A 72,089-nucleotide genomic window follows, 5' to 3' on the forward strand; every position below is an offset into this window, starting at 1 on the left:
ATCAAAAATATAACATTTTTGACTTGTCTGCATCCTGTTGGGAACTGGTGTCTACCAACCCATTTAGTAAGTATGGCCTTTTCTGTGGTTTTTTGAGTATATCTCTATCCCTATTTTTTGTGTTTTGCTTTTATGTAGGGAACAAAAAGTTCTAGCGTAGGGACTCGCACGACCGTGAGGACCTTTGACGTTGGGTTGCCAGCTTGCGTATTTTGGCCAAAATAACAACCGATATCTCATGTTTTTCATGGATATGTTCCCTGTATACACTTTTTTCAGGATGCAGCCGGGTCTTATAATGTTGGGAGAGTTTAGCGCGCCTTTGTTTGGTGTCGCGTGCAGGGCAGCCCGTCTGATCTAATAGGCCGTGATCCGGCAAGATACGCTGCACCTTGCAAACTGGCAAATTATTTGAAGCTTTGGTTGCTACATTATTTGAAGCTTTGGTTGTGTGCAGTGATAACACTGAGCAGCCGCTCCCCTAGAGACTAGTGGGAGTGGATATTACTATTTAATGCACCTGAGCCCTTTCCCTATGTAGCATTTTTGACTTGTCTGCGTCCTGTTGGGAACCGGTGTCTACCAACCTATTAGTAAGAATGGCTTTTTCTGTGGTTTTTATATATATCTCAATCTACTTAATTTGTATTCACAATTGTACTGGCTGTCTTTGGAAATAGTCAGCAAGCTTGTTGTCGTAACAGATTAGCTGAACTGCTACAATGTAGAAGTTGCATTAGTTTTTGCTACATCAGATTACTGTACAGTGCCTGGTGTAAAGACAACACTTCACACAATTGACAAGAGCGCTGTGCAAATGTTAAACAAGCTGGTATTGCTTGGGATTTCAGCTCTGAAGCCTGAGGAATTGTGAATGCAGCTCTGGAGTATACAGGATGTAACTCCGGGTCAGTACAGGATAAGTAATGTAATGTATGTACACAGTGACTCCACCAGCAGAATAGTGAGTGCAGCTCTGGAGTATAATACAGGATATAACTCAGGGTCAGTACAGGATAAGTAATGTAATGTATGTACACAGTGACCACCAGCAGAATAGTGAGTGCAGCTCTGCAGTATAATACAGGATGTAACTCAGGATCAGTACAGGATAAGTAATGTAATGTATGAACACAGTGACTCCCCCAGAAGAATAGTGAGTACAGCTCTGGGGTATAATACAGGATGTAACTCAGGATCAGTATATGATAAGTAATGTAATGTATGTACACAGTGACTCCCCCAGCAGAATAGTGAGTGCAGCTCTGGAGTATAATACAGGATGTAACTCAGGATCAGTATATGATAAGTAATGTAATGTATGTACACAGTGACTCCACCAGCAGAATAGTGAGTGCAGCTCTGGAGTATAATACAGATGTAACTCAGGGTCAGTACAGGATAAGTAATGTAATGTATGTACACAGTGACTCCACCAGCAGAATAGTGCGTGCAGCTCTGGAATATAATACAGGATGTAACTCAGAATCAGTACAGGATAAGTAATGTAATGTATGTACACAGTGATTCCACCACCAGCAGAATAGTGAGTGCAGCTCTGGAGTATAATACAGGATATAACTCAGGATCAGTACAGGATAAGTAATGTAATGTATGTACACAGTGACTCCACCAGCAGAATAGTGAGTGCAGCTCTGGAGGATATAACTCTGGATCATTACAAGATAAGTAAAGTCATGTATTTACATTGTAACAACTTTCTATACGTAAACTGGTGTTCTAAGGTGGATATGCACTTCAATGGGTCATCCAAACACACCTAATGAGGAAAACAAGTGAAGATCTGCCACATAGATCAGACTGGCATTTAAACAGGTGGAGCATATTGCTCGATTGGGTGCCAGATGCATTGATTGCAGATATTGTCACGACATACACACCGCATTATTATATTCTATAACTCGGGACTTACAGGGCTTCGATAAAAACAATGTTATACAAAAAGAACCGGATTACTGCAGGAGTTTTATCTCATTTTATTAATATATTTTTTATAATTTTTATGCATAATTTTATGCATAATGCAGCATGCTAGAACCCCCCCGCCCCCACCCACCCACCCAGGGTGACAGAGTCCGGCCTCACATTCTTACGTTACAGGACAGGAAATAGCTGCTTTGGATACGGATCATTTAAAAAGGTCGCGTTCACACGCCACGGCGTTTGCGTTTTCTAAGAGAAACCTGGAATGGGTCCCAAAGAAAGGAAAAGATAAGCTTAAAAACGGGTTGACTCGTGCAGACACTACCCTTCTATTTGCCCTATTAGGGTATATGGATGTCTTAGAGGGGGGGTCCAATGTTCGGTGCCCCCATCGATGAGCCAGTGGAGAGAGCCGCTCACAGAGAATGGCCGCCAGGTAATAGTACACGTGTGGCATTGTGTCGATAAGGGGATCGCTGTCCAGCTTCTGTTTAAAAAGCGGTTGCCCTCATGAGACAACCCCTATAAAGTGGTCTTCCAGCCGTGAACATTTATCACCTACCCAGAGGGACCCCCACCAATCTTTAGAACCGGGGTCTTTAGCACGCCATCCCTCTCCACCGTGGAAGCGCTATTGGTAGTGGTCCCAGAAGGGAGAGGCGCAACTTAAAGTTTCTTGGCTCAAATGTGAAATCTATAACCGCCCCCCCCCAACCATGTGCCATTTATAATACTGGGGTCTTATGTTTTAGAGGGGTCTTTGGGCTTCGCTATGACTGCAACCTGTGCACCCCCTATAACAAAGCCTGTTTTTCACCTATTGTTTTCTAAATGTTCATGGCTGGAACATTCTTTTTATATTTTCCTTTCTTCAAAGCCTTATCCCATTTTCCCTTAAAAAAAAAAAAAAAAAAAAGGTTTCATTGTTTCAGCAGTGATAGGAAACTGCAAAAAAATAAATCCCCCAAAAAATCAGCTATTCATACACCACAATGAACCCTTAGCTTATTCTTTTTTTCCACAAAATTCTCTCTGCTGCAAAAAAAAAACAGATGTAGCAGAGCTGAGTTTGACATCACCAGAAATTGTGCCAAGTAACAAACTCCGTTATGCTACATCTGGATAAAGAAAGACATTTCAAAAAAACAAAAACATATCCGATACATTTTTATAACATAAATTCTGACATAAAACTAAAATACCCCAAACAATACAATAAGTATGTGTTATGCGTGACTACAACAAGTTGTAAGTGTCGGAAAGGAAAGTGATTTGGTTACAAACATTGGGGTAACCTCTACAGTGTATGTCCGTAGAACAGAGAGTCTCCCCGAGGTGCGGTTAGCTCGCTTTGGACCCCAAAGCCCCCCCCCCCCCACATTAAATCCTGGGGACAGAGAGGCAGTAAATAAAGAAAAAAAATTGCCCATTTGGTGATGTTTATCTTAAAAATAGCAGATACATATTTTTGAATGTAATACATTGAAGGAGAATACAAATTAGGATAAAAACATAGATTAAATTAGATATATATAAAAAAAAGAAATCCTCACGACTTATGTGGATTTGGACTTTTTGGGCCCCGATATACAACCTTTGTTCTGACCTATAAACCAAATGGAGGGAAAAGAAAAACAGCAAAAAAAAAAAAAAGGGGCTCGAAAACCGGTACCTGGTCGGCTTATACATGCTGGGGGGAGGGGTTTTTGGAGATTTGTGGGTTCGCTGTCCTGGTCTGGCCATAAGGAAAGCACGCCCCTTAATTCCAGCTGCCATGGATGAAAAATGTGATACCATTTGTGAGGTTTCCTAATAAAAGGCTCAGTCTTTTTGTAAATATTTAGTGGGATTTTTTTTTCTATTAATATATATATAATATATATTTATATATATTTCTTTTTTATATTTTTTTTTTTATAATATACCAAAACTTAGAGTATAGATAGAAAAAACATATTTCAATAGCGTCGGGGCCGTAGCAACTTTAAATGTCTTGGTAATACTCTGAACCGAGTTCCATAGAGTGAAGCGTGGGTTTCTGGTCGAGGGAGGACATCTTGCTAAGCATCTCGGCTGACAAGGAGTAGCTATTCCCTGACTTTTCCTCAAACCAGCTGTCCAGAGATCTCTTGGCATCAAAATTGGAGATGGATGGCCCATTCACCGCTATGGTCAAGAGGTCACTCAGCTGATCCAACGTCAGCCTGGAGCGGTTGTTTTTACGTAGCCTCTGAAGAGCGTTGCGCCCCTTCTCGCAACAGGCCGTTGAAGTGGGAAGGACTTTTAGGATCTGTACGATCTTGTTTAAGAGGAGGAATCTTTGTTTGTACTTACAGATATGGCCGATCAAATCTTTGAAACCGTGTTTGGTACAGTAGTCAGCCTTGAGTTCTCGCCATTCCATCAACAGACCGCTCCTGGTGTCGGTACCTTCCCTGCAGTCAGAAAGGAATGAAGGGATGACGCTCAGGTGCTCGTATATTTGCAGCATTTCCTCCTCCCCATAGCTTATGATCTCCTCTGTGCTCCGGGGCCACATAGATAAGTCGAAAACTTGGCAAGCTTTAACAAATATTCGGGTGCGGGAATCGAACCGTTGGGCCAATGTGAGTTGGGTCTTCTGGCAAATCTTCTCACGGATTGACTGGAACTTTGCTTCGGCCACGCGCAAGTTCTTCAAGGAGATCCCGTTGAAGCTTTCCCTGAAGTTTTCTTCGAATTCCTGGAGATATTCCCCAGGAGAATCTGTCAAGCGGCTAATTTCTTGAATGGCTTCTTCTATTTTCTCATCCACCTGGCAAACCAAGAGATATTCGCCCTGGAAGACGTAGGCCAGACGGGACAAGACCGCAATCACATCCAGAAGGAAGTAGATAAGCTTAATTGACTGATAATCCATGAGAAACTGAAGGAGGGCCAATGCAATAGCGGAGGCGTCAGCTCTTTGTGTTTGACCGCTGACGTCTTTCAGATGGGCCACCACTTCTAGGTAGTCCTTAATCAGAGCATTTAGCACGTTCTGCTCCCCTATAATCCATTTCACCGCCCGAATATCACCCAGGAACTCCGTTTCCTCGCAAAGTGTTGCAGCAGTAAGTCGAAGTTCACACATCAGACGGGGAGAGTACCGGTAGAAACCAAGTAGCTGCTTCAGGTTATTTTCTAATTCTTCTAAACATGGAAGTTCTTTTCCACTAATTGCATCCAAAATTTCTAAGTGGGGCCTATGTACCATAAACGGTAAACACAGTAGCCAAGGCAAGGTTTTCCTGATTGTCATATACATATTTGCTCTTAGTCCAGCCGTTATGTTGGCTCCATCCACTCCTAACCCTACAGATGGTCTCTCGTCCTGCAGACGGATACCAAGAGCTGAGAAGGCCCTATCAACGCCTTGGAGATAACTCTCAGTGGTAGGCAAGCCCAGCTCTTGAAGAGAGAGAAACTCTGTGGCAGGTGGCCCATCGTTACTCGTGTATTGGACATAGACCGCCACTGTATCCGCAAGAAGGTCTTCACTTTGCCCATCCAAGATAATACTTAGGAAAGGGGATTGTCGAATACGCTCTACTAAGTCTTCCCGAAGTGCTCTGGCGATGTGATGAATCAAAATCTGACAATCGCCTTCATTCATGTACTGGTCAACTACGCGGAGTTCACATTTTCTCAGTAGTTCTGCTAGAGGTCGGAAGTCATAATAAGGCCTGCCTTCCATAGCCAAGTGGTATGCGGTGTTGAAAAGAAGAGTCATGTTCCTGCACATCTCCTCTGTCTTTTCGGGGTGCATCCTGAGCTTGTAGAGCTGCAAACACTTTTTGTGGAGGTTACTTTGGCTGTGGAGCTTTATAGTATGAATCTTAAACTGTTTCGAACCAATAATGAAGGCTGAAGTCCTTGAGGACTGCACCGTGTACTGCCTGCAAACATGACACCACATCTCATTCAACGTAGAAGAATACCTCAGGAACCAGAACTTTTTGAGCCATTCTTGTTTGAAACGGCGGATCCGTCTACCGGAGGATGCAGACATCTTCGAAGGCTCATCAGCAGACGCTAGTATCTCATTGGAGACCGATTCGTCTGCAGAGTCTACTTCCTGATCATCGTCTTCCATCATGGTGGGTGCGATGGACGTGTTTTCTGGAGCTAAAAAATAAATAAAAACAACTCAAAAAATTCACTTCTTCATTTGAAAAAAAGACATGGAAAGGAAACGATGACATAGTAAAGATATTAGGAAGCATGTTGGGATGTATTCATTATGCACCATGTGACCCTAGAAGACTAAAAATTTTGGGTAATTAAAAAATTTAAGAAAAAATAAAATACAATATATCATTTAATCTAAATCGATTTGCCCCTGGTAACCATCCTGTGACTAAATAGTCTACATTCTGTACATTGTATCGACTACTACGTAGGTGTCACTAAGGCTAGCTGACTAGTCTAGTCTATCTTAACTAAGATCTACAGACTATCATGAGCGCCATGTAACAATACTACATGTAAACGGTAGGCAAGTGCCAATTCCATACCTGAAGTGTCTGAAAACTCTGGAACCTCAGTTTTCTGAGGAAGCAACTGAGGAACTTCGGAGATCTTTCCAGACCTTAGCATTTCCACCTCAGCCTGAAGCTCACGGATTTTCTTCTTTAACCTGATACAGTTTGGGCAGAAGGAAGTGGTGGGGATCTGAACCGTATCGCCAAGGGCACAGAACTCATCGGGACTTTCTACTTTGATAGATGAGCGGTCTTCTAGATCATCTTCCGGTAAGTTGGTCTCCCTGTCTAGAGCTTGAGTGGAAGCATGAGGGACCTTCCACTCCTTCGAGGTCCGTGTTTGGTTTTGGGCAGAAAACTTTTGGTTTGTTTTACATCTATCTCCGTGTTCCTCATATTGAAACTTAGGGACCTTTTTCCCCAGTATAGGACTACTTGTCACCAGACGATGGTCTTCCATCTTAGCAGACTCCAGAGAAGCCTCTAAGACGTCTTTGAAGATTAAATCAATTTTTTTCTTCTTGGTATGAGGGTTTATCTCCCCCTCCTCACAGCTCCGCTTGTAGAGGCTCTTCCCTTGCTTAAGGGCTGTGAGTTGAAATGGACCTTTCACATCTTCTTGGTTTTCCAAGAGTCTGTCATTGTTTTCCCTTAACAAACCTCTTTCTCCTAGAAAGGAAAATTAGGTGTGTTACCAGTTTGCCACATGTTCCCTTATCAAAGCGTTAGGAACGAATTCCATTTTTTAAGGTTGCCTCTATAGAAGATGACCGTCATTTTATGGCACAAAGCAACTCATGAGAATGCAGTCATGTTATTGGTTGCATCATTTCCGGAAAACCCTTCTCAAATACCCTTTTAGAGTAGATCTAGACTTGGATCCATGCTTGGGACCCCCCTCTACCAGCTCATGACCAGAGCAGCTCTTGGCGCTACATGACCACAGGATTGTAAATGATTGGCATGAGCCTCCATTGATTACAGTGGTGCCATGCTTTGCAGGAAACATTACAGGGGTATTTCCATCTTATAATTTTAGGATATGTCATAACATTATGATTGCCATAACATTAGGATTATGAATCCCGAGAACAAAGGGGGCCGAGGTTCCACTGGCTTTTTCCATGCACAGCAGAGCGCCGGTCCACAAAACACCGACCCATTCAAGTGGACGAACAAAGTCACATGGCAATCAGACAGATATTTAGTGGTTATTGGGGCGTCCAAATTAAACTTCTAAATTATGGAGGATGAGAAATAAATAAATGGATATTAGAGGGCAAGTTATCACTGCAAGAATGAGTTTCCAAAATACACAACATTCCGATACATTCAGTATATAAAACATATTCAAAGGGTTACTAAACCTATAGTAAAAAAAAAATCCTGTTAAAGTGAAGCTTATGTTTATAGGGTTGTCCAGTTTTTGCAATCTTTTTCTTTTGGAAGCCCCCCCACCCAAAAAAAAAATTCTAACCTGCAGCTGGGTTTTCCAGCAAGGGTTAAATTATCCTGCAGCGCCACCACAGGAGAAGTGAAGCATTACACTGTTCCTATAGAACTCAATAGGCTGTCCGTGCAATGCATGGACAGGCTGGGTCCTCCAGAGTGAGAGTCACTCTTTGTAGCTGGTAATAGATAAGGATCGTGAATAGGAGACCCTCCCTTTATAAATTCAGAAATTCCCTAATGAGCTATTTAAAAAGAAATTACTACAAATACTTTAAAGGAACACACTAGAGAAAACTGATACACTGTGCTATGTCTAGTGCAGGAATTAAGGGGGCGGAGCATGACACAGAGGATGTCTGTTTGCGGTCTTATAATCCTGTGTTAGGCACCACCCCCTCAGGATCGGCACTAGACATACCATAGTGTATAGGTGTTGCCCAGAGAGTTTATTTAAGAGCTGCTGATATCAGTCACACCTAAGGGTACCCATTCACATGAAACAAAGCTCAGCTGTACCCACCAATATAGGGGGAGACAATCTAACGTGTATGAGGGCCACCCAACACTCCACCAACGGCGGAAAGAGGGATCGGCATGTCGTATTTCAGCACGCCCGATTCTTTGTTCCTACCGGAGATGAGCCGCTGCCAGAGGTGTCTAGACGTGGCTCGTGCCCCTCACCCAATTGAAATAAACATGTATGCTCGGCTGAGCCTGGGGTGCAAGTAACTAGGGGAATCGGGAGAAAAAACGGTCAGTTATTCCATTGTAAAAACGCTACAGTCCATAGACGTCAATAGCTGATAACATGGAACAATAGATAATTCAGCAGCATAGCTGAGACTTTAGGTTTAGTGTCCCTTTAAATGATCAAGTTGACACTTCATGGCAGATGGTTAAATAAGAGTCTTTGATGTAACTTGAAAACTATTATAGGAACGTGTAAGTTTTCACATTTTAAATCATTCTCATCCCCAACATTTACAGATTGATAATGAATAAGACGACTAGGTACACATGGTGCATAACGGTGAAGCCATTAATAGTGCAGAGGAAAAAAAAAACAGAATTAAAGGGAACCTATTATACATATTATTACCGCTTGTTAAATTGTAAGCTAGTTAACTCGGGTCGGAGTGGACAAGAAAAGGTGTGACTGGGGGCCCACCATGCCGTTAAGCACTACAGGTGCATGTCCCCTTTAATTGCATTGAGAACACTGCTGGACCCCATGAGCCTTTTGTAGCTGGAGTCCAATATCATGTGTGGGCCTTGGTCCACCGGAGGATCCTCCTGTCCTCTGATGGGCATTTAAGACTATGGATTAGCAGTATCAGCGTAGTAATGGAGTGCGGGGTGAAGTCGATGCGAACAGGGGAAAACGTATAAACTTCATTATATATCACAAGGTAAAGGAAGGGACACAACGAGGACAGTCCGTATCAGTTTAGTCATTTCTTAAAAGGGGTTTTCCACACAAAATATAAAATGGTCCATATATTAGTAAATCAGAAGTTAGAACAGCAGCCAAAGTTTGATCATCACGTTACATTTACTTACAGAGATGTTGACATTTTTGTGACAACCGGAAGTGCAGCCATATTGGTTTCCACTTTTAAATTCGCTTCTCAGAAACTGATGGTAAAATTGTCACTTAGTTATTGATAGAACAGACTGACAAAATGACACTTAGTTGCGGAGAAGACATTTCAAATCAATATGGCTGCACTTCCTGTTGCCACTTTTGCAAAAACGGCCGCCCCAACAGAATACAGGAATTCCAATATCTCGGTCTGTAAAAGGAACATCATGACCAAACTCTGGTTTTTGCTCTAACTTCTGATTTACTAACATATGGCCAATTTTAAGCTTTGGGTAGAAATTCCCTTTAAGTACTCACAACCATTCAACGTGTGTAACATCCGTACTAGGTTCCCTTTAATATATGCAACAAAGTCAGAAAATTTAAAAGGGAGGAACAACTCAGGAGAGGAAACGCAAAGATGGAGAAGGGTAATAAGCGACGGTTCTCACCTCTGCGGAGGTTGCGGATGATGGTCTCCTGAGACATGCTGTGCAGCCGTTTCATGTAATCATCGCTGTACCACACCCGAAGCTTCTCCCCCGGCTGAATATCACGACACGCACGGAAATAAATCTTCTCGCTGTGCTGAAACGCCATAAGGTTTTGCTCCCGCTCCTCTCGAGATATCACCACGTATCTGAGGAACAGATGTGTAATGGTTTCAGATTACGCAGTAGGAGGGTTACTTATGGCCCACTTTACTAACCGGAGGAAAACCGAGCTTTTAAAATCATGGAAAACGAGTCCAGGTGAGAAGTCTGGTCCAGTCCATAAGGTGGATGGTGACGGCCAAGAAAGGGAAGAAGGAGAGAGCGGGCCGAGCATGCTCACTGCTCGCTCTACTAGTCTATGGGGTTTGTGGAAACAGCCAGGGCACTGGCTTAGGTGTCCCCTTTATAGACATCTCTGACATCAAACGCCATAAATGTCTATAGTTAGAATACCCCTTTAAACATGTGGTTGTATATGAGTGAACTGCATATCTATTGCCTAATATACTCCTATTATCTGAAATGCCTTATTTATGAGCTGATACAAAGAGTAACACTAGAATAATTACGATGTAACCATAGCTAATGATAGTGATACAATGTAACTAAACGCTAACCTCATCCAGTTGGCGCAGCTCTCATCAGTCCCATCGATGGATTTATACCTGTTGTCGTTATCCACTATCTATAACAAAATATAAGAAAACTTTGGTTAAGGAAAAACAATAGAATCTGGAATCTCCACCATTTAACTTCATATTATTTTTAGGTCCGACATTCTCTAATGATCAATTTCTTTATATATCTTTATAGCAGTCGAAGCTCAGTTTTTCTGATAAAGAGCTCCAAATCCCCTGCGGAGTTATAGAGATAAGTGCTAAAATTCTTGCTTCCTGCAGCCACCTCTAGGGGGAGCTTAAAGGAACAGTGTCACGGGAAAAAAATTTTTTACATCAGTTTGATTTGAGTGTTTTATTAAAAACTTTTATATTTATTTGTGTGTTTGTGTTTTACATTTTTTTATTTTTACACTTTTTCTTCCCTATGGGGGCTGCCATTTTTTTTCCATTTCTGTATGTGTCGATTAACGACACATACAGACATGGAATACGGCACATACAGTCCCATAGTGAATGCGAACGGGGCCCGTTCCATCCACTATGCTGTACGCCGTCTGTGTGGGAACGGCGCATGCGCCGCTCCCACACAGTCCAAGTTGAACTGTGCGACGTCCGGCGCCATTTTCCTGTGGACCGGAAGTCGCGGCCGGACAGTAAGATTACTACTTCCGGTCGCGGCTTCCGGACTTGTGCACTTGGAGCGGGAGTTAGCAGACGGAGCGGACGGACCGGAGGGAGCGGCGGCGGCTGGAGCAGGTAAGAGATTTCTATGTATGTTCGTGTTTGTGTGTGTTTACTACTGTATGTAAACCTACTACACTGTGTGTTAGCTCAAAAAATGGCAACACACAGTGTAGGAGGTTAGACCGTTCAATCCCCTCCTTTCTCCTGGCACTAGCCAGGATAAAGGAGGGGGGATTCTGAGAGCTCACTAGAGCGAGTGAGTTTTCTCAAATTTTGCAGCATAAAGCAATGTGGTTGCTTTACCACATGCAATGCTGCAATTTTGGGAATTGCTCCATCTAGTGACCAGCACTGGGAAATATTATAAATTAGAATCTAATTTATAATATTTCCTGACTCGTGAAAAAAATTAAAAAAAATTAGAACAATGTTTAATCACCTATACACTAATTGTTTAACTAAAAAAAAAAAAAAAATTTTTCTAGCGTCACATTCCCTTTAATGGATATAGTTTTATCATTGAGTTCACTGTATCAACATTATGCAGTAAGGATCTAATCTCCCTCTTATGGTGTTTGCCGGCAGCCTAAATGTAGTAATTTTAAGGGGTTGTTTGTCTCATCATGGACAACCCATTTCAGAATACAGCCGTCTAGGCGATCAGGTGATCGCCGCAGATCTGGCTCGCAGCACCCCTTGTATGGCAAATGTTGTATTACATGGCAGCCGTTCAGATATATGTAAGGTTAGAGTCCGTCAGTCCCTTTATTCAGGGAAGGTTAATGTCTGTCAGAGCAGCTCTGCTTTCTGGTTCATATAGGGCAGTCCCGAGCAGTGGATTCTTCCATATAACGTCCATATGCCCTAATCGCGGCGGTTCAGCCTTCTCTCACGGAAGTGAACAGGAGAAGGCTGTAATACTGTGAACCACCGCTACACATGTGTCGGAGATTCACAGTACGAGGAGGTCAGATATGAAGGGGAAGAAGCGCTCACTTGGGAGCCATGGCCCCGTCTAAACAACTGATCGGCGGTGGTGCCGTGAGTCGGACCTCCACCGATCAGATATTGATGGACTATCCTAAGGTCAGGCCATCAATTTCTTAGGACTGGAAAATCCTTTTCAGCTCTATTTACATCGAAAAAACTGAAAACCTTTTAAACTTTAAGGATAAAAAACATTTTTCACATAGCAGAATGTTTCAGCATTAACCCTTTATTACTCTACCGCTTGTATTAAAAGACATTAGCAAGAACACACCAGCCAGGAGAAGAATCCAGATGACTTGTCCTGGGAAGAGATCTTCCCTTCGTACGGCCCATAGATCTGTCCTTTGGGTATGACCTCGTTCACACAACGCACTTCACTCTCTCCGCTGTCGTCCTTTACCACCTCAATCCCACGTGGCGCTGTTAGTGCTGCCCGGTCAGGAATACCGAGGGGAACTTGTGTGTCCGGCACCAGGACGGGGGGTCCATGACTGGGACACTCATCGACAAAGTATTCCTGGCACAGCTCACAGACTGAAGAAGATAAAAATGTAATGAAATGATCTCATATCCCTAATGGGGATGGTGCCGTTTCAGAATTTATTTCAAAAAATAAAAGGGGTATTCCATTTTCAGGAATACACATTGCGTACCTATTCCTTAACCCCTTAAGTACCATGCCTATTTTTGTTTATCCCTGTCTTACAAGAGCCATAACTTTTTGACAGTCATATCTACCATATATATATATATGTACTGAGAAAATGTTACAAATTATTTTGTGGGATGAAATGGAAAAAAAAAAAACAGCAATTCCTCTACTATCGTTAACTTTATTCGGTGGATCAATCTGATTACGGCGATGCCAAATTTATAAAATAGAAACAATTTTACTTGTTAAAAAAAACTAAATTTTTGTGTTGCCATATTTTTAATTTTCTCTCGATAGTTATTGGAGGGCAAACTGTACTTTTATTGGCACCATTTTTGACTTTAAATAACTTTTTATTGCAGTTTTTTTTAGGATGTGAGGTGACCAAAAACCAATTCTAGTGGTTGTTTCTTTACGGCGTTTATCGTGTTGGATAAATAACGTTCTATTATAATAGTTGTGACTTTTACAAACACGCCGATACCAGGTACGTTTTTTTGGCCTTTGTTTACATTATTTTACAAATTGCGAAAGTTTTATTTAACTTTTAATTATTTTATTTTTTATATTGGTCTAAACCTTTATTCAGTAAATTATTTAAAAAAAATGTAGACCCCCTAGATGACTTAAAGATGTGATCTTTTGAGCGCTGGTACAACGCACTACAACACTTATTTATTGCAGTGTATGGTCATTTTAAAGGCATTTTAGGAGTAGTAACATTTTTATTACTGTCTAAATTTAGGCATATATGCCATTGATACGTTTATTTCCTACTATGTACTATTTACAGGCCGAATCACCACACAGGAGAGCTGACAGCTCCTCTATACTACACCACACAGGGGAGCTGACAGATCCTCTATACTACACCACACAGGAGAACTGACAGTTCCTCTATACTACACCACACAGGAGAGCTGACAGCTCCTCTATACTACACCACACAGGAGAACTGACAGCTCCTCTATACTACACCACACAGGAGAGCTGACAGATCCTCTATACTACACCACACAGGAGAGCTGACAGCTCCTCTATACTACACCACACAGGAGAGCTGACAGCCCCTCTATACTGCACCACACAGAAGAGCTGACAGCTCCTCTATACTACACCACACAGGAGAGCTGACAGATCCTCTATACTACACCACACAGGAGAGCTGACAGATCCTCTATACTACACCACACAGGAGAACTGACAGTTCCTCTATACTACACCACACAGGAGAGCTGACAGATCCTCTATACTACACCACACAGGAGAACTGACAGCTCCTCTATACTACACCACACAGGAGAGCTGACAGATCCTCTATACTACACCACACATGAGAACTGACAGCTCCTCTATACTACACCACACAGGAGAGCTGACAGCTCCTCTATACTACACCACACAGGAGAGCTGACAGATCCTCTATACTACACCACACAGGAGAGCTGACATCTCCTCTATACTACACCACACAGGAGAGCTGGCAGCTCCTCTATACTACACCACACAGGAGAGCTGACAGATCCTCTATACTACACCACACAGGAGAGCTGGCAGCTCCTCTATACTACACCACACAGGAGAACTGGTACATCCACTATACTACACCACACAGGAGAGCTGACAGCTCCTCTATACTACACCACACAGGAGAGCTGACAGATCCTCTATACTACACCACACAGGAGAGCTGACAGATCCTCTATACTACACCACACAGGAGAGCTGACAGCTCCTCTATACTACACCACACAGGAGAGCTGACAGCTCCTCTATACTACACCACACAGGAGAACTAACCGCTCCTCTATACTACACTGCACAGGAGAGCTGACAGCTCCTCTATGCTACATCACACAGGAGGGCTGACAGATCCTCTATACTACACCACACAGGAGAGCTGACAGATCCTCTATACTACACCACACAGGAGAACTGACAGCTCCTCTATACTACACCACACAGGAGAGCTGACAGATCCTCTATACTACACCACACATGAGAACTGACAGCTCCTCTATACTACACCACACAGGAGAGCTGACAGCTCCTCTATACTACACCACACAGGAGAGCTGACAGATCCTCTATACTACACCACACAGGAGAGCTGACATCTCCTCTATACTACACCACACAGGAGAGCTGGCAGCTCCTCTATACTACACCACACAGGAGAGCTGACAGATCCTCTATACTACACCACACAGGAGAGCTGGCAGCTCCTCTATACTACACCACACAGGAGAACTGGTACATCCACTATACTACACCACACAGGAGAGCTGACAGCTCCTCTATACTACACCACACAGGAGAGCTGACAGATCCTCTATACTACACCACACAGGAGAGCTGACAGATCCTCTATACTACACCACACAGGAGAGCTGACAGCTCCTCTATACTACACCACACAGGAGAGCTGACAGCTCCTCTATACTACACCACACAGGAGAACTAACCGCTCCTCTATACTACACTGCACAGGAGAGCTGACAGCTCCTCTATGCTACATCACACAGGAGGGCTGACAGATCCTCTATACTACACCCCACAGGAGAGCTGACAGATCCTCTATACTACACCGCACAGGAGAGCTGACAGATCCTCTATACTACACCGCACAGGAGAGCTGACAGATCCTCTATACTACACCACACAGGAGAGCTGACAGCTCCTCTATACTACACCACACAGGAGAACTGACAGCTCCTCTATACTACACTACACAGGAGAGCTGACAGATCCTCTATACTACACCACACAGGAGAGCTGACAGCTCCTCTATACTACACCACACAGGAGGGCTGACAGATCCTCTATACTACACCACACAGGAGAGCTGACAGATCATCTATACTACACCACACAGGAGAGCTGACAGATCCTCTATACTACACCACACAGGAGAGCTGACAGCTCCTCTATACTACACCACACAGGAGAGCTGACAGATCCTCTATACTACACCATACAGGAGTGATAACAGATCCTCTATACTACACCATACAGGAGTGCTGACAGCTCCTCTATACTACACCACACAGGAGAACTGACAGCTCCTCTATACTACACCACACAGGAGAGCTGACAGCTCCTCTATACTACACCAAACAGGAGAGCTGATAGCTCCTCTATACTACACCACACAGGAGAGCTGACAGATCCTCTATACTACACCACACAGGAGAGCTGATAGCTCCTCTATACTACACCACACAGGAGAACTGACAGATCCTCTATACTACACCACACAGGAGAGCTGACAGCTCCTCTATACTACACCACACAGGAGAGCTGACAGATCCTCTATACTACACAACACAGGAGAGCTGACAGCTCCTCTATACTACACCACACAGGAGAGCTGACAGCTCCTCTATACTACACCACACAGGAGAGCTGACAGCTCCTCTATACTACACTACACAGGAGTGCTGACAGCTCCTCTATACTACACCACACAGGAGAGCTGACACCTCCTCTATACTACACCACACAGCAGAACTGACAGATCCTCTATACTACACCACACAGGAGAGCTGACAGCTCCTCTATACTACACCAAACAGGAGAGCTGATAGCACCTCTATACTACACCACACAGGAGAGCTGACAGATCCTCTATACTACACCACACAGGAGAGCTGATAGCTCCTCTATACTACACCACACAGGAGAACTGACAGATCCTCTATACTACACCACACAGGAGAGCTGACAGCTCCTCTATACTACACCACACAGGAGAGCTGACAGCTCCTCTATACTACACCACACCACACAGGAGAGCTGACAGATCCTCTATACTACACCACACAGGAGAACTGACAGCTCCTCTATACTACACCACACAGGAGAGCTGACACCTCCTCTATACTACACCACACAGCAGAATTGACAGATCCTCTATACTACATCACACAGGAGAGCTGACAGATCCTCTATACTACACCACACAGGAGAGCGGACAATCCTCTATACTACACCACACAGGAGAGCGGACAGCTCCTCTATACTACACCACACCACACAGGAGAGCTGACAGATCCTCTATACTACACCACACAGGAGAGCTGACAGCTCCTCTATACTACACCACACAGGAGAGCTGACAGCTCCTCTATACTACACCACACCGGAGAGCTGACAGATCCTCTATACTACACCACACAGGAGAGCTGACAGATCCTCTATACTACACCACACAGGAGAGCTGACAGCTCCTCAATACTACACCACACAGGGGAGCTGACAGATCCTCTATACTACACCACACAGGAGAGCTGACAGATCCTCTATACTACACCACACAGGAGAACTGACAGATCCTCTATACTACACCACACAGGGGAGCTGACAGATCCTCTATACTACACCACACAGGAGAGCTGACAGATCCTCTTCACTACACCGCACAGGAGAGCTGACAGATCCTCTATACTACACCGCACAGGAGAGCTGACAGATCCTCTATACTACACCACACAGGAGAGCTGACAGATCCTCTATACTACACCACACAGGAGAGCTGACAGATCCTCTATACTACACCACACAGGAGAACTGACAGATCCTCTATACTACACCACACAGGAGAGCTGACAGACCCTCTATACTATACCACACAGGAGAACTGACAGATCCTCTATACTACACCACACAGGAGAGCTGACAGCTCCTCTATACTACACCACACAGGAGAGCCGACAGATCCTCTATACTACACCACACAGGAGAGCTGACAGATCCTCTATACTACACCACACAGGAGAGCTGACAGCTCCTCTATACTACACCACACAGGAGAGCTGACAGATCCTCTATACTACACCACACAGGAGAACTGACAGCTCCTCTATACTACACCACACAGGGGAGCTGACAGCTCCTCTATACTACACCACACAGGAGAGCTGACAGATCCTCTATACTACACCACACAGGAGAGCTGACAGCTCCTCTATACTACACCACACAAGAGAGCTGACAGATCCTCTATACTACACCACACAAGAGAGCTGACAGATCCTCTATACTACACCACACAGGAGAACTGACAGCTCCTCTATACCACACAGGAGAACTGACAGATCCTCTATACCACACAGGAGAGATGACAGATCCTCTATAATAGACCACACAGGAGAGCTGACAGATCCTCTATACTACACCACACAGGAGTGCTGACAGCTCCTCTATACTACACCACACAGGAGAGCTGACAGATCCTCTATACTACACCACACAGGAGAGCTGACAGATCCTCTATACTACACCACACAGGAGAGCTGACAGCTCCTCTATACTACACCACACAGGAGAGCTGACAGATCCTCTATACTACACCACACAGGAGAGCTGACAGCTCCTCTATACTACACCACACAGGAGAACTGACTGCTCCTCTATACTACACCACACAGGAGAGCTGACAGCTCCTCTATACTACACCACACCGGAGAGCTGACAGATCCTCTATACTACACCACACAGGAGAGCTGACAGATCCTCTATACTACACCACACAGGAGAGCTGACAGCTCCTCAATACTACACCACACAGGGGAGCTGACAGATCCTCTATACTACACCACACAGGAGAGCTGACAGATCCTCTATACTACACCACACAGGAGAACTGACAGATCCTCTATACTACACCACACAGGGGAGCTGACAGATCCTCTATACTACACCACACAGGAGAGCTGACAGATCCTCTTCACTACACCGCACAGGAGAGCTGACAGATCCTCTATACTACACCGCACAGGAGAGCTGACAGATCCTCTATACTACACCGCACAGGAGAGCTGACAGATCCTCTATACTACACCACACAGGAGAGCTGACAGATCCTCTATACTACACCACACAGGAGAACTGACAGATCCTCTATACTACACCACACAGGAGAGCTGACAGACCCTCTATACTATACCACACAGGAGAACTGACAGATCCTCTATACTACACCACACAGGAGAGCTGACAGCTCCTCTATACTACACCACACAGGAGAGCCGACAGATCCTCTATACTACACCACACAGGAGAGCTGACAGATCCTCTATACTACACCACACAGGAGAGCTGACAGCTCCTCTATACTACACCACACAGGAGAGCTGACAGATCCTCTATACTACACCACACAGGAGAACTGACAGCTCCTCTATACTACACCACACAGGGGAGCTGACAGCTCCTCTATACTACACCACACAGGAGAGCTGACAGATCCTCTATACTACACCACACAGGAGAGCTGACAGCTCCTCTATACTACACCACACAAGAGAGCTGACAGATCCTCTATACTACACCACACAAGAGAGCTGACAGATCCTCTATACTACACCACACAGGAGAACTGACAGCTCCTCTATACCACACAGGAGAACTGACAGATCCTCTATACCACACAGGAGAGATGACAGATCCTCTATACTACACCACACAGGAGAGATGACAGATCCTCTATAATAGACCACACAGGAGAGCTGACAGATCCTCTATACTACACCACACAGGAGTGCTGACAGCTCCTCTATACTACACCACACAGGAGAGCTGACAGATCCTCTATACTACACCACACAGGAGAGCTGACAGATCCTCTATACTACACCACACAGGAGAGCTGACAGCTCCTCTATACTACACCACACCGGAGAGCTGACAGCTCCTCTATACTACACCACACAGCAGAACTGACAGCTCCTCTATACTACACCACACAGGAGAGAAAAACGTAAACAAATCATAGAAAACTATATATCCCTGAGCACAGCGTATCGCCCTCTGTTTGTTTGCTGCCCTAAAATAGATACCTGACAGATCTGCTTTAACATATACTATTTAATAATTACTTTATAAACTAACACTATTTGCATTGACTCCTATGAACCGTTCAACTTACACCAAAAATCCACCTGCTGAAGACTCTTAGACATTGCAGCGCCCCTCTTCTCTTTCAGCCTCTTGGGTTCCAAGTCCATGCAGCGCGAGTTGGACCCTGCAGTACTGAACACCACATAGAAAACAAAGAGTCAGTATATCTTTCCATTACTTTTTTTAAGTCACTTTTTTTATTACTTTTCTTACGTCACTATTTTTCACTCTTCAAAACATCATCCCCAGTTGACTTGTAGGGGTTCTGCACACATAATGAAAGATAACTTATAGCAAGGTGACAGGTGTAGTATTGACAGCTAGAACCCGAACAATCACAAGAAGAAATGAGGAGTCATGCCTTTAACAAGACCCAATGTCTATGCACTTTGCCTTGCGTTGCAACTGAGCCCCATTCTAGAGAATGGAAAAAGCAGCACCAGAAACTGGACACTGATGGAGGTGGTGCTGCGTCTGATAAAACAAGAAGGGACCATGGTGCTCCACTTAAAGACTATGTACACCTTTAAAAAAAAAAAAAATTATATATATAATGTGTATTAGTGTGGTTGGTGCAACTTTGTAATACTTTTTATTAAAAAAAAATTTTACTTTGTGAGATACAGCTGCTTTATATCCTGTATACAGAGCAGCTGTAGCTAGTACTGAAACCTGTATCCGTTACATCAGCGTCACTGCCTGGTTCAGTATCCGCCACGTAGGATCGAGCGGTTATCGAACGCATCTGTGATAACTTAGATGTGATCGATAACCGGTAAATCCTGCGTTTCATAGACACACAGGACCCGCTGATACTGACCCTGTCTGTCCCGCTGACCTGACAGATTCAGCGCTAGATACAGCTGCTCTCTATAGAGGATACAAAGCAGCTGTATCTGAAAAAGTAAAAATTATTTTTAATAAAAAGTAATTACCAAGTTGCACCAAACACACTGATACACATTTTTAATGATTTTTTTTTATAATTTTCAAAGGTGTACATGACTCCCAGCAGATAGACACACAAATCACATATCCAATCGATATCTCAGTACAGTACAGAACCCCTTTTATGGGTTTTTACCATATGACTGTTGGATAAGTAAGATTTATGGGGTACCTTTTCTGGTGAAGACATGGCCTGCATGTGTGGTCAAGTGAATTCTCGAACTAAAGGGGGTCCTGGCTGGATATGCCATGAAAGTCAATCATTAGAAAACCCCTTTAAGGTGCATATTGGGTTTTGGGTGAAGAGCCTCATTCATAAGTAGATGAAGAAGTTGTAATAAGGACATGTGTGAACAGAAACTTAGCAATCGTACATCCGACAATCAGCTGGGAACTGTTGGGCACATGCTGCCTGTTCAAATCAATGGGCATCTGCATCCTGCATGGACGCCACCAGTCCTCCAGAGGAACAGCCTCACTTTTCAGTGAATATCTTCTCTGGCTAATAAAGCCTGTGACTATCAGAGCGTGCAATAGCTGGAGAGCCACAGATTGGAGATTACCGGTCTAAGGAGTCAACCTGCAGATCGTAGCTAATTGGGATGAAAAGCCAACATGATGGGACATGTCATTCCAGAACATCTGTGAAGTTGTGTCTTTGCATAGGGCGAGGACTAGACCTGCAGCTCATCTCCTGATATCTGGGTATCAGAATAAGCTGACGTAGTCGACTCCTACCAAATTATTCCATGTTAATCGAAGCAGGGTAGGATTTTTACAATGTGGCCATTAGGTGGCAGTATTGCACCGCAGACTCCAGACGCAGAATAATTAAAGTTTTTTTCCGTTTTGTGTAATAAAAAGTTCTACGACTTTCTAATACACTTTGTTAATAGGTTTACGCCACTTTTCTTATGTAAAAATATTGCACATTTTGGAGCAATGAAAAGAGGGCGTGGTTCACCTAATGGGGAGGGGCCAGCAAGATTCTGACCGTTTTATGATTTTCAAAGACCGAAAATGGTGCAAATTGTAGCGCAATATGTGTCAAATATCGTACGTTGATTGATACATTGCAGAAAACAGGAGAGAGACTTGTGTTGCGGCAGAGGACTGTCCAGACTGGATACAATTGCAGCAAACGCCCACAGCCCATAGAAACACTAGAACTTTTTTGGGGCTTTTTGATATCACGCAGGGTGACCAGACCATTATTGAGACTCTCCGGCAGCCAAAGGGATATATGTAGATAAGAACATTGGAAGGAGAATGACTAATATTGGCACATCATCCAGGCCGTGTGCCAGTCTGTCACATTAGTGTAACGGGCACCATGATTCTCAACATGGCACATAGCCATAGTGGCGACTTATAATAACGCCAGGTCTAAATACATTAATAAGTCTCCGCTATTATGTTAAGGAATTGCTAGTTAAGCGATTCTCTCATATTTACCCAATGTCGGTGCTTGACCATAAAACCTGGTGTATTTTTCTGCTTGACCGGAATTATATATTGCACTCACCATTGCTTGCTGTACTTCCTCTCTTCAACTGCTGACCCCAATTCTGACTTCACCCTCACGAGGTCCCCCAGATTGGGGCTATACACCACCCGGCACTCCTTGCCACTTTCGCTCATGATGCCCTAGAACAGAAGAGATAAACATGTTACACTCGTCCGTGTGAATGCCCCTTTACCTGACGGGCCGGCAGCTCACCATTACTCGGTAGGCAGAGGCCCATGTTCGTTTTTAAACAGAGGTTCCAATGAGCCAGACATGAAGGAGGAGTGGGGGATGGTTCCCGCTAAAGTCTGGTATGTGACATGTTGCGGCGCGGCCCGTGTCTTATTTTCACAAAGCCCAGGAATGCAGCTTCCAAACCTCTCTACCTTCACAACAGTTCCCAACTTGTCTTCCTGCGGTTCTACGCCCCCCCCCTACATTGGCACCAGGTGACCCCACAGCCCAGAGGTGATCGCTCCTGTTTAGATCATTACAAGAACCTGCAGATAATAAATGTAGAATCCTCCAGGGAATTCAATAATGTCATTAGAACGAGCAAGTCAATTCATTCGGCAATAATCGCGCCATTTTTATCAAGACGGCACATAATACATATTATATCTGGCCCAACTAACGACATACGGCGCACGTCTCTTCCTTGGGCCGCCTCCGGGATGTACTACATGTACGCCAGTATTTTGTGGCACGAAACAGCCCATAATACATTTTGCGCACACATTGAACGCTACTTTGTCACACCCATCACTGCATAACTTTTTTAAGGAGCGCAATTTTAAGGAGCTTAAAGAAGTTGTTCACTTTAGACAGCCCCTCTCCGGACCCCCCTCCGTGTTTAGCTGTGATAGCCGAGGGGACCACCTAGTAAATGTAGCAAATAAGGGAAAGTGAGGAATTACATGGCGGCCATGGAGTTCTTGGACGTCTGTAAATTTCAAGAATGCCAGTGGTCCTCTGGAGGGAGAGGTGTCTTTCAAGCAGCCCCTGCTCTAGGTTTTCCAGGATCAGTAAAGCATGGCTGCTGTCTTCCAAAAACAGCTCCACACCTGTCCACAGGTTGTGTGTGGAATTGCAGCTTAGCCCTATTCACTTTAATGGAGCTGAGCTGTAATACCAGACAAAACCTATAGACAGGGGTGGTGCTGTTTTTGGAAGAAAGCAGCTATTTTTTTTCTAATCCAGGATAACCCCTTTATTAGGCCCTGTTCACATGGAGTTTTTTTGCAGGCATAAAAATCGGCCTCAAAATTCCATCTGGAATGTTGAGGCAGATTCTGACCTACCTGCACGCCGTTTGCCGCATTTTTCGAGGTGTTCGGCCGCGGCCATTGAGTGCCACAGGCAAGAAAACGCCGCAAGAAACACTTTCTCTGCCTCCCATTGATGTCAATGGGAGGTCAGAGATGGAAACGCCTGAAGAAAGGGCATGTCGCTTATTTTTCCCATGAGCATTTCTTTCCACTCGCAGGAAAGAAACGCCTCCGCCTCCCATTTTGCCGCGGCAAAAACTCTGTGTGAACAGTGTCATAAGTTCAGTCCCCATCAGCGCCCCTTCCTTCTTTCTGTGACCTTCATATGCCCCCTGGAGCGAAAATATGCCCTAGTCTAAAAAGAGAAACACCTTTTACCTTCAATCAATTAGTGATTGACAGGAACTTTTTGTTTCTTGAAAAGAGGTTCTGCAGCTGCTGAGTAGATTATAAGATACAGTGCTCCACCTGCTGCAGAACCTCGCAATACATACAAAGTACATATACGCTAAATCTAGAACACAAATCCTCTTGTACACTGCGTACATTATAATATATCACGTACACCACTATATAAATAAGAGGAATAGAAGGCTGGGTTCACACACCCTATTTACGGGGGTTTTGGCCTCAAATTACGTCCGAAAATACGGCTCCAAAGCGCCGGCAAACATCTGCCCATTCATTTGAATGGGTCTTACGATGTTCTGTGCCGACGGTCATTTATTTTACGCGCCACTGTCAAAAGACGGCGAGTAAAAAAGACGCCCGCGTCAAAGAAGTGCCTGTCACTTCTTGAGACGTAATTGGAGCCGTTTTCCATTGACTCCATAGAAAAACAGCTCCAATTACGTCCATAATGGACGCAGCGAAAAACGCGAGTACATGCAATTACGTCTGAAATTCAGGGGCTGTTTTCTCCTGAAAACAGCTCTGTAATTTCAGCCGTAACGGACGCGCTCGTCTGAACCCAGCCTAAGCATTAAGGCTATGTTCACACGCTGAGCCAAAAATGTCTAAAAATATGGAGCTTTTTTCAAGGGAAAACAGCACCTGATTTTCAGACGTTTTTTCAGCAACTCGCATTTTTGCTGAGTTTTTCGCTGCGTTTTCGCAGCCGTTTTTGGAGCTGTTTTCAATAGAGTCTATGAGAAAACGGCTCCAAAAACGTCCCAAGATGTATCCTGCACTTCTTTTGACGAGGCTGTTATTTTACGCGCCGTCTTTTGACAGCGACGTGTAAAATGACAGCTCGTCTGCACAGAACATCGTAAAGCCCATTGAAAGTAATAGGCAGATGTTTGCCGACGTATTGGAGCCGTCTTTTCAGGCGTAATTCGAGGCGTAATAACACCTCCATTACGCCTGAAAATAGGTCGTGTGAACCCAGCCTTAATAATGGGATCTAATTCTATCTCCTGTCCCAATATGCATAGTCATTGAAAGTCAGGAGACACAGAGTCTTGTCTCTCCTGCCTCTTAAAGAGCAATTTCCATGATTTCATCTCATGTTCGCTTGTTTCCATAGCAATAATAAAACTGATATTTTATCATTATCAAACTTAATTAAATTAAGTAACCAGAGTGTTTTACCAATTCAAGACCCAGAAACCAAACTAACGATTCATGGCCACTACACTGTATGAAGAGGCACAGACACGACCCCCGCAGGACCCTGCTCTATATTCCAATGTCTTTTTTTTAATGTTGACCCCACAAAGGACAGTCCTACACCGAGATTATAAACATTATTTACACATATGTACAAAATACATTTTTAGGTAAAGTTCCCCTTTAAATACAGAAACCTGTTCCTTTACATGGTTCACCGAGCTCTCCGCACAGGTTGTAGAACACGAAAACCTGTTTCCCCTCTCACTTTTGCAGGGCTGACCACAAGATACAGTTCGAGGTGACAGTTTCGGCCTTCCTCACATGTTCTTTTACTTCCCGTAAGTCGCTTCGCTAAACGCAATGTTAAAAGTGAAAAAAGAAGTTGAAACAAATGTTTCATTTTGAACATTTTTCGTTCTTTCCTTTTGTGTTCCTGCACATTTTCTGCCTTGGTTTGTATATTTTTTATTCTGAAGCTGTACGATTTCTTGTCTTCTCGCCTCCAATGTATTGTTAGGATACGTTCACACGACAGCGTAAAATACGCCTGAAATTACGGAGCTGTTTTGAGGCGAAAACAGCTCCTGAATTTCAGACGTAATTGTTCGTACTCGCGTTTTTCCCGGCGGCAATTACGGACGTAATTGGAGCGGTTTTTCAATGGAGTCAATGAAAAACGGCTCCAATTACGTCTCAAGAAGTGACAGGCACATTTAAAAAAAAGCCCGTCTGCACATAGCACCATAACCCCATTGATTTCAATGGGCAGATGTTTGCCGACCTATTGGAGCCGTATTTTCGGACATAATTCGAGGCGTAAAACGCCCGAATTACGTCCGTAAATAGGGTGTGTGAACATACCCTTAGGGTATGTGCACACAACCAATTTTCAGGCATAATGGAGGTGTTTTACTCCTCGAATTACGCCTGAAAAGACGGCTCCAATAGGTCGGCAAACATCTGCCCATTGAAATCAATGGGTCTTACGATGTTCTGTGCAGACGAGCTGTCATTTTACGCGTCGCTGTCAAAATACGGCGCGTAAAATGACGGCTCGTCAAAAGAAGTGCAGGACACTTCTTGGGACGTTTTTGGAGCCGTTTTCTCAGACTCCAATGAAAACAGCCGTAAAAAACGCAGTGAAAACGCAGCGAAATACGTGAGTTTCTCAAAAAACGTCTGAAAATCAGGGGCTGTTTTCCCTTGAAAACAGCTCTGTATTTTGAGACATTTTTGACTCTGCGTGTGAACAGACCCTTACAGCGGACAGAACTTCCTGTGACCACTTCAGTACAGGATGCGATTGGTATTGAAATGGTGGTCACCCAGACAGGAAGTCAGGTGGTTGGTGGGCAACTTGAAATATTACACCCAGCAGAATACACTAAGCTGCAAACCCAAAAATAACATAGTGCCTGCAAATATCTGTTATACTATTGAAACTTAGGGTGGAGAGTTAAAGGGGTTGTCTACCTGGGCCATTCCTTTCCCTAAGGAGCTCCTCCAAATCAGTCTGTTACCTGCCACTGGTCCCCCATTCCTCTCCTCACATCATGAAGTAAGTGAACAGAATCCTGTCCTGAAATACTCTGTGCTGTTGGGGGTCCCTTATCCTTCCACTATGTAGCTCTGAATCTTGTCTCCATTTCCCTCCTCAGATCATGACTTTGCCCCTCCACATGCAGCTCTGTCCTCACTAATAACATCACATAATGGGACACGTCACTACCCCCCACAAGACCAACACACTGCACTCCTCAAATACTCTGTGCTGCTTCCGCTATGTCTGAGATCTTGACTTGTTTCCATCACTATATTGCTCCTGTCACATGCATCCCTGCCCTCAATAACATCATCACCAGTGGACAGGTCACACTTCTCAGCTGAAATACTCTGTACTGCTGGGGATCCCACTCCTTCCACTATGTAACACCGATTCTGCCGTCTCCCGGCTACGTAATGCACTTGCACAAATCATAAAATTTTATGTGACATTTTAATGCTTCTATTAGGGAATTCCCGCGCTAACAATTCCCTAAAATTCTAGAATTATTGGAATGTTTCCCTTTACAAGAAGAAAAGCTATGTGACAATAACCTGCAGGAGCTGCCCACAGAATACGGGCACCATTTAGGGTGGTCTGTATCCGTCTTATCAATATATTACAGGGGACCCCGACATTGCACCTGTATGTTTATCAGCCACGACTCAATCTGAACAATCTATAAATATCTAAACGTGACTTATGGGCACGTGTGAACCGGCCCTTAGAGGGGGACTGCCTGTGATTGGCTGCAGCAGTCACATGGGACGAAACGTCATCCCTGGAGGCCAGGCTGGACGCAGGAGCAGAGAATTCTGGGTAATTATAATGGGTTCTTTTCGGAGTTGGATTTTTTTCGGCGGAATTGCAGCTTCTCCGCCGCAAAAATCGCATTCAATGGGGAACACCCGAAACAAAGCAGCGATTACGCATACACAATTGATGTGCTGCGGATTTTTTTAAAAACGCACCGCAGGTCAATTTCTGAGCGTTTTTTTTCAGCTTATCGTTTACGCAGCGCGTGGAGGAGATTTGTTCAAATCTCATCCACTTTGTTTCTACTGGATCATGCTGCCGATTTTCCGCAACAAAATCCGTTATTGAAAATCTGCAGTATTTACGCTACGTGGGAACCCGGCCTAAAGGGAACTGCTTAGTGAGGTGCTGGATGTTATGCACCTGTGTCAATGGGACTGAATGAAACACCTGAATTCATTGATTGAGAGGCGTGTCCCAATACTTTAGTCCATATAGTGCACCTATGTCTTTTAGTTGATGGGATCGTGGGTTCAGGAGAACACATGGGTGGGCTTGTTTGGTTTTTTAGCTGCTGTGCAGGCCGTGGTCCCTGCAGCATCGCCTGTGTAGTAGTGACAGCGATCAGTCTGGACTGACACCCGCCTGTTTATAGCCCCAGGTAAGGGAATGGCAAGTGGCTGACAAGTTCAAGAGGGCACCATTTATGTCAGTAATAGAGGGCAAGTGGCTGGCACTGATATAGAAGGCGCTGTCATGAGAACAATGGGTTTTACATAGACGTACGAACTCTGTAAACGACACTAATATGAGGGTCCTATAGCTAGTACTGTTATGGGTAAACTGGGGCTGGAATGATTACAGAGGCTTTGCAGACTGCCAACAAGGTCTCCCTGTGAGGGGGGGACACACAGACACAGACACACACACACACACACACGTGTTAGATATACAGTGGTAGTATACAGGGTGTGTTATATATACTATAGTGGTAGTATACAGGGTGTGTTATATATACAATAGTGGTAGTATACAGGGTGTGTTATATATACAATAGTAGTAGTATACAGGGTGTGTTATATATACAATAGTGGTAGTATACAGGGTGTGTGATATATACAGTAGTAGTAGTATACAGGGTGTGTGATATATACAGTAGTAGTAGTATACAGGGTGTGTGATATATACAGTAGTAGTAGTATACAGGGTGTGTGATATATACAGTAGTAGTAGTATACAGGGTGTGTTATATATACAATAGTGGTAGTATACAGGGTGTGTTATATATACAATAGTGGTAGTATACAGGGTGTGTTATATATACAATAGTGGTAGTATACAGGGTGTGTTATATATACAATAGTAGTAGTATACAGGGTGTGTTTAGATCTACAATAGTGGTAGTATACAGGGTGTGTTATATATACAATAGTAGTAGTATACAGGGTGTGTTATATATACAATAGTGGTAGTATACAGGGTGTGTTATATATACAATAGTGGTAGTATACAGGGTGTGTTATATATACAATAGTGGTAGTATACAGGGTGTGTTATATATACAATAGTGGTAGTATACAGAGTGTGTTATATATACAATAGTGGTAGTATACAGGGTGTGTTATATATACAATAGTGGTAGTATACAGGGTGTGTTATATATACTATAGTGGTAGTATACAGGGTGTGTTATATATACAATAGTGGTAGTATACAGGGTGTGTTATATATACAATAGTGGTAGTATACAGAGTGTGTTATATATACAATAGTGGTAGTATACAGGGTGTGTTATATATACAATAGTGGTAGTATACAGGGTGTGTTATATATACTATAGTGGTAGTATACAGGGTGTGTTATATATACAATAGTGGTAGTATACAGGGTGTGTTATATATACAATAGTGGTAGTATACAGGGTGTGTTATATATACAATAGTGGTAGTATACAGGGTGTGTTATATATACTATAGTGGTAGTATACAGGGTGTGTTCTATATACTATAGTGGTAGTATACAGGGTGTGTGATATATACTGTAGTAGTAGTATACAGGGTGTGGGATATATATCGTAGTATACAGGGTGTGGGATATATAGTAGTATACAGGGTGTGTGATATATATAGTAGTATACAGGGTGTGTGATATATACAGTAGTAGTAGTATACAGGGTGTGTGATATATACAGTAGTAGTAGTATACAGGGTGTGTGATATATACAGTAGTAGTAGTAGTATACAGGGTGTGTGATATATACAGTAGTAGTAGTAGTATACAGGGTGTGTGATATATACAGTAGTAGTAGTAGTATACAGGGTGTGTGATATATACAGTAGTAGTAGTAGTAGTATACAGGGTGTGTGATATATACAGTAGTAGTAGTAGTAGTATACAGGGTGTGTGATATATACAGTAGTAGTAGTAGTAGTATACAGGGTGTGTGATATATACAGTAGTAGTAGTAGTAGTATACAGGGTGTGTGATATATACAGTAGTAGTAGTAGTAGTATACAGGGTGTGTGATATATACAGTAGTAGTAGTAGTAGTATACAGGGTGTGTGATATATACAGTAGTAGTAGTAGTAGTATACAGGGTGTGTGATATATACAGTAGTAGTAGTAGTATACAGGGTGTGTGATATATACAGTAGTAGTAGTAGTAGTAGTATACAGGGTGTGTGATATATACAGTAGTAGTAGTAGTAGTAGTAGTATACAGGGTGTGTGATATATACAGTAGTAGTAGTAGTAGTATACAGGGTGTGTGATATATACAGTAGTAGTAGTAGTATACAGGGTGTGTGATATATACAGTAGTAGTAGTAGTATACAGGGTGTGTGATATATACAGTAGTAGTATACAGGGTGTGTGATATATACAGTAGTAGTATACAGGGTGTGTGATATATACAGTAGTAGTATACAGGGTGTGTGATATATACAGTAGTAGTATACAGGGTGTGTGATATATACAGTAGTAGTATACAGGGTGTGTGATATATACAGTAGTAGTATACAGGGTGTGTGATATATACAGTAGTAGTATACAGGGTGTGTGATATATACAGTAGTAGTATACAGGGTGTGTGATATATACAGTAGTAGTATACAGGGTGTGTGATATATACAGTAGTAGTATACAGGGTGTGTGATATATACAGTAGTAGTAGTAGTATACAGGGTGTGTGATATATACAGTAGTAGTAGTAGTATACAGGGTGTGTGATATATACAGTAGTAGTAGTAGTATACAGGGTGTGTGATATATACAGTAGTAGTAGTAGTATACAGGGTGTGTGATATATACAGTAGTAGTAGTAGTATACAGGGTGTGTGATATATACAGTAGTAGTAGTAGTATACAGGGTGTGTGATATATACAGTAGTAGTATACAGGGTGTGTGATATATACAGTAGTAGTATACAGGGTGTGTGATATATACAGTAGTAGTAGTAGTATACAGGGTGTGTGATATATACAGTAGTAGTAGTAGTATACAGGGTGTGTGATATATACAGTAGTAGTATACAGGGTGTGTGATATATACAGTAGTAGTATACAGGGTGTGTGATATATACAGTAGTAGTAGTAGTAGTAGTAGTATACAGGGTGTGTGATATATACAGTAGTAGTAGTATACAGGGTGTGTGATATATACAGTAGTAGTAGTATACAGGGTGTGTGATATATACAGTAGTAGTAGTATACAGGGTGTGTGATATATACAGTAGTAGTAGTATACAGGGTGTGTGATATATACAGTAGTAGTAGTATACAGGGTGTGTGATATATACAGTAGTAGTAGTATACAGGGTGTGTGATATATACAGTAGTAGTAGTAGTAGTAGTATACAGGGTGTGTGATATATACAGTAGTAGTATACAGGGTGTGTGATATATACAGTAGTAGTATACAGGGTGTGTGACATATACAGTAGTAGTAGTATACAGGGTGTGTGATATATACAGTAGTAGTAGTATACAGGGTGTGTGATATATACAGTAGTAGTAGTATACAGGGTGTGTGATATATACAGTAGTAGTAGTATACAGGGTGTGTGATATATACAGTAGTAGTAGTATACAGGGTGTGTGATATATACAGTAGTAGTAGTATACAGGGTGTGTGATATATACAGTAGTAGTAGTATACAGGGTGTGTGATATATACAGTAGTAGTAGTATACAGGGTGTGTGATATATACAGTAGTAGTAGTATACAGGGTGTGTGATATATACAGTAGTAGTAGTATACAGGGTGTGTGATATATACAGTAGTAGTAGTATACAGGGTGTGTGATATATACAGTAGTAGTAGTATACAGGGTGTGTGATATATACAGTAGTAGTAGTATACAGGGTGTGTGATATATACAGTAGTAGTAGTATACAGGGTGTGTGATATATACAGTAGTAGTAGTATACAGGGTGTGTGATATATACAGTAGTAGTAGTAGTATACAGGGTGTGTGATATATACAGTAGTAGTAGTAGTAGTATACAGGGTGTGTGATATATACAGTAGTAGTAGTAGTAGTATACAGGGTGTGTGATATATACAGTAGTAGTAGTAGTAGTATACAGGGTGTGTGATATATACAGTAGTAGTAGTAGTAGTATACAGGGTGTGTGATATATACAGTAGTAGTAGTATACAGGGTGTGTGATATATACAGTAGTAGTAGTAGTAGTATACAGGGTGTGTGATATATACAGTAGTAGTAGTAGTAGTATACAGGGTGTGTGATATATACAGTAGTAGTAGTAGTAGTATACAGGGTGTGTGATATATACAGTAGTAGTAGTATACAGGGTGTGTGATATATACAGTAGTAGTAGTATACAGGGTGTGTGATATATACAGTAGTAGTAGTAGTAGTATACAGGGTGTGTGATATATACAGTAGTAGTAGTAGTAGTATACAGGGTGTGTGATATATACAGTAGTAGTAGTAGTAGTAGTATACAGGGTGTGTGATATATACAGTAGTAGTAGTAGTAGTATACAGGGTGTGTGATATATACAGTAGTAGTAGTAGTAGTATACAGGGTGTGTGATATATACAGTAGTAGTAGTAGTAGTATACAGGGTGTGTGATATATACAGTAGTAGTAGTAGTAGTATACAGGGTGTGTGATATATACAGTAGTAGTAGTAGTAGTATACAGGGTGTGTGATATATACAGTAGTAGTAGTAGTAGTATACAGGGTGTGTGATATATACAGTAGTAGTAGTAGTAGTATACAGGGTGTGTGATATATACAGTAGTAGTAGTAGTAGTATACAGGGTGTGTGATATATACAGTAGTAGTAGTAGTAGTATACAGGGTGTGTGATATATACAGTAGTAGTAGTAGTAGTATACAGGGTGTGTGATATATACAGTAGTAGTAGTAGTAGTATACAGGGTGTGTGATATATACAGTAGTAGTAGTAGTAGTAGTATACAGGGTGTGTGATATATACAGTAGTAGTAGTAGTAGTATACAGGGTGTGTGATATATACAGTAGTAGTAGTAGTAGTATACAGGGTGTGTGATATATACAGTAGTAGTAGTAGTAGTATACAGGGTGTGTGATATATACAGTAGTAGTAGTAGTAGTAGTATACAGGGTGTGTGATATATACAGTAGTAGTAGTAGTATACAGGGTGTGTGATATATACAGTAGTAGTAGTAGTATACAGGGTGTGTGATATATACAGTAGTAGTAGTAGTATACAGGGTGTGTGATATATACAGTAGTAGTAGTAGTATACAGGGTGTGTGATATATACAGTAGTAGTAGTAGTATACAGGGTGTGTGATATATACAGTAGTAGTAGTAGTATACAGGGTGTGTGATATATACAGTAGTAGTAGTAGTATACAGGGTGTGTGATATATACAGTAGTAGTATACAGGGTGTGTGATATATACAGTAGTAGTATACAGGGTGTGTGATATATACAGTAGTAGTATACAGGGTGTGTGATATATACAGTAGTAGTATACAGGGTGTGTGATATATACAGTAGTAGTATACAGGGTGTGTGATATATACAGTAGTAGTATACAGGGTGTGTGATATATACAGTAGTAGTATACAGGGTGTGTGATATATACAGTAGTAGTATACAGGGTGTGTGATATATACAGTAGTAGTATACAGGGTGTGTGATATATACAGTAGTAGTATACAGGGTGTGTGATATATACAGTAGTAGTATACAGGGTGTGTGATATATACAGTAGTAGTAGTAGTATACAGGGTGTGTGATATATACAGTAGTAGTAGTAGTATACAGGGTGTGTGATATATACAGTAGTAGTAGTAGTATACAGGGTGTGTGATATATACAGTAGTAGTAGTAGTATACAGGGTGTGTGATATATACAGTAGTAGTAGTAGTATACAGGGTGTGTGATATATACAGTAGTAGTAGTAGTATACAGGGTGTGTGATATATACAGTAGTAGTATACAGGGTGTGTGATATATACAGTAGTAGTATACAGGGTGTGTGATATATACAGTAGTAGTAGTAGTATACAGGGTGTGTGATATATACAGTAGTAGTAGTAGTATACAGGGTGTGTGATATATACAGTAGTAGTATACAGGGTGTGTGATATATACAGTAGTAGTATACAGGGTGTGTGATATATACAGTAGTAGTAGTAGTAGTAGTAGTATACAGGGTGTGTGATATATACAGTAGTAGTAGTATACAGGGTGTGTGATATATACAGTAGTAGTAGTATACAGGGTGTGTGATATATACAGTAGTAGTAGTATACAGGGTGTGTGATATATACAGTAGTAGTAGTATACAGGGTGTGTGATATATACAGTAGTAGTAGTATACAGGGTGTGTGATATATACAGTAGTAGTAGTATACAGGGTGTGTGATATATACAGTAGTAGTAGTAGTATACAGGGTGTGTGATATATACAGTAGTAGTATACAGGGTGTGTGATATATACAGTAGTAGTATACAGGGTGTGTGATATATACAGTAGTAGTAGTAGTAGTAGTAGTATACAGGGTGTGTGATATATACAGTAGTAGTAGTATACAGGGTGTGTGATATATACAGTAGTAGTAGTATACAGGGTGTGTGATATATACAGTAGTAGTAGTATACAGGGTGTGTGATATATACAGTAGTAGTAGTATACAGGGTGTGTGATATATACAGTAGTAGTAGTATACAGGGTGTGTGATATATACAGTAGTAGTAGTATACAGGGTGTGTGATATATACAGTAGTAGTAGTAGTATACAGGGTGTGTGATATATACAGTAGTAGTATACAGGGTGTGTGATATATACAGTAGTAGTATACAGGGTGTGTGACATATACAGTAGTAGTAGTATACAGGGTGTGTGACATATACAGTAGTAGTAGTATACAGGGTGTGTGATATATACAGTAGTAGTAGTATACAGGGTGTGTGATATATACAGTAGTAGTAGTATACAGGGTGTGTGATATATACAGTAGTAGTAGTATACAGGGTGTGTGATATATACAGTAGTAGTAGTATACAGGGTGTGTGATATATACAGTAGTAGTAGTATACAGGGTGTGTGATATATACAGTAGTAGTAGTATACAGGGTGTGTGATATATACAGTAGTAGTAGTATACAGGGTGTGTGATATATACAGTAGTAGTAGTATACAGGGTGTGTGATATATACAGTAGTAGTAGTATACAGGGTGTGTGATATATACAGTAGTAGTAGTATACAGGGTGTGTGATATATACAGTAGTAGTAGTAGTATACAGGGTGTGTGATATATACAGTAGTAGTAGTAGTAGTATACAGGGTGTGTGATATATACAGTAGTAGTAGTAGTAGTATACAGGGTGTGTGATATATACAGTAGTAGTAGTAGTAGTATACAGGGTGTGTGATATATACAGTAGTAGTAGTAGTAGTATACAGGGTGTGTGATATATACAGTAGTAGTAGTAGTAGTATACAGGGTGTGTGATATATACAGTAGTAGTAGTAGTAGTATACAGGGTGTGTGATATATACAGTAGTAGTAGTAGTAGTATACAGGGTGTGTGATATATACAGTAGTAGTAGTATACAGGGTGTGTGATATATACAGTAGTAGTAGTAGTAGTATACAGGGTGTGTGATATATACAGTAGTAGTAGTAGTAGTATACAGGGTGTGTGATATATACAGTAGTAGTAGTAGTAGTATACAGGGTGTGTGATATATACAGTAGTAGTAGTAGTAGTATACAGGGTGTGTGATATATACAGTAGTAGTAGTAGTAGTATACAGGGTGTGTGATATATACAGTAGTAGTAGTAGTAGTATACAGGGTGTGTGATATATACAGTAGTAGTAGTAGTAGTATACAGGGTGTGTGATATATACAGTAGTAGTAGTAGTAGTATACAGGGTGTGTGATATATACAGTAGTAGTAGTAGTAGTATACAGGGTGTGTGATATATACAGTAGTAGTAGTAGTAGTATACAGGGTGTGTGATATATACAGTAGTAGTAGTAGTAGTATACAGGGTGTGTGATATATACAGTAGTAGTAGTAGTAGTATACAGGGTGTGTGATATATACAGTAGTAGTAGTAGTAGTATACAGGGTGTGTGATATATACAGTAGTAGTAGTAGTAGTATACAGGGTGTGTGATATATACAGTAGTAGTAGTAGTAGTATACAGGGTGTGTGATATATACAGTAGTAGTAGTAGTAGTATACAGGGTGTGTGATATATACAGTAGTAGTAGTAGTAGTATACAGGGTGTGTGATATATACAGTAGTAGTAGTAGTAGTATACAGGGTGTGTGATATATACAGTAGTAGTAGTAGTAGTATACAGGGTGTGTGATATATACAGTAGTAGTAGTAGTAGTATACAGGGTGTGTGATATATACAGTAGTAGTAGTAGTAGTAGTATACAGGGTGTGTGATATATACAGTAGTAGTAGTAGTAGTATACAGGGTGTGTGATATATACAGTAGTAGTAGTAGTAGTATACAGGGTGTGTGATATATACAGTAGTAGTAGTAGTAGTAGTATACAGGGTGTGTGATATATACAGTAGTAGTAGTAGTATACAGGGTGTGTGATATATACAGTAGTAGTAGTAGTATACAGGGTGTGTGATATATACAGTAGTAGTAGTAGTATACAGGGTGTGTGATATATACAGTAGTAGTAGTAGTATACAGGGTGTGTGATATATACAGTAGTAGTAGTAGTATACAGGGTGTGTGATATATACAGTAGTAGTAGTAGTATACAGGGTGTGTGATATATACAGTAGTAGTAGTAGTATACAGGGTGTGTGATATATACAGTAGTAGTAGTAGTATACAGGGTGTGTGATATATACAGTAGTAGTAGTAGTAGTATACAGGGTGTGTGATATATACAGTAGTAGTAGTAGTAGTATACAGGGTGTGTGATATATACAGTAGTAGTAGTAGTAGTATACAGGGTGTGTGATATATACAGTAGTAGTAGTAGTAGTATACAGGGTGTGTGATATATACAGTAGTAGTAGTAGTAGTATACAGGGTGTGTGATATATACAGTAGTAGTATACAGGGTGTGTGATATATACAGTAGTAGTATACAGGGTGTGTGATATATACAGTAGTAGTATACAGGGTGTGTGATATATACAGTAGTAGTATACAGGGTGTGTGATATATACAGTAGTAGTATACAGGGTGTGTGATATATACAGTAGTAGTATACAGGGTGTGTGATATATACAGTAGTAGTATACAGGGTGTGTGATATATACAGTAGTAGTATACAGGGTGTGTGATATATACAGTAGTAGTATACAGGGTGTGTGATATATACAGTAGTAGTATACAGGGTGTGTGATATATACAGTAGTAGTATACAGGGTGTGTGATATATACAGTAGTAGTATACAGGGTGTGTGATATATACAGTAGTAGTATACAGGGTGTGTGATATATACAGTAGTAGTATACAGGGTGTGTGATATATACAGTAGTAGTATACAGGGTGTGTGATATATACAGTAGTAGTATACAGGGTGTGTGATATATACAGTAGTAGTATACAGGGTGTGTGATATATACAGTAGTAGTATACAGGGTGTGTGATATATACAGTAGTAGTATACAGGGTGTGTGATATATACAGTAGTAGTATACAGGGTGTGTGATATATACAGTAGTAGTATACAGGGTGTGTGATATATACAGTAGTAGTATACAGGGTGTGTGATATATACAGTAGTAGTATACAGGGTGTGTGATATATACAGTAGTAGTATACAGGGTGTGTGATATATACAGTAGTAGTATACAGGGTGTGTGATATATACAGTAGTAGTATACAGGGTGTGTGATATATACAGTAGTAGTATACAGGGTGTGTGATATATACAGTAGTAGTATACAGGGTGTGTGATATATACAGTAGTAGTATACAGGGTGTGTGATATATACAGTAGTAGTATACAGGGTGTGTGATATATACAGTAGTAGTATACAGGGTGTGTGATATATACAGTAGTAGTATACAGGGTGTGTGATATATACAGTAGTAGTATACAGGGTGTGTGATATATACAGTAGTAGTATACAGGGTGTGTGATATATACAGTAGTAGTATACAGGGTGTGTGATATATACAGTAGTAGTATACAGGGTGTGTGATATATACAGTAGTAGTATACAGGGTGTGTGATATATACAGTAGTAGTATACAGGGTGTGTGATATATACAGTAGTAGTATACAGGGTGTGTGATATATACAGTAGTAGTAGTAGTAGTATACAGGGTGTGTGATATATACAGTAGTAGTAGTAGTAGTATACAGGGTGTGTGATATATACAGTAGTAGTAGTAGTATACAGGGTGTGTGATATATACAGTAGTAGTAGTAGTATACAGGGTGTGTGATATATACAGTAGTAGTAGTATACAGGGTGTGTGATATATACAGTAGTAGTAGTATACAGGGTGTGTGATATATACAGTAGTAGTAGTATACAGGGTGTGTGATATATACAGTAGTAGTAGTAGTAGTATACAGGGTGTGTGATATATACAGTAGTAGTAGTAGTAGTATACAGGGTGTGTGATATATACAGTAGTAGTAGTATACAGGGTGTGTGATATATACAGTAGTAGTAGTATACAGGGTGTGTGATATATACAGTAGTAGTAGTAGTAGTATACAGGGTGTGTGATATATACAGTAGTAGTAGTAGTAGTATACAGGGTGTGTGATATATACAGTAGTAGTAGTAGTAGTATACAGGGTGTGTGATATATACAGTAGTAGTAGTAGTAGTATACAGGGTGTGTGATATATACAGTAGTAGTAGTAGTAGTATACAGGGTGTGTGATATATACAGTAGTAGTAGTAGTAGTATACAGGGTGTGTGATATATACAGTAGTAGTAGTAGTAGTATACAGGGTGTGTGATATATACAGTAGTAGTAGTAGTAGTATACAGGGTGTGTGATATATACAGTAGTAGTAGTAGTAGTATACAGGGTGTGTGATATATACAGTAGTAGTAGTAGTAGTATACAGGGTGTGTGATATATACAGTAGTAGTAGTAGTAGTATACAGGGTGTGTGATATATACAGTAGTAGTAGTAGTATTATACAGGGTGTGTGATATATACAGTAGTAGTAGTAGTATACAGGGTGTGTGATATATACAGTAGTAGTAGTATACAGGGTGTGTGATATATACAGTAGTAGTAGTATACAGGGTGTGTGATATATACAGTAGTAGTAGTAGTAGTATACAGGGTGTGTGATATATACAGTAGTAGTAGTAGTATTATACAGGGTGTGTGATATATACAGTAGTAGTAGTAGTAGTATACAGGGTGTGTGATATATACAGTAGTAGTAGTAGTATACAGGGTGTGTGATATATACAGTAGTAGTAGTAGTATACAGGGTGTGTGATATATACAGTAGTAGTAGTAGTATACAGGGTGTGTGATATATACAGTAGTAGTAGTAGTATACAGGGTGTGTGATATATACAGTAGTAGTAGTAGTATACAGGGTGTGTGATATATACAGTAGTAGTAGTAGTAGTAGTATACAGGGTGTGTGATATATACAGTAGTAGTAGTAGTAGTAGTATTATACAGGGTGTGTGATATATACAGTAGTAGTAGTAGTAGTAGTATACAGGGTGTGTGATATATACAGTAGTAGTAGTAGAAGTAGTATACAAGGTGTGTGATATATACAGTAGTAGTATACAGGGTGTGTGATATATACAGTAGTAGTAGTAGTAGTATACAGGGTGTGTGATATATACAGTAGTAGTATACAGGGTGTGTGATATATACAGTAGTAGTAGTATACAGGGTGTGTGATATATACAGTAGTAGTAGTAGTATACAGGGTGTGTGATATATACAGTAGTAGTAGTAGTAGTATACAGGGTGTGTGATATATACTGTAGTAGTAGTATACAGGGTGTGTGATATATACAGTAGTAGTAGTAGTAGTATACAGGGTGTGTGATATATACAGTAGTAGTAGTAGTAGTATACAGGGTGTGTGATATATACAGTAGTAGTAGTAGTAGTATACAGGGTGTGTGATATATACAGTAGTAGTAGTATACAGGGTGTGTGATATATACAGTAGTAGTAGTATACAGGGTGTGTGATATATACAGTAGTAGTAGTAGTATACAGGGTGTGTGATATATACAGTAGTAGTAGTAGTAGTAGTAGTATACAGGGTGTGTGATATATACAGTAGTAGTAGTAGTATACAGGGTGTGTGATATATACAGTAGTAGTAGTATACAGGGTGTGTGATATATACAGTAGTAGTAGTATACAGGGTGTGTGATATATACAGTAGTAGTAGTAGTAGTAGTAGTAGTATACAGGGTGTGTGATATATATAGTAGTAGTAGTATACAGGGTGTGTGATATATACAGTAGTAGTAGTAGTAGTAGTATACAGGGTGTGTGATATATACAGTAGTAGTAGTAGTATACAGGGTGTGTGATATATACAGTAGTAGTAGTAGTAGTATACAGGGTGTGTGATATATACAGTAGTAGTAGTAGTAGTATACAGGGTGTGTGATATATACTGTAGTAGTAGTAGTAGTATACAGGGTGTGTGATATATACAGTAGTAGTAGTATACAGGGTGTGTGATATATACAGTAGTAGTATACAGGGTGTGTGATATATACAGTAGTAGTAGTAGTATACAGGGTGTGTGATATATACAGTAGTAGTAGTAGTATACAGGGTGTGATATATACAGTAGTAGTAGTAGTATACAGGGTGTGTGATATATACAGTAGTAGTAGTAGTAGTATACAGGGTGTGTGATATATACAGTAGTAGTAGTAGTAGTAGTATACAGGGTGTGTGATATATACAGTAGTAGTAGTATACAGGGTGTGTGATATATATAGTAGTATACAGGGTGTGTGATATATACAGTAGTAGTAGTATACAGGGTGTGTGATATATACAGTAGTAGTATACAGGGTGTGTGATATATACAGTAGTAGTAGTATACAGGGTGTGTGATATATACAGTAGTAGTAGTATACAGGGTGTGTGTGATATATACAGTAGTAGTAGTATACAGGGTGTGTGTGATATATACAGTAGTAGTAGTAGTAGTATACAGGGTGTGTGATATATACAGTAGTAGTAGTAGTAGTATACAGGGTGTGTGATATATACAGTAGTAGTAGTATACAGGGTGTGTGTGATATATACAGTAGTAGTAGTATACAGGGTGTGTGTGATATATACAGTAGTAGTAGTAGTAGTATACAGGGTGTGTGTGATATATACAGTAGTAGTAGTAGTATACAGGGTGTGTTGTATATACAGTAGTAGTAGTATACAGGGTGTGTGATATATACAGTAGTAGTAGTATACAGGGTGTGTGATATATACAGTAGTAGTAGTATACAGGGTGTGTGATATATACAGTAGTAGTAGTATACAGGGTGTGTGATATATACAGTAGTAGTAGTAGTAGTATACAGGGTGTGTGATATATACAGTAGTAGTAGTAGTATACAGGGTGTGTGATATATACAGTAGTAGTAGTAGTATACAGGGTGTGTGATATATACAGTAGTAGTAGTATACAGGGTGTGTGATATATACAGTAGTAGTAGTATACAGGGTGTGTGATATATACAGTAGTAGTAGTATACAGGGTGTGTGATATATACAGTAGTAGTAGTAGTAGTATACAGGGTGTGTGATATATACAGTAGTAGTAGTAGTAGTATACAGGGTGTGTGATATATACAGTAGTAGTAGTATACAGGGTGTGTGATATATACAGTAGTAGTAGTATACAGGGTGTGTGATATATACAGTAGTAGTAGTAGTAGTATACAGGGTGTGTGATATATACAGTAGTAGTAGTAGTAGTATACAGGGTGTGTGATATATACAGTAGTAGTAGTAGTAGTATACAGGGTGTGTGATATATACAGTAGTAGTAGTAGTAGTATACAGGGTGTGTGATATATACAGTAGTAGTAGTAGTAGTATACAGGGTGTGTGATATATACAGTAGTAGTAGTAGTAGTATACAGGGTGTGTGATATATACAGTAGTAGTAGTAGTAGTATACAGGGTGTGTGATATATACAGTAGTAGTAGTAGTAGTATACAGGGTGTGTGATATATACAGTAGTAGTAGTAGTAGTATACAGGGTGTGTGATATATACAGTAGTAGTAGTAGTAGTATACAGGGTGTGTGATATATACAGTAGTAGTAGTAGTAGTATACAGGGTGTGTGATATATACAGTAGTAGTAGTAGTATTATACAGGGTGTGTGATATATACAGTAGTAGTAGTAGTATACAGGGTGTGTGATATATACAGTAGTAGTAGTATACAGGGTGTGTGATATATACAGTAGTAGTAGTATACAGGGTGTGTGATATATACAGTAGTAGTAGTAGTAGTATACAGGGTGTGTGATATATACAGTAGTAGTAGTAGTATTATACAGGGTGTGTGATATATACAGTAGTAGTAGTAGTAGTATACAGGGTGTGTGATATATACAGTAGTAGTAGTAGTATACAGGGTGTGTGATATATACAGTAGTAGTAGTAGTATACAGGGTGTGTGATATATACAGTAGTAGTAGTAGTATACAGGGTGTGTGATATATACAGTAGTAGTAGTAGTATACAGGGTGTGTGATATATACAGTAGTAGTAGTAGTATACAGGGTGTGTGATATATACAGTAGTAGTAGTAGTAGTAGTATACAGGGTGTGTGATATATACAGTAGTAGTAGTAGTAGTAGTATTATACAGGGTGTGTGATATATACAGTAGTAGTAGTAGTAGTAGTATACAGGGTGTGTGATATATACAGTAGTAGTAGTAGAAGTAGTATACAAGGTGTGTGATATATACAGTAGTAGTATACAGGGTGTGTGATATATACAGTAGTAGTAGTAGTAGTATACAGGGTGTGTGATATATACAGTAGTAGTATACAGGGTGTGTGATATATACAGTAGTAGTAGTATACAGGGTGTGTGATATATACAGTAGTAGTAGTAGTATACAGGGTGTGTGATATATACAGTAGTAGTAGTAGTAGTATACAGGGTGTGTGATATATACTGTAGTAGTAGTATACAGGGTGTGTGATATATACAGTAGTAGTAGTAGTAGTATACAGGGTGTGTGATATATACAGTAGTAGTAGTAGTAGTATACAGGGTGTGTGATATATACAGTAGTAGTAGTAGTAGTATACAGGGTGTGTGATATATACAGTAGTAGTAGTATACAGGGTGTGTGATATATACAGTAGTAGTAGTATACAGGGTGTGTGATATATACAGTAGTAGTAGTAGTATACAGGGTGTGTGATATATACAGTAGTAGTAGTAGTAGTAGTAGTATACAGGGTGTGTGATATATACAGTAGTAGTAGTAGTATACAGGGTGTGTGATATATACAGTAGTAGTAGTATACAGGGTGTGTGATATATACAGTAGTAGTAGTATACAGGGTGTGTGATATATACAGTAGTAGTAGTAGTAGTAGTAGTAGTATACAGGGTGTGTGATATATATAGTAGTAGTAGTATACAGGGTGTGTGATATATACAGTAGTAGTAGTAGTAGTAGTATACAGGGTGTGTGATATATACAGTAGTAGTAGTAGTATACAGGGTGTGTGATATATACAGTAGTAGTAGTAGTAGTATACAGGGTGTGTGATATATACAGTAGTAGTAGTAGTAGTATACAGGGTGTGTGATATATACTGTAGTAGTAGTAGTAGTATACAGGGTGTGTGATATATACAGTAGTAGTAGTATACAGGGTGTGTGATATATACAGTAGTAGTATACAGGGTGTGTGATATATACAGTAGTAGTAGTAGTATACAGGGTGTGTGATATATACAGTAGTAGTAGTAGTATACAGGGTGTGATATATACAGTAGTAGTAGTAGTATACAGGGTGTGTGATATATACAGTAGTAGTAGTAGTAGTATACAGGGTGTGTGATATATACAGTAGTAGTAGTAGTAGTAGTATACAGGGTGTGTGATATATACAGTAGTAGTAGTATACAGGGTGTGTGATATATATAGTAGTATACAGGGTGTGTGATATATACAGTAGTAGTAGTATACAGGGTGTGTGATATATACAGTAGTAGTATACAGGGTGTGTGATATATACAGTAGTAGTAGTATACAGGGTGTGTGATATATACAGTAGTAGTAGTATACAGGGTGTGTGTGATATATACAGTAGTAGTAGTATACAGGGTGTGTGTGATATATACAGTAGTAGTAGTAGTAGTATACAGGGTGTGTGATATATACAGTAGTAGTAGTAGTAGTATACAGGGTGTGTGATATATACAGTAGTAGTAGTATACAGGGTGTGTGTGATATATACAGTAGTAGTAGTATACAGGGTGTGTGTGATATATACAGTAGTAGTAGTAGTAGTATACAGGGTGTGTGTGATATATACAGTAGTAGTAGTAGTATACAGGGTGTGTTGTATATACAGTAGTAGTAGTATACAGGGTGTGTGATATATACAGTAGTAGTAGTATACAGGGTGTGTGATATATACAGTAGTAGTAGTATACAGGGTGTGTGATATATACAGTAGTAGTAGTATACAGGGTGTGTGATATATACAGTAGTAGTATACAGGGTGTGTGATATATACAGTAGTAGTAGTAGTATACAGGGTGTGTGATATATACAGTAGTAGTAGTATACAGGGTGTGTGATATATACAGTAGTAGTAGTATACAGGGTGTGTGTGATATATACAGTAGTAGTAGTATACAGGGTGTGTGATATATACAGTAGTAGTAGTATACAGGGTGTGTGATATATACAGTAGTAGTAGTATACAGGGTGTGTGATATATACAGTAGTAGTAGTAGTAGTAGTATACAGGGTGTGTGATATATACAGTAGTAGTAGTATACAGGGTGTGTGATATATACAGTAGTAGTAGTATACAGGGTGTGTGATATATACAGTAGTAGTAGTATACAGGGTGTGTGATATATACAGTAGTAGTAGTATACAGGGTGTGTGATATATACAGTAGTAGTAGTATACAGGGTGTGTGATATATACAGTAGTAGTAGTATACAGGGTGTGTGATATATACAGTAGTAGTAGTATACAGGGTGTGTGATATATACAGTAGTAGTAGTAGTATACAGGGTGTGTGATATATACAGTAGTAGTAGTATACAGGGTGTGTGATATATACAGTAGTAGTAGTATACAGGGTGTGTGTGATATATACAGTAGTAGTAGTATACAGGGTGTGTGATATATACAGTAGTAGTAGTATACAGGGTGTGTGATATATACAGTAGTAGTAGTATACAGGGTGTGTGATATATACAGTAGTAGTAGTAGTAGTAGTATACAGGGTGTGTGATATATACAGTAGTAGTAGTATACAGGGTGTGTGATATATACAGTAGTAGTAGTATACAGGGTGTGTGATATATACAGTAGTAGTAGTATACAGGGTGTGTGATATATACAGTAGTAGTAGTATACAGGGTGTGTGATATATACAGTAGTAGTAGTATACAGGGTGTGTGATATATACAGTAGTAGTAGTATACAGGGTGTGTGATATATACAGTAGTAGTATACAGGGTGTGTGTGATATATACAGTAGTAGTAGTAGTATACAGGGTGTGTGATATATACAGTAGTAGTAGTATACAGGGTGTGTGATATATACAGTAGTAGTAGTATACAGGGTGTGTGTGATATATACAGTAGTAGTAGTATACAGGGTGTGTGATATATACAGTAGTAGTAGTATACAGGGTGTGTGATATATACAGTAGTAGTAGTATACAGGGTGTGTGATATATACAGTAGTAGTATACAGGGTGTGTTATATATGTAGTAGTATACAGGGTGTGTGATATATACAGTAGTAGTATACAGGGTGTGTAAGTTGCCCGGGCCGGATGTTGCACACACAGCAGGAATATGACACCCTGACCTCACAGGGCCTCTTCTCTCAAGCTGCACCCAGAGCCCACCTGGTCTGTGACCCCGCCCCTTCCTACTACAGCCCCTCCCATTATGTCACATAACTCCGTATTCGAGCTGCCTCCTTTTGTGCCATTGGTCTCCACGCCTGTCACTCACAAGAAAGAGGCCGAGCGCTACAATGTATCGAGTGTAACAAGAGTGACGGGCGCGCGCACTGGTGAGAGGCAATGCGCGCTCCCGCTGATACCTGCACCCAGGGACCCCCGGCACCCGGGAGCCCCCCAATACTTAATGTCAGTGTTCAACCTTCACTCTATGGGTGTGGGCGCCTTTGAGTCCCGCTGCCAGCCACGCAGTCGCCCGTCGGGCCACTCGCCACATTGGCTAGTACGGGAAACTCACCTCTCCGGGCGCCTCCGGACAAAGGGGTCCTTGGCCCCGGGGTGGGGGTGTTTTCCCTCCAGGTGAAATGAGCGGGACTCTGCTCTCAGCGGTGCCGGCTCCTCCTCTCCCCTCCGCCGCTGCTGCTGCCAGCTGTGACCACCATCTTCTTCCACAGGAAATGACGGGGGACGGAGGAAGAACCGGCGTGTGCGGGGCAGAGCCGGACCCCCGAGCACCGGGTGCTTATTAACCCCCGCCGTGCTGCAACTGAGCCGGTCACGTCCCCGTACCTCCGTCCGCTCACTGGGAATTGTAATACAGCAATTATCCCCGGCAGTGACATGTCTAGGAAACTACCGTTAACCCCTGTAGCGCTGCCTGGTGGGGTGCTGGAGTGCCAGCTAGATTTAACCCCTGCACACCTGTGGGAGAATGTTGTTTAATAAAGTGGAATTCCAGATGTTGGAAATGCGTCTACACGTTCATAGCCTTAAGATTGTCCACAGGGGGCAGTATTATAGTAGTTATAGTCTTGTACATAGGGGGCAGTATTATAGTAGTTATATTCTTGTATATAGGGGGCAGTATTATAGTAGTTATATTCTTGTATATAGGAGCAGTATTATAGTAGTTATATTCTTGTATATAGGAGCAGTGATATAGTAGTTATATTCTTGTATTATAGTAGTTATATTCTTGTATATAGGGGCAGTATTATAGTAGTTATATTCTTGTATATAAGGGCAGTATTATAGTAGTTATATTCTTGTATATAGGAGCAGTATTATAGTAGATATATTCTTGTATATAGGGAGCAGTATTATAGTAGTTATATTCTTGTATATAGGGACAGTATTATAGTAGTTATATTCTTGTATATAGGAGCAGTATTATAGTAGTTATATTCTTGTATATAGGGGGCAGTATTATAGTAGTTATATTCTTGTATATAGGGGCAGTATTATAGTAGTTATATTCTTGTATATAGGAGCAGTATTATAGTAGTTATATTCTTGTATATAGGGGGCAGTATTATAGTAGTTATATTCTTGTATATAGGGGAGCAGTATTATAGTAGTTATATTCTTATACACGGGGGTAGTATTATAGTAGTTATATTCTTGTATATAGGGGCAGTATTATAGTAGTTATATTCTTGTATATAGGGGCAGTATTATAGTAGTTATATTCTTGTATATAAGGGCAGTATTATACTAGTTATATTCTTGTATATAGGGGGCAGTATTATAGTAGTTATATTCTTGTATATAGGGGGCAGTATTATAGTAGTTATATTCTTGTATATAGGGGCAGTATTATAGTAGTTATATTCTTGTATATAGGGGGCAGTATTATAGTAGTTATATTCTTGTATATAGGAGCAGTATTATAGTAGTTATATTCTTGTATATAGGAGCAGTATTATAGTAGTTATATTCTTGTATATAGGAGCAGTATTATAGTAGTTATATTCTTGTATATAGGGGCAGTATTATAGTAGTTATATTCTTGTATATAGGGGGCAGTATTATAGTAGTTATATTCTTGTATATAGGAGCAGTAGTTATATTCTTGTATATAGGAGCAGTATTATAGTAGTTATATTCTTGTATATAGGGGCAGTATTATAGTAGTTATATTCTTGTATATAGGGGGCAGTATTATAGTAGTTATATTCTTGTATATAGGGGGCAGTATTATAGTAGTTATATTCTTGTATATAGGAGCAGTAGTTATATTCTTGTATATAGGAGCAGTATTATAGTAGTTATATTCTTGTATATAGGGGCAGTATTATAGTAGTTATATTCTTGTATATAGGGGGCAGTATTATAGTAGTTATATTCTTGTATATAGGGGGCAGTATTATAGTAGTTATATTCTTGTATATAATTATGAGCAGTATTATAGTAGTTATATTCTTGTATATAGGAGCAGTATTAGGGCGGGTTCACACGTGGCGGAATTTCACTTAAATTCCGCTGCGGACACTCCGCAGCGTTAATCCGCAGCGGTGCCGTTTGTCCATTGACTTACACTTTAATTTAGCAGTGTTCGTTTAGACGAGGCGTAAAATTCCGCTGCGGAGCATAGGCTGCGGAGCGGAATTTGGTGTCCGCAGCATGCTCTGTCTGTTGCGGAGCAGTGGCGGACTCATGGCGGAATTTCTCCATTGACTTCAATGGAGAGTCAAAATTCCGCAATGAAGTCCGCAGATCTTATGTGTGCTGCGGAGCGTATTGTTTTTACTACCATGACATTTCTTCATTCTGGCTGGACCTATGTATTTCTAGGTCTACAGCCAGACTGAGGAAGTCAATGGGGCTCCCGTAATGACGGGAGCGTTGCTAGGAGACGTCTGTAAATAGTCACTGTCCAGGGTGCTGAAAGAGTTAAGCGATCGGCAGTAACTGTTTCTGCCCCCTGGATAGTGACTACCGATCTCAATATACATGTATCTGTAAAAAACATATAAGTTCATACTTACCGAGAACTCCCTGCGTCTGTCTCCAGTCCGGCCTCCCAGGATGACGTTTCAGTCTAAGTGACGGCTGCAGCCAATCACAGGCCAAGCACAGGCTGCAGCGGTCACATGGACTGGTGCGTCATCCAGGGAGGTCGGGCTGGATGCCGAAAGAGGGACGCGTCACCAAGACAACGGCCGGTAAGTATGAAATTCTTTTACTTTCCCTAGGGAAAGTGCTGTCCCTTCTCTCTATCCTGCACTGATAGGGAGAAGGGAAGCACTTTTCCCGCAGTCCGCAGCAGCTAGTCCGCATCAATTTACTGCACATTTTGTGCAGATCCGCAGCAGAATCTGCAACGCAGATTCTGTGCGGCATTGATGCGGACAGTTGCGGAGGAAATCCGCCACGTGTGGTCATGCCCTTATAGTAGTTATATTCTTGTATATAGGAGCAGTATTATAGTAGTTATATTCTTGTATATAGGAGCAGTATTATAGTAGTTATATTCTTGTATATAGGGGGCAGTATTATTGTAGTTATATTCTTGTATATAGGGGGCAGTATTATAGTAATATTCTTGTACAGAAGGGGCAAATGAAAAGTTTGCTCTGGCACCTTGGCAGTTGATATATATATATATATTGCTGCCGTCAGTTCTTGGTAAGCTTGGCTGTATTTTAGTTCTAAAAGTTGGTTTTTTTCCACTGTAAGCATTGATCACATATCACTGTGGTTAATAGGGGGTTCAATTGCTTGTCCCTCCACAGAGGATTTATAGTCTTGCCCAGAGTTGTATTGCATCACATGTCTTAGTATTAAAAGCTCTTTTACTAGCTATGCTCCCCGATATCTTTGCTCAGGGATATGATGTAAATACAAGGTGCAAGAACTTTTTGTGCTCTTTTTATGGGCGATCAATGGCGGGGAAAGGCAGGGGAGACAATAGTCCAAGCTGATGACCTTCGTCCAGGTATTAGGCCGTCCATGCATATTCATTGACAGAGACTTGAGCTCTTCTAGTTATAGGATCTAGCTAAAAATATGCGCCGGTTACATGCCAAGGTCCTGTCCAGGAGATGTGAGAAGATAGTTATTGCTTAGCTGACAACAAAAAGTCTGGAGCAGCTGTGAGTCCCCAGGGTTAGATGAAGCAGAATGTGTGCGGAGCAGCGACCCTTGGACTTTGAAGTAAGTCATTAACATGGGTTGTTTCAGGTGACAGGTTTGGTTGGACTCTGGACCGTGAAGGGTCCACTAGAAGTGGCTGCTTCCCATATAAAAATTTTTTTTTTTTTTTTTTTTAAAGGGTTTGTCCATTTTAGAAAACTTTTTAATGCATCCTTTTAGGGAATTTTGAGTTAATAGAGGGCTGTCTCCTGCTTAGGTTCCTTATATCTTGACCAGAGTGTAGAACGGTTACATAGAACGCATCTTCCCTGGAGGACCCGTGCTGTCCTGCATTACACAGACAGATTGATATGAATAGATACTATGTAATACTTAATTTCTCCTGTTGCGGCGCTGCAAGGAAATGTAACACTTTATGGCAGGTTTTCCCACAGGTTACAGCAAATCGCTGGGGATCTCACCACTGGGACACTTTGAGAACATTATTGTTTTATAACCAGTAGGTATTGCCAAAGTAGACAACCCCTTTAAAGGGGTTGTATAAGAACCAACAATTATGACCTATCCACAGGATAGGTGTTACTGGTCTGATTGCTAGGGGCCTCACCGATTACAAAAACGTGTGTCCATAACCTCGCGTTCCTCTTCACTGCATCCCCCCCTGTGAGGGGGAGCTTGAATGGAGCGCTGGTTGCGCATTTGACTCCCGCTCCATTCAATGCCTATAGGACTGAGGGTAACAGCTGAACACTGTACCCGGCTGTTTCCGTCAGTCTTATGGCTTTTGAATGGGGCGGCAGCGCGCGAGCCTCTTCACTGCGGTCGAGCGGTAAGTAGGACTTGGGGTTTGGGACTCCTGTTCTCATGATCTGTGGGGGTCCCCAGTGATCAGACCATTGTCACCTTGAAATCAGTTGACTGATTATAAAGGTGACCAACCAAAAGAACATTAAACCGGATCCTTTAGTGAAAATGTAAAATTTGTTTTGTAATCCGTGTGTGTTTTTTTTTTTTTTTTTTGTTCTCGGTCCTGAGATCTGATCATTTAGCATTAGGGGGAGTTCACATGGAGGTTTTTGACGTGGAAACCGCGTTGGAAAACGGCCGAAAATGCCTCCCATTGATTTCAATGGGAGGCGGAAATGTTTTTTTTCCCGCGAGTGGAAAAACCGTCTCGCGGGAAGAAGGGACATGCCCTATCTTCGGGCGTTTATGCCTCTGACCTCCCATTGACATCAACGGGAGGCAGAGAAAGCGTATTTCGCGGCATTTTTTGCCTGCGGCGCTCAGTGGCCGCGGGCAAAAAACGCCGCAAAAATCGGCGTGCAGGCAGAGCAAAATCTGCCTCAAAATTCCAAACGGAATTTTGATCTAGATTTTCCGTCTGCAAAAAACTCTGTGTGTACCCGGCCTTAGACGTCCAAAGCCTGAGGCTGCACTACTGCGAGATTCTGATGACCTGTTTCCTTTGGGTTTTCGTCAGGTGCAGTTTTATTCATGGGGATGTGTTCTGGATTCATATATTTCCATATCCACATAACTGCAAATCTACATGTTCGTTAGGATGTAGATGGTGCTTTGGATCCACATAAGGGAAAATACTGGATCTGATAGAAATAAGAAGGGGGTGAAGTCAACAGAATCTTTAGTCTCCGTTAAGAGTTTTCGGCGCTAATTTTTGATGCGGAAACCACGCGCCGATAAACGACCAAAATCGCCTGCTTTCTCTTTGAGCGGCTTCTGCCTCTGACCTCCCATTGAAATCAATGGGAGGCAGAAAAAAACGTGTTGTGCTCGTGTCTGAGCGGTTTTTGCTGCTTCTCTTTGCCCGCGGTCCTTGCATTAGATTCAACGGCCATGGTCCAAAAACGTGGGGAAAAAATGAGTTACAACAACGCTGGCAGTTCAAAGTCTGCCTCAAAATTCTTGCGGGAAAGAGGGGGGATGATTGGTGTTGGGTGAGGGTGGGTTAATACAGAAATAAGAGAAGTGATGTCGGCAGGTACAGCATGGTGGACGGCTTCAGAGGCGAATAACGCAATTTAGAATTTTGAAACCAGTGTAATGACAAAGGCCATACTACCATCCAACAGACAGATCAGCCGGACTGCTGCGTTCAGGATGTTCTGGGACAGGGCGCTTTGGTTAATAGAATACTAATTAATAATGTGTTACAGTAGTTAAGGTGAGAAATGATAAGGGCCTGGAGGTGAGGACAGGTGTGAGACATCTGAAGGCGACAGTCTGACCTCATCCAGGATTATTGGTGTTTCTTTTTTTGTTTTAGTCCATCAGTCCATTACAGGATAAAATGAATTTGGTTTTGGGGCTATTCTCAGTGTGGGGGGAATAGAGATGAGGCAGCACAATATTGAACCCTATAATAAATTTAGGAAATTCCTAGGACCAGAAATAGAATTCTGAGACAGCAGGATTTGTATGAGAGTCTTAAAAGGAACTGGTCACGCGGCTTCCACGAGTTTTTCTTTCCTTTATTACAATGTACAATGAATCAGTGACAGACCAGACGGATAATACTGACTAGAGGGAATCGCTGGATTCTTGGGTCCCATGCACACAAATGTGTTCTTTTGGCTGCAACTCACCCGCAAATCTGCGGGTGAATTGTGGTCCCATTCATTTCTATGGGCCCATGCACACGACTGGTTTCCACGGTTCGTACGTAATCCGGGAGTCTGGACCGCAAAAAGATAGGACACGTCTTATTATGGCCGTATTTTGCGGTCCATGCTCATTAAAATGAATGTACACGGCCCGCGGATGACGCTCTGCGGCCGTCCGAGCCGAAAATCACAGCCGTGTGCATGAGCCCGTACAAGGACCCCCGGGATTCTAGAGAATGACCGGACCGGGTGAATTTCTGTAATCGGGCAGATCAGGTTTTGATAGAACTAAAAACATGAAAACCTGTGAGAAATGAAAGGAAAAAAAAAACTGGGACATCAAGACAGAGAGATTAAGTCAAAAGTTCAAGTGGTTATCGGGTTAAGAAAACCCACATTCATATATCACTTTAGGGAATTCTGAATTAATAGAGGGGGGGGGGTCCCCATACACGACACTAATCTATTAGCCAAAGCAGAGAGCCGCTACAAATAGTCTCTTGAGGACCCAGCAAATCCATGCATTGCACGGACAGCCTATTGATTTAAATGAGAACTGTGTAATGCTGCATTTCTCCTGTGGAGGCACTGCAGGAAAATTGATCCCTTGCTGCCAGGTTCCTCTGCAGATTACATCTGATCCCGGAGGGCTGAGACCCTGTGCAAATATCCTAATATTAGAGGACCCTTGTAACAAAAAGGGATAGTTCAAAGTGGAGACCTCTCTTACCCCTTAAGCCCCAGCCTAATATGCGCTTTCAGGACTAAATAACTTGCATTCCAAGAGCTAAAACTTTATTAGTGCCACACCGCTCACTACCTACCGCTGTGTCCGTATTTGCAGTGGGGTGAGAGAGGAAGCCCCAGAACTGCTTCATGTGGGGGCAATTGGATGCCGATTCACGTGCTTATAGAAAGCGGCACTTCTCATAGGACGTGATCGGACCGCGCTGTGACGGGAAGCTGCTAAAGCAGAATTCCAGAGATAACAGAATATGGACTTCCAAGAGTAATATCACAGGCACAGCCATCATTTCAGAGAGATGGAGATTTGATCAATTCCAGACCCACCGGGGCAAACAGCAGCCCAGATGTGGAGTAGCCGGCGTCATTTCAGAAACGAAAGGTACAGAAATCCAGAAACCAACTAAAGATGTAGAATTGTAAAAAAGTCTCAATCATAGCAACCGATTCCCAGGATCTAAAAGGAAACAGAAGTCAACAACAGATCCACAGAACCAGAGATGTGGCTTAAAGCAGGAGCGGACACCAACAACCAAGGGCCCCTGTGCAAGAACAGCATGCGGGCCCCTTGATTTCCACCTGCTAATTTGATGGTAAATATGGGGTCTGCCCCTAAGCTTATATGACAAACCAGTTGTGATGTCATAGCAGAATACCTGGTGAAGCTTATATGACTGAAACCAGTTGTGATGTCATAGTAGCTAACCTGTCTGAAACGCACTTGTGATGTCATAGCAGATTACCTGGTGACGCTTACCTGACTCCAAACCATTGTCATGTCACAGCAGCGTACTTGATTGACACACATTTGTGAAATCGTTGCCGGTCTAAAAACCTCTTGTTATACGACCGCCATTTACCTCACTAACGCTTGTGATGTCCCAAAAGCTGACGGCCGTTTTACCCGTCTAACATCACAAGTTCAAAGCACCGGAAAACACTTTTGTGATATCACAGCAGCTAACACGGGCAGATGCCAACAACATAGAACCCCTGCAAGAACAGTATATGGGCTCCCTGATTTCCAACTGCTAGTTTAATAACAGCCGGGTGCTCTCCATAGACAACCACGTTCATGGCTCTCTAGAAAATCCCTGTTATTCCAATCCTCCAGTAATTGAGATCTGGATAGGAAGGAGCGCAGCCCTTTATATGGGATGGAATAGACTAGTAAGGAGCACTACTATGTTTTTAAGGTACAAATGAGCCCCCTTGTCTGCAGGGTTCCTGTGAGTGGCACAGATTCCACATGTCCCCCCTGACTTGAAGTTCTCCAGGTCTTGTACAAATGTCATTCCTAGGCCCACCAGACTGACCACTAATGACTATATTCTATAGGCCCACAGGATCTACACACACCATAGAATGAAGGATTTATTGATATGAGATGGTTCCTAGTGCAAGGGCAGACTGAACAGTTGGGCAATCATGGAGTCGCCAGGAACCCAGACACTGAAGCAGAAGCCCAGCAGTGGACCGTCTAATCTAAAGCCATTGGTGTCTTAACGTTCTGTTGGTTGTTTGACCCAGCTCTTCACTCTAAGGCTATGTGCACACACGAAATAAAAAACATCTGAAAATATGGAGCTGTTTTCAAGTGGAAACCGCTCTTGATTTCCAGAAGTTTTTTTATTCAAAGTCGCGTTTTTCGCGGCACTTTTTACAGCTGTTTTTGGAGCGGTTTTTCTATAGTCCATGAAAAACTGCTCCCAAAACGTCTCAAGAAGTGACATGCACTTCTTTTTCGCAGCCGTTTTTTTTTACGCAGCCGTTTTTACCATTGAAATCAATGGGCAGATGTTTGGAGGCGTCCTGCTTCTGACTTTACGGCCCGAAAAACGGCCAAAAATAAGCTGTGTGAACATACCCTTTGAATTTATTGAAAGCGTAATCCTTGTAGAATACAATGTCATGGAATTTTCTTATATACTTTGCGTATGAAGTCTTCACGATTGTTGAGATCTCTGCTTGTAGTCATTGAATAGAAGTTTGGAGTTTTCTGGGATTAGGAAAAAGGGTCTGTTTTTGTTTCCTGAAAGCGCTACTTTTGGCCATAGGGCTATTTCCATTATTGTAGCTCATCCCCATTCCAGTAAATAAGACTGAGCTGCAATTCCAGAAACAACCTATGGACAGGAGTGGTGCTGTTTCTGGGGGGAAAAAAAACCTGCTATACAATGTTAAATACTGCAATATAATTAAGATTTGTGGTGGTCACAAGCCTCGGGTACCTGGCCACCTGTAATACCCCCCTCAGCAGAGAGAGGTGGGGTGCCCTGTGCAGTCTCTTTATATCAGGGGGTCCACACCATCTTTGTACCTTTTGTCTTGGTGTTTTTGGCCCTCACTTCTCTGCTGGATACATTCACTAAAATGGACCTTCGTTGCAAATTTTAACTTGACCAATACCCCTCACACAGTCACTATAAGGCGATGTTCACACGCTTAGCCGAAAACGTCTGAAAATACGGAACTGTTTTCAAGGCAAAACCACTCCTGATTTTCAGACGTTTTTTTAAGCAGCTCGCGTTTTTCGCTTCGTTTTTTACATCCGTTTTTGGAGCTGGTTTTTCTATAGTCAATGAAAAACGGCTCAAGAACTGACAAGCGCTACTTTTTCACGGCCGTTTTTTTACGCTGCTGTTTTTCAAAACGGCCACGTAAAAAACCGCCCCTTCGGAGCAGAACGCCGTTTTTACCATTGAAATCAATGGGCAGATGTTTGGAGGCGTTCTGATTTTTACGGCCCGAAAATCTACGGGAGAGTTGCGGCCCCGGCCGTCCAACCCGAAAATCCTGGCCGTGCACACCACTACGGTCGTGTGCATGAGGCCTTATAGGGCTGAACTGGATAAAGCAAAGCAGAAAACGATACTTTATGGAGTTGTCATTGCGTAATTACATTCCTTTACTAGTCAGTCTGTGCTGCCACCTAGTGGACTTAGAAGTGCATACAGGCAAATTACAGAGTGCAGACACTTAGTGGCTATAATTTTGTATTCTGCATTATTCAATATATCAATATTCTGGTAAATCCGATCCAATGACGTTTATTTCTAGAGCAGAATTGTCTGATCAAGATATTTTGCAAGACTGGAAGCCGAAGACTGAGCTAAGTGTGGGGGGGGGGGGGGTATTTTGTTTTGCATTAAACCTTAGAGGACTTTCCCGGAGAACCCTTTGTTGCGTTTATTCCTGCAGAGAACTTGAGCTCTTGCTGATGTTTTGGGTGTTCGTATAATAAGACTCCTCTCCTCCAAAATGCAATAGGACACACATTCTAAACAAGAGTTGTTTGAATCCCGGCCCCCTTAGCAGGATCAGTTCTCCCAATCTGGTTGCTAAAATCACAATCGGATCAGATCTGGATGTTCAGTGAATCTTGTCCTGGATCGCACGTCCGTCACCTATGTGAAACCCTTTCCCAGGTCTGTCTCATGTGGGCACCGCTGGCACAAGGACAGGTAAGTAAACCATTCATTGTGTATGCCACCATTGCAGCTAGAGGGCTCACTATTTAGGTGGCGTCCCATGACCTGAGACATGTGAGAACACTACAAGTCTCTGATTACTTGTTACCTCCCCAGTTCTAACATGTGACAATAATATCTATGTTGCGTTATATTTATTCTTCACCGCTAATACTTTAATCCGCTCCTCAATGGCGGAACTTTCTACCTATAAGGGATTGTCCAAAGGATTCAACCCCTGTAAAGCTGGCCATACACTTTAGACAGCTGAGAGCCGAAACTTTGACCGCTATTCCTCCGGCTTGGCCGAGCGTGGTTGTGTTCTCAATAGATCGTAGGGAGTTAAGCTCCTGTCTTACATACAAAATGATTGGGTATGTTTAAATCTAAGGGTATGTTCACACAGCCTATTTTTGGCCATTTTTCGGGCCGTAAACGCCCGAAAAATCCAAAGCACAATGCCTTTTAAACATCTGCCCATTGATTTCAATGGGGAAAACTGCGTTATGTTCCGACGGGCCGTTTTGAAAAACGGCCGTGTAAAAAAACCGGCTGCGAAAAAGAAGTGCAGGTCACTACTTTGGACGTTTTTGGAGCCGTTTTTCATAGACTCTATTGAAAACGGCTCCAAAAACGGCCGTGAAAGACGCGAGTGGATTAAAAAACATCTGAAAATCAGGAGCTGTTTTCCCTTGTAAACAGCTCCGTGTTTTCAGACGTTTTTGAGTTTGCGTGTGAACATAGCCTAAGGCTGGGTTCACACACCCTATTTACGGACGTAATTCGGCCGTTTTAACCTCGAATTACGTCCGAAAATACGGCTCCAAAGCGTCGGCAAACATTTGCCCATTTATTTGAATGGATCTTACGATGTTCTGTGCCGATGGTCATTTTTTTTACGCGCCGCTGTCAATAGACGGCCCGTAAAAAAGACGCCCGCGTCAAAGTGCCTGTCACTTCTTGGGACGTAATTGGAGCCGTTTTCCATGGACTCCATAGAAAAAACAGCTCCAATTACGGCCGTAATGGACGCTGCGAAAAACGCCTGCACATGCCATTACGTCTGAAATTCTGGAGCTGTTTTCTCCTGAAAACAGCTCCGTAATTTCAGCCGTAATGGAGGCTGCCATGTGAACATACCCTAATAGTCCAATTCTTATGTCGGGGAGAGTCTGGACACCGCCATAAATATTAGATGGTCGGCAGACGCTTATCTAATGTGTATGGCCGCCTTTAAAGGGGTGGTCCGATTTATTATTATTTTTTTTATTTTTTGTAAATTTATATTCTCTGGTATAATTAAAAGTAATTTTTCAATATACTTTCTGCATTACTTCCTTATGGTATTCAATATCTCTGCTTGCTGTTATTCTGTAGGAACATGCATTGTTAACTTCCAGTGGATAAAATCCTGTCCACGGTCATGTGATGGACACAGTGGGGCTGGGATCGTTAGAAGATGCAGATCTGATGCACATACTGTAACGGTAACGATCCCAGCACCTGTGTGTCCATCACATGACCTTGTAATGAGCAGTGCACCTGTGGGTCCATCACATGACCATGGACAGAATTGTATCCACTGGAAGTAAACCATGAATGTTCCTACTGAATAACCTCAAGCAGAGATCTTTAAAACCTTGAAGTAATACAGAAAGTATATTGGAAAACTGTATAACTTTTTATCATACAAAAAATAACAAATTTGCTGAAACTGGACAACCCCTTTAACCTGCTCGCGGACCATGACTTAGTCGTGCGGGGGGTGATGTTTGGAGCGGGCTGAGCCTGTTCCGTACGCAGCGTTTGTCAGTTGTGTTTTACAGCTGACATCGGGACTAACGGCCAGGGACCGCAATCGCCAACAACGTGATCGGGGGGTGCCAATGGTTGCCATGGCAGCCCAGAGGGGCTTATGAAGGCCCCAGTACTGGCTTTTTCATCTTCTGTTAAGACCTGCCTCTAATACTAATACATTAGTATTGCACCAGCGATCTAACGTGTGTGTGTGTGTGTGTGTGTGTGCGCATGCGCGTGCGCGTGGTGTGTGTCTCTACTTTTTCCCATTTCTCCTCTGAAGTAGTGTAAATTATAAAAAAAATATACAAAATTGGTATCTCTGCGTCCATATACGTATGAACGATTACAATATAGCATTATTTACGCACGGTGAACGACTTAAAAACAAAAGTAAAACGCTGATATCCCACAAAAAAATTAAAGGAGCGCTCCACTTTATTTCTTTTTTTGCACCCTCCATTTGCACATTGGTGTTTCAGTGCGGTGCTGTGTGCAAAAATACTTACCGATCCCCGCGTCTTGTATTTTTTGGGTCCAGCGCCGCTCACGTGATCTTCCCTCTGACTTGTCCGGAGTCGCTGTGCTTCTGAATAAACCGGAACTCCGGCTTTCAATGCATTTCTATGGGAGCCAGAACGAGGGTCCATAGGAAAGCATTGAGAGCCTGAGTTCCGGTTTTCTGAACAGCAGCGATTCCAGACCAGGTCAGAATGAAGATCACGTGAGCGGCGCTGGACCCGAAAAACGACAAGATGCGGGGATTGGTAAATATTTTTGCACACGGCACCCCACTGAAACACCAATGTGCAATAAAAAAAAATAGTAGAGTGCTTATTTAAAAAGTGATCAAAATGGTTCCAATAGAAACTACAGCTCACCCCGTAAAAAATAAGCCCTCACACCGCTCAATCACCAGAAAAATAAAAGTTAAGGCTCTTACCCAATACATTATACGGTACAATAAATGGTGCAGTGAAAATTAACAAGTCGCCGCACAAAAAAACAGCCCTAATATGGCAATATCGACCGAGAAATAAAAAAGTCATGGCTTTTGGAATGTGGGGAGGAAAAAAATGTAACCGAAAATTTTAAAAAAATGGCTGCGTCCTGAAAGGGTTAACTATTGACTATATGGTTCTAATTACTGATCTTGCTACTTTAACACGAGATACATTGTAACAACTGGACAATATACGAGGTATCAGTGGTGTACATGAAAGAGAGGGGCCTCTGAGGCAGAGATCAAAATGGGTTTGTTTTGCCATCAGGACCCACCCCCTCTTTTGTTAACCATGTAATTCCTCTACAGAGTAGCAATGGGGCCTGAGACCAACCAGGGCCGGACCCCGTCTCTCCGCGGACACATGGACTGCATCTAATGTATGAACGCTCTTGCGATGTATATGATATAATGCCGCCTTGCACTCCGGATGAGCGTCTTGTCTATTGCCTTCTGCCTCTAGGAACCGTCACTGATCGTTCTGACTGAAGATCCGCATCAATATTCCATGTAAACCGTTCAAGAAACGCTACGTTGGGTATACTGTGACCTACTTAAACTTCAGACATATTTTTTTTTCCATTGAAGCATAAATCATAGACACGTAAAAGAAACCGTGGTCAGAACTTGATGGACATGTGTCTTTTTTTCAGCCGTACTAACTATATGTAACCTGACAGAACATACGTAAATATAACATCGGCTTGTGTGGATTTTATCTGAAGCAGAATTTACCAAGCACCTAAAAAACAAAGACAGTTGGCGAGACGCCGTTTCCATAAAATATGTAACAGATGATCAAATCCAGCGGTCTAAAAATAAAGCGTTCCCTGACTCCAAAATCTGCTGTTTTATGGAAAGAGGTGTCGCTAAGCAACAACATTTTTCCAACTAACGCGGGGGCCATAGAATACTGACAGCCGCAGGTATACTGTAGTTGACATGCTGGGACTTGTAGTGCCACAGATCACTGCAATATATTGAGAATTCTTGATGTTTACTGAGTAGTAATATAGGCCAATACTTCTGCACATGTCGTGAGTGTTTGGTTAGAAAGCTCAAATACAAATGTGCATCTATGGGAGACGTGATCTCTGATGGGGGGACCCCATAACCTGATATTGAATTTCATGGACCCTGTAAACATCTTTGCAGTGAGCTCCCTCTAGTGGTGGGTGAAGGAAAACATTGAGTGTATGGCAGGAAGCCGTTCCGCGCCGGGCCCCCTAGCAGTAGTACGGTCTGCCTCTATGACCGTCACTTTCTATAGCCAAGCAAAACATCACTTTCCGCTAATTAGTTAAGAAATCACCTGACCCCTTCCTTATGAAGGAGCGGTGATTAAACTTTTGCTTCCATAGGTTGTAAGAAATCTAAAGTCCAGGCTGCCTATTGGGCCAGACGTAGTGGGTTTGCAGTGAAATCCGCAGCGGAAAATATCCGCCACGTCTGTCTTTATCCTTAATCTTCCCTCCGATGTGTAATTTAGTGATGAATTATTGTTCACAAAATCAGCCATAATTATATTGTTTCTTCCTCTCCGGGTGCTTTGTGTTTTCAGAACATTCAGTAAAGAATTTCTATTAATGATCAGTCGTTCTTCATACACAACGAAAGACTCTTTTGGCAATACATCATTTCAAAACGTAAAAAAATAAAACCGAGCGAAGAACAAACCCCAAAAAATTGATGGCCTATCCTCGGGATAGGCCATCAATATCTGATCGGTCAGGGTCCGCCTTTTAGGAACGGGCGACGGCGCTCATACGAATGCGGCTTACCCTTCGTTTCCTTTACTGCTCGCGCTATAGATCGCTGACACGCTTGTAGCAGTGGTTCACAGTTTTACAGCCTTCACCCATCCACATCGTACGAGTGCCGCGGCCCCTTCAAAACAGCCGATCGGCGTAGGTGTCGGGAGTCGGACCCTGATCAATCCGATATATATTTTTTTGGCACTTGATACCCCCTTTAACCCTGAAGCGTATACAGTATATTTATGTCAAAGGAAATTCATCGCCTGACAACCACCTTTTCAATTTATATTGATATATTCTCCCAATTCATGAAGTTATTATGACAATAACAGTCAATTTAATCTGACAGACTGGTTGCTAGGGACGTATTCCCTTAGAACCCCGTTTAAAAAGTTGCAGTTGCTAGGCAATGTTCCCCTAGCAACCAGAAATGACAAAGTTGGATTGGCATTGTGCAGAGAATATAGTAGGAGAACATTTCTTCTGTGTGATAATAGGATAGTAAGACACGTGTATTACAGCTCCACGCAGGAGACGTGTTAGAGCCAAAACCCGGATGGGATCTCGTCCTGTGAGATCGAGGGCCTTTCCTGTTCCCATTGAAGGCTGTATACATCTGGCACCCCCGCGATTACTACTTTGTCGCATATCTTCAGTCCTAAGAAGGGAGAATTCTGCATTGTTTCTAGGATGAGAATAAAAAAAGAATGTATAACTTTAAGGCATTTTATTGTTAACGACAGACTATAAAAATTGCTTACATTTTGAAGAGATTGGCTAATGGATTTCTTCTAAACCAGGCAAAGTGGAGAGCTGAGGAGGATCCAACATGTTCATTGATCAACACGCACATGGATTTCAATGGGAATTGTGTAATGCTTTGTGTCTCCTGTGGTGGCGCTGCAGGGAAATTGAGCAGTGCTGCTGATTTCCACCGTTTACAACTGATCGCTGGCGGTCTCAGCAGCAGGACACTCTGTTATCCACTTACTGTTGGGGACTTTTCTAACAAAAAAAGGATTGTCCGAAGCAGAGAACTCCTTTAATTGCTAAACTGAGTGATTACGTTTATGATTACCTTCCACTTTACGGTTCACTTCGTTGGCTAGCTTGTCATAAGATCATGAGGACCATGGGAAGGAGAGAATGGTTTAACCTACAGCAGGGCCATGCCTGTGGCTATGAGCAGGGAGTTGCTTGCACTGAAGTAAATGTACCGAACGTCCCCACAGTCTCACCCAGAGAAGTATTAACTACGTTTAAGGCCCCGTGCACACAACTGTGTTTTTTTTTCCCCTCTCGTAAATACGGGTCCTTTGTCACGTGTTATTAACCCCGTATTTACGGACCCGGTTTCTCTGCTTCTCTTTATTCAAAAATTCAAATCAGGCATGAGCCTGCAGACAGGGGTATCCCCTGACGTCGCCTAGCAACGCTCCCGTGATTACGAGAGTCCTATAGACTACTATGGGCCTGGCCATGCCGTAATTACGGCCTGAAATGGGACTTGTTCTGTATTTTTCAACGGCCTGGGAACCTTCCCATAAGCAAACGGGAAGGTACCCGTGGCCAATAGAAGTCAATGGGCCCGTAATTGTGGGCCGTAATCTCGGTCGTGTGCATGGGGCCTAAATGGGTGTAGCGTAAGTACTGCAGATTAGCAGCAAAGTGGATGAGATGGAAGAACAAATCTCCACGCGCTGCATAAAAAATAAGCGTAAATTCCACTCAGAAATTGACCTGCCGTTTAATCTGCAGCATTTCAATTGTATTTGCGTAAACGCTGCTTATTCGTTGCGGGGCTTGAGTTCAATGGGGAGGTAAATCCTGCAGCACATCGCAAATGTGGTGTTTCTTTATGCGGCGGAATTGTGATAAAAAGCTTCTATTTTCCAAAAAGTCTGTTTCTTCCTTCTGGAATGACGTTTCATCCCATGTGACCGCTGCAGCCAATCACAGGCTGCAGCAGTCACATGGGATGACACGTCATTCCAGGAGGCCGGGCTGCATGATGGCGGGACTCGCCATGACCACTTTTTTTTTTTTTTTTGGTGCAGTTTTCCGCAGCGGACATTACGGTTTGAAAAATGTAAGCACAATTTGTTGGGGTTTTTCGCCTGGAATTCCCTGCAGCGAACCGGGCGGATTTTCTGTGGTGGTTTATGCAGCTTATCTGCCTGTGTGAACATAGCCTAGCAGTCAACTTTACTTGTTCAGAACCCCTTTTAAACCCCAAGTTTACAGTTTAAATCTCCATAAAATGTTGAGTAACCCTGTTATCGCTTCCCTCTACATATCATGCCCCAATTTTTAATTGCATCACCTCCAGTCACATCCAAAGCTGCCTTCAGCTTCAGGTCGCTATTGAAAACAGGAAGCAGTTCATCTGTACGTCACTATGTGGTCCGGTATATTGGCTCCTATGGGTTTATGGTGACCTAAGATTTGGTTAAGTAAAACCGCGGTGGTTTCTTGTTGTGGACGTAGTATGGCTGTGTGAACACCCCCAACTGTAACTTTTGTTGTTTTTGATTTTCCATTATGCACTGGTAGCAGGAAGCCTTTACATTTCAAAATTTAGCTTTGGATGTGAATGGAGTAGAATATATAATCATTCTAACATCATAAAAGAAAAGTTTTTGCAAAATGACTAATGTATCAAGCTGTGAAATGTTGTAAATTGGTGTTCCAAAGTTTTTCTTTTAAGAAATATACGTTTTTAAAATGTCTCCAGGACATGTGATGCTGGCAGTAAACGTGTCACTGCTGTCGCTGTGATGTTTTAACGCAGGTTAACGTGACAAACTAACAATCCCTGTGTCTAGATCAGAACAATGCCGATCCTCCATTGTGAAGTGGTGATTTAGCGCTGGTGTCACTGTGACTCTTACTCACCGTCCCCGCCTGGGGCACAAAGACGTTCATTATTGCACAATGTTTGTTCCATGTTCTAAATCCAAGTCAATGTTTTACAAATGTTTTGCCCCCTTCACCCATTAGTAATAACGCACCCAATTACTTCTATGCCAGCTTTAGAAACTGTCGCCATATATTGGGCGTTCGGCTAGCATACTGTGCCTACAACACAGAAGGATTTTCTACTAGCAGGGACAATAGGAACCATACCTTGTTCTACCCAGGCAGATTTGTGACAAAATTAACTCGTTTAAAGCCGATGAACAATTTTTACAATATTTGTATTTATTTATTTGTATTTTTTTTTTTTAATACTAAAAACTGTGTTTGGTGCAACTTTCAAAATACTCTTTATTAAAAATTATTTTTACTTTTTGAGGTACAGCTGCTCTGTGTTCTGTATACAGAGCAACTGTATCAGTCAGGGCAGCGGGACTGACGGGTTCAGTGACAGCGGGTCGGTCGAGCTTTTATCGATCACATAACTTAGATGTGATCGATTTACAGGTGCATCCTGCTTGGACCTGCTGTCACCGAGCCCGTCAGTCCTGCAGACCTGACGGATTCAGGTCTTAGCGCACGATACAGCTGCTCTGTATACAGGATTGAAACCGGCTGTATCGCAAAAATGTTAAATAATTTTTAATAAAGAGTATTTTGAAATTTGCACAAAACTCAATGCTACACTTTTTTATTAATGTCGTATTTTTGACCCTTTATTTCTCTATTGTGTTCTGTGTACATCTGCATAGGTTCCATCTGGTGTTCTTCATATTCTGCATCAAAACCAGTCACCCTTGCCAGCAGTTCAGGGGAGAATACAATACCTGTACAGAAATGTATAGACTGATGCAATTTTGTGAGCCTATATTCAATTTTATGTGTAAAATCAGTATCCAATGGAGCATGAAAATAATGGCATATGCAAAGCGTACGACCCCTCCATACAAACATGCAGGGCAAACAAGGAAAATAAGCCTCCATAGGATAAGAATGCTGCCATATTACAGCTCTGTCCAACATGTGCCACACTATGGCCAAGAGCTTGAAACCTTGAGAAAGGGAGGGAAAAAATGGGGGCAAAGCTTAGGCATAAATAATGCCAATTTAAAGGGGTTCTTCCATAAATTTTCATATCAAATTTTCAGAAATGCTGTTTTTTTTTGCTTCTCTGTGTCCCCCTTGGTGCTGCTGCTGATCTGTGCTGCTGGGGGAGGTGCTTGGAGCAAACTCACTAAATTCCCCTATGGCAGCTGACTATATAGTCCCTTCTTACTTCCCTTGCAGATAGCTAACATGGGTTCCAGAGTAGTGAAGACATATACTGTGTGATATCCACAGTAGGCACTTTCCTTAGAAACCAATGAAAATATCATGAAGTTAAACGATAAACTCTGAGTGGGTATGTGCAAGGTACAGTCCTAACAGGCTGAGAAGAATGAGACTACACCGCTATACTGCCATGCTACTAGAGAGACTATGTCCCTTCCCTGACAAGCTGAGAAAAAGGAGTGACCTTTTGAACAATTCACAGCTATACTGCCATGCTACTGCAGAGCCTCTGCTCCTTTCCTGACAAGCAGGGCAGAAAGCTATTTCTATTGGCTGCTCTGCAGTGAACCACTATGCAGAGAATAGGCTATGGAGAGAGTGATTGCGCATGTGTGTCCATGAGCGCTCAGCTTATTAGGTTTTGAGTGCACGTTGCTATACACTTTAAACACCAAGTGGCGCCGTACTATGTAAGTAAATGTGTACACTGATCATTTTTTGAACAGCCTGTAAGTGGCAAATATTGTTCGTTTTATATCATCTATACAATAATTATAAGATATTTAATAGCGGGACAACCCCTTTTAAGGAGCCTTTTGGCAAGTCAGAATCTGCACAAGGATCAGGCACGTGCCCACTCATGGCTCTTGGCAGGGTTCTTTCTGGCTGTATAAACTTATTTAATATCTTTGCTGTGAAGGCTCCTATGAAAAAATGTCTTTCTGATTGTTCTAGGGGGGGGGGGGGGCCCTCGAGCGTCCTAGCATAATGCACACATCACCTGTAGACAAAAGTGTAGCTTGAAGCTCCTGGACGTCAACGCAATGCCCCACCTATAATGTGGCATTTATAATATTGGTGTCTTTTTATGTTGCAGAGCTGTCTTTGGGCCCCTTCAGGCTCTAGGGCCCAGGTGCGACTACTACCTCTGCACCTTTGTGTGTAGATGCCCCCATAAACCGGTTTGCACTCTGTATCACGCATGGTGCCTCCTTGATACAATGCCCCCTTTGTAATACGGTACCATAGGGCGGCACCTCGGTGCGTCTCTGTATAAAGTTGAAGGCAACACAGGTATTATAAGGCAGCAGATTATGGACGCCATGTTCCGACTGGGAGAAAATAGCCTGATCTATGTAATAAGGGAAATTTAGAATTCGGAATACAAAGATGGACATTAAAGCGGAGACTGGTGAGTTGGAGAAAAAGTCTCTATAAGGACATTTTGAGCTGACGGAGGTGGCTCTTGAGGACTTGCGGCATCCGATGAAATCTCTTATGCCCTATTGATTTTAGTGGGTGCCATGTAATGTTTTAATGAACACTGACATTGTTTCCTTAGATCACGGGTCTCCAAGTAGAGGACTTTCCTAATATAATCTATTCTCAGACTTCCCATGTTATCAAATCCCTTCACGGATAGATTCGCAGACGGGCGGCTATTCCAAGCCACAATGCCAGTTATCAGTAACACATTGTCCCAGACACTACCTCGAAATGTTCTTTAACCATTGAAGTTTTGCCAAAGTCTGCAGTGTAGTTGGTACAATAAACAGAAAAATCCTCTTAATCGCCTGCTTTTCTTTGATCATATTTTCTTGTGTTGGAGTTAAATATATATATAAAGAAATATTTTCTGTGTGTTCTAGTAGATCAGCTATTCTCCCTTTCCTCTCCTCACAATCTTGGGTCTGACTAAGGCTGGGTTCACACGAGCATGTTCGGTCCGTAATGGACGGAACGTATTCCGGCCGCAAGTCCCGGACCGAACACAGTGCAGGGAGCCGGGCTCCTAGCATCATAGTTATGTACGACGCTAGGAGTCCCTGCCTCGCTGCGGGACAACTGTCCCGTACTGTAATCATGTTTTCAGTACGGGACAGTAGTTCCACGGAGAGGCAGGGACTCCTAGCATTGTACATAACTATGATGCTAGGAGCCGGGCTCCCTGCAGTGTGTTCGGTCCAGGACTTGCGGCCGAAATACGTTCCGTCCATTACGGATGTAACCTGCTCGAGTGAACCCAGCCTAAGACAACTGACTGCAGCAGGAGCCTCCCATTGCCCTTTCTGCAGTAGGACACAAGGATAGTTAGGACCCCACCACCTGACTAAGCCCATCCCTAAATCGACAATGACTTTGTTTCAGAAACATGCAACAAATCCTTCAGACTGACACACAGTATGGACACGTTTACATCCAGTTTACTTTTAATCGTTAATTTCTAGGTCTAAGTGTTGTCCAGGATTAGAAAAACCTTGATGTTTTCTTTCAGAAACCACACCACACCTGTTCACAGGTTATGTGTAGTATTGCAGCACCGTTCCATTCACTTCGCTGGAACGGAGTTGCAATACCAGACACAACCCGACAGGTGTGGTGCTATTTTTAAGAGGAAAGCAGCCATGTATTTCTAGGACTGGACAAACCATTTAGGGTATGTTCACACTGCAGCCTCCGTTACGGCTGAAATTACGGAGCTGTTTTCAGGAGACGTTGCATCGAAGGCATCTTGACCCCGGGGACTGCTGGCGGGACATACGTGGGGAGCAGGGGGTGACGAAGGAGCCCCTCCGTTTTTAGCCCCGGAGTCGCAGGCGGTGTCACTCCGAGGACGAAGCATCGGCAGTTCCTGCCGCTGCCATCTTGAGCAGCTGCGGGATGGCGGCGATTTGTCCTCAACGTCCCAGGGTGAGTGGATCTCCCCTGGGTAATCAGCCCCAGAGTCCTGGTAGAGCCCCATCGACTCCTGCCCGTTCATGCCGGCCAGAGATTGCTGCCGGAGGTGCGGGAACGGCTGACATCCAGCTAGGCCGTGGGCCGGCCTCTTCCCCCCCCCCCCCCCCCCATACGCTTGGGTGAGTAAAGGGGAAATGTCCCTATAGGCCCTGGAGGACCCCATCAATCCCCCTGGTCCCTGCAGTTTGGAGAGGGGTACAAGTCTTGCGAGGGACCACACCCCCCTCCCCCACACACCTGGAAGTATTGGGATGCCCCAGAGAACTCCTGGCCTCCTCTGTGCGGCTCCCTGGAGACCCCGATCTCCCTGACCACACGCCGACCACACTGCGTGGTAGATGGCCTTTGCAGTGCCCACCTCTTCTCCCCCCCCCCCCCCCCCCCCACTTGTGAACAAACGAAGGTGACTAGCCCTGCCTCATATTGGTCTGGGAGCTAGCCTCTGGCGGAACACTAACGCTGTGTTTGCATCCTAATGTCTGCTGTCTCGGTCACACAGCTACTGATATTTTAACGATGGTCTAAATGCCGTCGGACGAATTCCCCGTGTGACTGTCTTTTATTCTGCTCTATTGACGCCTTACCCCTGACTTAGGGCACGGTGTCATGGACAGATACCCCACAAAATTGTCAAAAGGAAAGTCGACCTGCTCTCAGAACGCCACAGTACTGGACTCCCCTTGCTCCTCCACCATGCATGAAACTAAGGGAAACGCTAAAAGGGAAAAATCATCTAAATTGCCCTCTCCAAAACCGCAATGCTCTCCGGGGCTACTTACAGGAGATGTTATGACCCCCCCCTCAGCTGTCCCCACAAAACAGCCCACAACACGGCTCTGCCATGGACTCACTTCAGACCACCCTGGTGGCGCAGGAGGTCTCGAAGTTTTTGATACCACTCTCTGATGAACGCCTGGATGTCCTACACACGTCTATCAACTCGGCATTCGCCCAGATCACCTCCAACTCTCAGAGGATTGGAGACCAGATTCACATCCTCTGAACATACAATTTCAAGTCTGGAGGATACCCTGCGCCGGAGACCAGCCATGACTCTGGCACTGAGGGACAAATTGGAGGACCTGGAAAAAAGGGGGAGACGCAGCAACCTAAGATTTGTGGGTATCCCTGAAACGGTGACGGCTGATTTACTTGACGGACTATCTCGGCAAATCCCTCCCACAAGCGCTTAACTTAGATCTTGGGGGTGACCCCCTCATGATTGAGAGAGCAGCGGGTGACACTAGACCATGTCCGGTCATAGCCAAGTACCTCCATTGGGCAATTAAGGAAAAATTTCTGAGAGCCTATAGGAATCAGAGGGACTTATTAATCAATGGCTCCAAAATCCTGATTTTCTAGGACGACTATGCAGCTGTCTCACAAAAAAGAAAAGCCTTCGCTCCTGTCTGCCGCTTTCTTCATGAGAGCAACACTCGCTTTCAACTTTTATTTCTGGCAAGGCTGAAAGTTCAAGATGGCAAACGCATCCGCATTTTTGAAGATCCGGTTCTGGCTCGGAGACCGCTTCACCTGGAGGACCGCGATGCCGAGTGATATGCACCTGTATTACAAGGGAATATTCCTGACTATCATTAGACATGTGCACATTTCGCCCACGGTTGCGAATTGATGCAGACAACGTTCAGTTTGCTTTACTGGCAGTAACCACTCTGTTCTTAGCCTGGATTGCTGTCGCAGTTCTTCATCGAATTGTTCACCTGTTTTGCCGTTATTGCTGGTCTTTGATGTATTCTCTCCTCTTTCAGACCCCTGGGTGCACGACTCCTGAACTTGCTGACACCTCTCTATTTAGGCTACACATGCGGCTCGCTGGGACCGTGTGGAGTGGCGACTGGTTTACGACTCTATAGAACCAGAACTTCCTACTAGACATGGGATGAGTACCTCACTTACATTGACACTTCTCACACATCACCACATTTAAAATTCCTATCATGGAACTTCGCAGGCCTAAACACGCCTCTGAAGAGTCGGAAAGTGCTTAACCACCTCAAGAGACTCTCCCCAGATGATATATTTCTGCAGGAGACTCACTGGAGACTGGGCAACCAAGGGAAATTGACGGCCCCCTGGTTGGGCGAATGTCATTCTGCCTTGCACTCTTCTTCAAGGGGGGTGGCGATTCTTTTCAGAAAAACCCTACAATTCAACCTAGAACAATCCATTAGTAACCCCCAAGGCAGTCACATTATCTTGCGCATCACGGTGGAAGGCACTCCCTATTTATTGGATAATGTATATGCCCCTAACCAGGACCAACAGGTATTTTACACGGAGGTTCTTCAGGTAATTCTGGGTCTCCTGCGCTGTGACAATCATTGGCGGGGACTTTAATCTAGTCCAAAATGTCTCTGGATCGCTCCCCACCAACCCTCAATCCCAAATGGCTGCGTATTCCCTAGAGTTTTTCGTTGACTCTCTTAATTTGTGTGACCCCTGGAGAGTAGTTGACACTGGGGCTAGGGAATATACGTGTCACTCGAGTTCACATGGCACGTTTTCAAGAATAGACTATTTCCTAATCTTCACCTCATTGTTTGATTCCCATAATAATTCCCGACTGCATCTGATTACTATTTCAGGCTATGCCCCGATTACCTTGACTATGGCCTTGTCCTAAGAGAGCAAAAGTTTGGAGATTTCCTGCCTACCTGAGAGATTCCTTTGAGTTCCAGCAATACCTTCAAATGCACTAGAGTAATTACTTGGCTGACAAAATATCAGTCAGATGATGTCCCTCTATTGTGGGCTGCATCGAAGGCTGTGATGCGGGAGCATATCATCCGTTATCTGTCTCTGAGACGGATTTTATGAAGAGATCGTTTCACTGCCTTACATAACTCTCTATTATCGACCCAAAGGACCCATGCTAATGATTCTACCCCGGAAAGTCATCTAGCATATCAGACAGCTAAGCACCTCTTGGACACCTTCATCCATGATGAATCTCACTGGCAGGTGAGAAATACAGACAATAAGATTTATAGGAGGGGTAATAAGATGGGCAAACTCCTGGCCGCACTTACTAAACAGAGATCCCCCCCTTTAAACCAATCCTCTCCTTGCTTAGCCCCTCCACGAAAACCATTTCCAAAGACCCTACTGAGATTGCACAAATTTTAACGGACTACTATGAGGATCTTTATAGGGCCACCCCGACTTCTCTTTCTGACATAGATTCCGTTCTGGACTCGGTGTATTTGCCTACTCTCTCTTCAGAACAACAGGTTTTGTTGACCTCTGAGATACAGGAGGACGAGGTGAGACAGGCAATTTCTTTGACCTCTAATGGGAAAACGCCGGGTCCAGACTGATTTTCAGCAGAATATTACAAAATGCTAGGCCCCCAAATTGTACCGATCTTGACAAGTCTATATAATGAAACCTTTATATATAATAAGCCCATTGACCGCTTCACAGAATCTCGCACATTCCTTATATCGAAACAAGATAAAAACCTATCCTTACCCCAATCTTATCCCTATTAAATCAAGATTTTAAACTTTTGGCTAGAATATTGGCGGACAGACTCCAGAGCTTTCTCCCCGGTCTCCTCTGCGAGGCCCAGACTGGGTTCACAAAGGGTAAGACCAGCATTAAAAATATTAGAATGGCAGTGGCTGCAACTGTTTTTTGTGCAGGACCCGACACAACCTGTCACTATGCTCATGAGCCTGGATGCCGAAAAGGCCTTTGACACTGTGGCATGGCCTTTTTTAGATGCGGTCCACTCAAAATTACAATTTGGCACGGT

General features: G+C 42.2%; 1 protein-coding gene across 2 annotated transcripts; it reads right to left on the bottom strand.

Annotated features, from left to right (window-relative positions):
- Positions 1–2,086: 2,086 nt before the first annotated feature.
- On the bottom strand, positions 2,087–46,697 carry PRDM11 (PR/SET domain 11). 2 transcript variants are annotated; one of them, XM_075838037.1, is made up of 8 exons: positions 46,412–46,697; positions 22,294–22,415; positions 19,849–19,952; positions 12,540–12,802; positions 10,592–10,659; positions 9,933–10,120; positions 6,480–7,115; positions 2,087–6,090 (listed from the first exon to the last, which is right to left on the bottom strand). In XM_075838037.1, exons 2-8 carry the CDS (start codon positions 22,407–22,409, stop codon positions 3,929–3,931), a joined length of 3,537 nt encoding a protein of 1,178 aa, XP_075694152.1. In that variant the 5' UTR covers positions 22,410–22,415; positions 46,412–46,697; the 3' UTR covers positions 2,087–3,928. The 2 variants fall into 2 exon arrangements, with proteins under 2 accessions (XP_075694152.1, XP_075694153.1); XM_075838038.1 differs by lacking the exon at positions 6,480–7,115 and having other exon boundaries at positions 46,412–46,696.
- Between the last annotated feature and the right edge of the window lie 25,392 nt (positions 46,698–72,089).

The sequence above is a fragment of the Rhinoderma darwinii genome, chromosome 9 (genome assembly GCF_050947455.1).
Source record: "Rhinoderma darwinii isolate aRhiDar2 chromosome 9, aRhiDar2.hap1, whole genome shotgun sequence".
NCBI classification, from domain to species: Eukaryota; Metazoa; Chordata; class Amphibia; order Anura; family Rhinodermatidae; genus Rhinoderma; species Rhinoderma darwinii.

Coding starts and splice junctions, on each gene's coding strand:
- PRDM11 (XM_075838037.1), bottom strand. CDS start 22,409: ATGAGCGAAAGTGGCAAGGAGTGCCGGGTGGTGTATAGCCCCAATCTG. Junction 12,803..19,848: donor TCAGCAGGTGGATTTTTGGT/GTAAGTTGAACG, acceptor TATCTTCTTCAG/TCTGTGAGCTGTGCCAGGAA. Junction 10,660..12,539: donor CTGGATTCTTCTCCTGGCTG/GTGTGTTCTTGC, acceptor ATTTTGTTATAG/ATAGTGGATAACGACAACAG.